The following is a 69,062-nucleotide window of genomic DNA, read 5'->3' on the forward strand; positions in this document are numbered from 1 at the left end:
TGCTACCTTTGAGAACTACTTTTAAGTTTTATATTATTTTTATGCTGATGATACCCTAATCTATCTTTCACAAAATCAAAATTCTAATAAATCATTAATGTTACATCATTTTTAAATCTTAAAAAAAAAAAAATGTAAGTATTGTTTGTTGGACCCTCTGACTACATCCCTGCCATACTACTGGTCTTGGCTTCCTAAGACATGCGAAAGACTATCAGAAAACTGGAAGTAGTTTTGGACAGTGATCTAAGTTTTGAGATACAAAACTGGTAAAAGTGTTTTTTGTTTAGTTTTGTTTTTTTTTTTACCTTGGATCTGTGCAAAAGTAAAAACTTTATTTTTATCTTTTCATGACTTTGAAAGGTTCATTCATGCTTTAATTTGATTTATTTATTCATTTATTTATTTAGCTTCTGGACTAAAGTAACTCCTTTACAAGGACGTACAAAAGTCCACCCTTGATTACCATCAGCTAGTCCAGAATGCAGCCACTCTTTGTTTAACAGGCAGATTTGAGCACATCACTCCAGTCCTCGCCTCCTGGTACTGACTTCCTGTCAGGCAGATGACTGATTTTAAGGTTTTAATATGAGCTTTTAAATCACTACATGATTTGTCCCCTTTGTATTTGACCAGTCTTTCAAAATTTCAACCTCAGTTCTGATTGGTAGCTTTCTATTACTATGGCAACCAAGGTAAATGCCAGCCTTTTTGCTTTTATCACTATTATTTATTTCAACTTGCGTTTAATGATTAGTAATCTGTATAGTTTTTCAAAAAAAAATTTTGATTGTTGCACCTTTTCATGTTCTGTTTTGCACTATAAAACTCTTTGCCTGTATGTTTGGTGAGTAACTGAACCAAAACCAAATGTTACCCACATTTAACATTCTTTAAAATCTATGAACAGAATTTTGTTTTTGACATTAAAAAGGACTCAAAGTTGTTACTGGCAGATTTCCAGACACCCCAAAATCCCGGTATTTCATACACTGATTCAAACTAAAGTTAACAATAAACCTGGTAAACATAGTTAATGATATCGGTTGATTAACCACCCCATTAAAAATGTCCGGGATACAGGGCCCCTAATACTGATGAAAGCATTTGTCAAAATTCAGTCAGGAGTCAAATTCCTGCAGACAGATTCAGAAAAGAGTCACATTTAAAGCTAATCTTGTTGAAGCTCATTGAATTCTGCAGAGTAAATTATGTTTTTGTGAAGTTAATCTTATTTCTTAAAAGTGAGAGGAATGTTCTCTGGGGACAGGGACTACTGTAGGGGAGAGTGAAGTAAACTTTTATGTTTTTAATGATGTCTAAAGTATAAAATGTTATTGAAACTAAATTAATTAATTAATTTGTGCCTAATCACGGAGAAAGTTGAACCAGTGGATCAGTTTAGCTCACTTTAACCCATAACCACCACTCTGTGAATAATAACCCATATTAGCAATAAGCTAACCATTAGCTAAACAGCCCATGTGGTTTAATGCAGTAGGAAATGATTGTGTATGCGATGTGTTTTTAGGTCTTGATAAATCTGCTTTGATGGGGTCATTATTGATGAGAAAAAGTGTTATTTCTTGAAAAGCCATAAATAAATAAAGGCTGTTTCCAAAATGTTTGGTCACGTGACAACAAGAATGTACCTTTACATAGCTTCAGTGGGTAGAGCAATTTTTTCTGTGATTATAACAAAATGTATTTTAAATGTATGGAAGTGAACCTTTGTGAGCCTATTCTACCACTTGGTTTGGGTATGCAATACCAGAAGTAAATGCTGGGTATTAAATAACTGTTTCCAGTTTGGACCATTTAACTATTATTAAATGAACTACTACCTTAGCCATTTGTTTAAAACATTGATTCTTATTATCTTTGTGCCAAGAAAAATAAATAAAAATTAAAAGAAACATTTTTTTATTGCTTTTATCTTGAGAACATTAAAATGTTAAGCACAAAGAATTAATAACATGACAAAATACTGTATGTCAGATCTTGGAGTTTCTGCAGGTTTGTTCTGGGATGTTTTTTGTTCCACTGCAGATGATTTTAAAGTGACTAAACTAAGGGGCTGCACGTGGCTAGCACCACTGCTTCACAGCAAGAAGGTGCTGGTTTGAGCCTCGGCTGGGGGGAAGGTTCTATCAGCAGCCTTTCTGTGTGGAGTTTGCATGTCCTCCCCATGTATGCGTGGGTTTTTCTCCAGGTACTCCGACTTCCTCCCACCATCCAAAGGTTAATTGCTCTAAATCACTCTAAATTCTCCCTGGGAGTGAGTGTGGGTGTGAATGGTTGTCTGTCTCTCTGTGTTGGCCCTGCGATGGACTGGCAACCTGTCCAGATGTACCTGCCTCTCATCTGGTAAAATGCTGGATTAGGCTCCAGCTTCGTGTTACCCTAAACTGGACTAAGCAGTATGGAAAATAATGAATAAATAAACTAATCTAAGTTGTGGGAATGTAAAAAAAGTGAAAAAGAAAGAACGATCACTGCAGTCGATCGTGGAGTTTTATACTTTCCAACTTGCTTTAAATTGCAGTGATAAGAGAATTTCTGTGTTTGAGAGTATCTGAATCTTTTTGTCTTCTGTGAAGTATTTTTGTGTTACATAGATCAGAGGTGTTGAACTCTTTTTAGTTCAGGAGTCACAGTTAGCACAACTTGATCTCCCATTGGGCCACACCAGAAAATTAACATAACATATAAATAAATGAAAAATCCTAAATGTTCTCGTTGATTTTGTGATGCGTCCATGTTCTTCTCACATAAATACAAACCAAAACATTTTCCTAAAATGGAAAAAAATAGATTGCAGTAGTTTGCGTTATGATCAGAGTAACTTTCTTAGATCTAGAAATTAATATAAGTGTACATACATACATTTATATTAACTCACCTCATTATACAAACTGAAGTCAAAAAAGTTCAGAAAGATAGAACAAGTTTCGTCCTGCCTTGTTAATGTTTTACATCTAAACATAAAATTGAAACGTCACATGGAAAAATTAGGAATTACAGTTACTTTCATTAAAATAATTACAGTTAATATTTTCTAAGTCCTTTTTACATTTACCAGGTTCATCAAATGGGCCAGATTGGACCCTCTGGTGGGGCGGTTTTGACCGTTTTTTTGGACCACATGTTTGACACCCCTGACAAAAGAAGATCATGTCCTGTTTCAGCCTTTTGCAGCGTTCTCACTCACAGGGTGAGAAAGGAAGTGGGTTTTTAGGTTATTTTTGAAGCGCTGAAGTTCCCAGAACGTTCTGTTCTTTGTGTCAGCACCTCAAATTAAAGTATGTGAGGAGCTAAAGTCTAGTTTCTACTCAGCTCATAAAGCATGAGTTTCTGCCTTTTATCTTTGGTCCTTGAGAAAATCCCCTTCACGCTGATGCTGCCTGTGTTTGTGTCACCGCTGCTGTTACAGTTGATGCTTCCTGTGAGACTGAAACAACACACCAACGTGTAGCCAGAGCTTTTGTAAGACTCACGATGTCACAACAATCAGTTGCACCAGCCGGGCCAAAGTTGAGCAGAGCTGTAACTTCAGTCCAGTTACGATGAAGAAATGACCTCCTTGCAGCAGAATGGAGCAAAAACATTTGGTCCTGATATTCAAACCAAACTGAGCTCCGGTGATGTAGAGGCTCAGGTTCCTCCTTCATCATCATCATCATCAAATCACACTCATTTTAAATCATACCCACACCTATCATCCTTTAACCACAAGTAATCCCAGAGCTCCAAATGTGGTATAAACTGCTGCTGACAATAGTCCCCAACTGATCCATCACCCATAGGCGGTGATGGATCAGGGGGTGATAGCCAGGTGCTGCTCATCAATACAATGAGAATATAGCAGCCAAATGTGTTTCTGTGACTTAATGTGACCATGTAGTTCACTTGTGTCTATTGGGGTGTGATGTATTGTTACCTGGGGAGGTAAACTACAAGGGAAGACATCACTGGATTCATCAGGTGTTTTGGTCATCACAGGTTTTGATCGTCATGGCACCAAGCTGGGCTGCAGGTTGTTATTTTTGAGTGTGAGATTTTACTGTCAATGGGCTGCATTAAGAAGAAGTCGTGTGGTCGGAAGGTATGTCAACCGGAGTCTGGGTCAAACATTCTCAGTAACTACTAGAGTTAACTCCTTTAGCAGATCAGTGTGAGCTTCTCCGTAAAAGCAGAGGTTTTGCTAGTTTGATGCTCTTCAGCCTTCAGGTGTGTGTTAGCACAATGCCAAAGAGGAAAGACATCAGCAGTGAGAAGCAACTGTTGCTTCTATCAATCTGTAAGGGTCACAATTCAGTTCCCAAGCTATCTGGAGTCCATCATTCTGCAGTGAGGAAGATTATTCACATGTGGAAAACATTCAGGACGGCCATCAGATATACATCTCATCTACACCACATACAAATCAATTTGAGCCAGTTAATTATAAATATTAGCCTAGTTAAGGCTTTGATCCAATCCCCTTGGAGCTGCAAGAGGTGACAATGGAAAGGAAAAATCCCATTTAACAGGAAGGAAGAACCTCCAGCGGAATCCGGCTCAGGGAGGGCTGCCATCTCCCTCAAACTGGTTGAAACGCTGTGGTGGGACCTTCAGATGCTGTAAACCTCGATGAACTAAGCAGCAATGGAAAGAAGGGTGGAACAAATTCCTCCACAACCTTGAGAGACTGATGGCATCATCCAGGAAACCATGGCTGCCCCTTCCTGCTGCTGGAAGAGCTTCTAGAAGCTGCTGGATCCTGGAGTTGCATTTTTAACTGATTCTACATTTTAGCTTTATTATTGTTACATAAATAAAGACAGTATGTCATGTGTTGTTGATTTCTTTTACACACTGGTGACAGCATCATGTGGCGGGATGATGGTTCACAATTTAACAACATAGAGAACCTTTGAGAATCACCTTGTTGCTGCTAAAATTCTGTTTTCTGTCTGTCAGACTGTCTGATCTTTGCTGGTTTTCAAAGAAATGGAAACGGATTATGCTTCTTTGTGACAAAGAGCCTAAAGATCCAGTTTAAACTGGTTCTTTGCTAAGTCTTCTGTTATGTGTCAACTCAGCTCTGCTTCATCCCGCAAGTTAGGAGCCTTTTTATGTTGTAATGATTCAAAGGTCAAAGTTAAAAAACAAACTCTGGACTGAAAATGAATGAAAAATGTCCTCAAAAATTGAAAAAGTTCCCAGTTTAATTGCTGGGAAAAGAAAAGTGAAGAACTGGAACAATTTTACAAGTTAAAAAAATTTTTTTTTTTATTAAGTTTTACAATGATATCATAAAATAATTTAATAAATAAAAATCTCCTGAACTGAATGTTACCACAAAAAAAAACTACTTTTACATTATTCAGTAATAACGTATTAATTTATAACCATATAAACATGCAATCAGTCAAAAGCAGAAGTAGTTTAGAGCATTTGAGATATTTCTTTTAATCAACGTTTATCTCATGGATTAAACCAAATTCAATTCAGCTTTACTGATCAAAGGTTAAATCTTGACTGTCATCTCAAGACAGTTTAAATACGCTGCCTGATTCAATCCCATTTATTATAATCCAGCTATAATCCAATTAAAAGAAATGCATTATGATCCACCTTATTCATGTAAATCAATCCATAAAAATAATTACCTAGCTAAGAAAACCGAGTTAGACCTGTGAACTATTTCTAGTCATATGAAAAGATTATTTTAAAGTAATTTAGTAGAAAGCAACACCTTAGTTACGTGTCCTGATCTCTCTCTTTTTTCTTCCTACAGAAATGTGGGAGAGGAGTTAATAAAAGATAAGAGATTTCTCCCCCAGATGAATGAGCTGGATGTAAACCCAGCAGGGTTGACTCATGGCTGTACAGGAATCTACTGGACTGCGGTTGAAGTTAAGTATCGCTCCGTGCGTATTTACGCACACAGAGACACCTGCCTCAGACCAACCTGGCTCCTCCCCCTCAGGCTCATTTCCCCTCCAGCATGAATACAGCACTGTTAATCTCCTTGTCTCTGTCCTTTTTTAATTAATATTATTATTATTTATTTATTTTTTATCTTCTTCCGTTTTTGGACATCAGCTGACTGGATTCCACGCATCACGCGCGCCTCCTCCTGTTGCGACACCGCCGTCCTCTTCTGAAGTGGGTGTACACGTCGTCCCAGAGTTCTCACCTCTCTCTGCTCTTCATTCGTTAAGTAAGTTGTTTCCTGTCAGGACGCAAGGTGAGTCTCCTTCTCTTTCAGCGCATGATTCTGTGTTTACTTCTTGGATGAGCTGTTTTGTTTATGGTAACGTTTGGGTTCTAAAGTGTCCTAAAACCATCAGACTGGATGCCTGCAGGGGGGCATCTATGCTCATCCTTTTAGACCTCCGAGAGCTGCCCTGAAACTAGAGATTCAGCACAGAAAAGTGACTCGAGCAAGACATTTTTAACCTTCCAGGAAGTGTGTTTTATGACGCCTTGAGACTCAGAGCAGGACTAATTAAACCACAGTTGTGCAAAATGCGGATCTGGTGGTTCGGGTTACAGATGAGTTTCAGGATAAACTTGTTATGCTAGATTAAGCTGAAGGTATGTAAAGGAGAAACTTCACCTTAAATGAAAGTTTAATTTTGCGCCTCCCATCCGGTAAATACTGAGAGTATGCGTGTGAGAATTTACAATACGTGTTGAAGGTCTTTATGGGTGGAGGTGGATCTCAGTGATGAGTAGTCTCCAGTAGACCCAGCCTCAGCTGATGGAAGGTGCTCCCTTCCTGTAATATGATAGAGGCTGCTGTCATCTGCAGGATGTCACTCATTTCACAACCTTCAGGGGATTTTCAGATTCATGACTAGAACTTAAGGGTTTAAAATAATTATTCTGAATCTGACTAAACTGGATTTTACATCATTCTTTTTAACCTTCCAGGATTAGTGTAACTGGATTAAAATGAGTGAGATTTTATCTTTAAAATTGCCTTGAGATGACTTGGACACATCATTGCCTGCAGATTTTTGGTAGTTTAATGAATAAACTGCTCAAAGCTAACTCTGATACTTTTAATGGCACAGAATTACTTTAATGTAAAGTTGACAATTTTTTTTAACTAGAACGTTTAATTTGTTAAATTCTTTAACCATCGTCGAACATGAACAAATAACAAAAATATTTTCTGAGTCTTCAATGAAAAGTTTTATTCTATTTAGAAAATATAAACAAACCTAGGGACAAGCAAAAGAGAATAAAAAGAAACCTGATTGTAGAAGATTCTCCAATCAGCGAATTAACAGGTGAGGGTGCCAAGATTAGGTATAAAAGCAGCATCCACCAAAGGCTTAGTTTTTCCCACTTTGGTTGAAACTTCATCAGAGAATCATCAAGAAATATTTCTGTGACAGACAGTAAAGAACCTTGGTCTTTCAGCATCTACAGAGCAGAATGTTGGGAAAGATACAGGACGTCTTAGGAAATTTCAGTGTAGAAAGGAGAAACTGTCATAATCAATACAAACAGATGGACTCAGGAGGACCAAGAGAACCATTTTCACTCAACACAATCCAGCACTGGATCCAGAACCAGAATCGGAAACTGGATTACACATGGAGGAAGAGACAATCAGAACTTTGTGCAGAAGTACAACTGAGTTTTCTGGACACCGGTTCATCTCAGGTGAACAGAAAGAATTTGGACCTGATGATGACCTGTGGACAGATGGGTCCACATTCCAGCTGCCTTATGGTTAAAAACTAACGTCTGAACCTATGTTCCAAACAAGAGAAAGATCATGATCACAGCTTTTTCTGGAACAGAGGACATCAGTGTCCCATGGAGGACGATATCTGTGTGATGCAGGGCTGGATGTTGGAGTTTTTGGGAAACATATGCTACCAATCAAGATGACGTCTAGTGAAAATGGAGCATCAGGAAGATGAGAATTCAACTAAAACAGACTGTTGAGCAGCTGGAAACTTGGACTCAGCAGGAAAGGACACAGATTTGTCTGGATAACTCAGGTCCCAAAAGTTCAGGACTTTTTAACCTAACCTGTTCAACATGTTTCTGTTCCCAACCAAACAAAAAACTACAAGCAAAGGTTTAGCTGGAAACTAAATAAAGTTTAGGCTCAGGTCCTTGAGTGTCACGTCTCTACAACTTAACTGATAATCTCTTTCTTCATCACAGCTTTCCCAAACCTTCACCATGAAGCCACAGTAAGCATCAACAGGGCCTTAATTCCCTTTAAAGACAAGAAATCCTCAGAAAACTGAGATGATCCGGCACAGATGGAATGCAGTGTAAATACAAGAGGAAAGGGAGGCATCGAGGCAGGTGAAATCAGGAAAGGGTGGAAAGATCATGATACAGGAACAGATCTAACCCAGATGAGGCGAATAGACACAGATATGGTGTAAAAAAATCAGTAAGCAACGTGAAACCTGACAGGCCTGATAGGTACCCCCGTCTGGAAGGGTTAGATCTGGCAGAAAGCTACTGGGTGCACTTTTTTTAAATGGGGGATCATATACAAATGTAGAAAGAATGATATGAGAAAAGCTCATTTAAAAAGACTTCAGTTACTTCTGCTACAGATTTCTTGTTTTTTTTTCCTTCAGTTCCTCATTAGTAGGTAAAGAAAACTGGACCTTGTGGAGGTTTATTGAAGGAATCCTGCACGGATTACCTGAGACAGATTGTTAGCAGAGGCTTCAGCTGATGACGTCCGTGTTGCCTTTACCAGCTGGTTAACACCCTCACAGGTGTGTTTTGTTGACACAATGTCATGGAGTTGAGCCCAACCTTTGCTTTATGTTTGGTTCAGATTTGTTGTCTTTGGATGAAGGAAGTTCTCGTCTGTTTGTGCACTTTATCACTATAAAGTCTCATGATTATGAGACAGAGGATTCTGTGTAGTTGTTTACATTTTAATTGGATGTCATGTCCTTAAATAAGAAACTTGGAGCTTTTATGAGTGACTGTCATCTCACTGACATGTTTTGAACTTGAACGTCTGATGCAGGATTCTAGCTGCTCTACAGTCCTGCGACCTTGGTTGCGGATTTCTGCTTCCATAAGGTTCCAGATGTTTTGTATTGGTGAAAGGTCTGGACTGCAGACAGACCTCTGATGGATGCAGGATGTGGTTCAGCTTGTCTTGCGAGCCTCTGTCCATCTTTCCATCTAAGAGACTCTGCCTCTCTGAAATGCTCCTTTTATACTCAGTAATGTTTTTTTGTTTTATCCTCATAAACATGCATAAGCAGAATTTCTGTGAGCACTTTTAACAAAAACAAAACAATCTCTAAAATCATCAAGTGTTGAACACTTATGTCATTAAGAATCTTCAGGATCAATATATCCTAGTGGAGCCAGAAATGTTTATAGTCACTAAACTGTATAAATACCCTTGAGATTGGAGCTGAACTTGTGGAAGATTTTATGATGTTGCATCTGGAAACAGCCATTAAGCATCCTCGATTTAAGTAGCATGTTTATATCTAAACCAAGAGCAATGCTTGGTGAAAATCATCATGTGATGAAGCTACTGGGGTGACAAGGACAAATGTAGATTAAGTGCAGTCAGGCAGTAGATAGATTGATAGATAGATAGATAGATAAACAAATAAATAAATAAATAAAGGATTAGAAATTACATGCTAGCCCATAAGTAGGATTGTCTGTATCAAACCAAACGTTGCCATTAGCTTGTGTGGCTAACAGCAACAACACTCATTACCATTAGAGGAAGACAACTTCACCTTTTACTTAACCTGTACTGAACTTTAACTTTCTCTCCCTAGATGAGCAACACTGAGACAAACAGTGAGAGCTTCGTTCAGAAGGCCAAGAGGGCCAGAATGAATGATGATACTGCGACCTGCACCTGGACGGCATCCTGCAGACACGCTCAGTAAGGTACGCATCACCTGAAGAGGAAATCTGAATGTAGTGGCTGTGCTAACAATGCTAACATGCATTTTTTTGCTTTAGCATGCTAGCATTCGAATGTCGTCCCTGTAGTTTGGAAGAACTAATATTCTTTTTTTTTTTCATTCACTTCTTTATTGAGTTTTCAAAAAGCAAAAAAAAAAAACAAAAAAAAAAAAAAAAAAAAAAGACAAAAATAATACAAAACAATAATATGGTACACTTGTTTTACACAGACTGTGGGCTATTACAACCAGCACCCGGATACCTAATGTTTTAAAATTTTGACCGTTCATATTCGGTAGTAATGAAAGTTTAGGTACCAAGAATATTAAAAGACAGTTTAAACTTATAATCAATAAACATTTATAACAATGTAGCTTAGAACAAGGGTGTCTAACCTCCGTCATACTTTCCATTAGGGATACATATGCGATCGGAATAAGACTAGGATTTCACATATACACCATCCATCTCCCAAATGATACCACATGATCTGGGGGTAAGTAATACTATTCCTATCCCAAATCCCCTCTTAGTTGTTTCACATATTGTAGCCATCCTTCCCAAACGGCATTGAGTTTGTCCAGTTCCAATCTAAGAGAAAAAGTTAGTTTCTCCATTTGGTAAATGTTCATCATTATTTCAACCCAGTCATCTCCCCTAGGTGCTACCCCACTTCGCCACCTCCTGGTGATTGTCTTTTTACTGGCCACCAACATGATCCTCAACAATTTGTAATCTTCAGGTTTCTTTAGGTTAAGCTTGTTCGTCCTTCCTAAAAACATATCTTCAAAGGTGAGAGGGATATTTGTTTTCAGCACCTTATCAACACTTTTTTTAATCTCACCCCAATATTGACCTATTACTGGACCATCCCCAAAGATGTGATAGTGATCCGCTCTGGCTTCTCCACATAGTCTCCAACACGATGCATCTACATATTTTCTTTGTGCGGGTGTCACAAAGAACCTTATTATGTTCTTCCATCCATGCTCCCTCCAAAGTGTGGAGCTGGTGGTCTTCCATTGTATTTCGTTTATTTCTTCCCAGTCTTCCCTTGGTATCTCAATATTTGCTTCCCTCTCCCACTTTCCTTTTATATAATCTGTGGTGTCAGTTTTCAATTCCTCTAGAGCCATGTACAGTTTGGAGACAATTTTTTTGAACCAACTTTGATTTACATGCTTCAACCATTATTTGATTATCGTTGGTTGGGAGACATCTAGATCCTCTTTTTTTATTTCCTGCCCTACATAGTGTCGCAACTGGAGATATCTGTGGAAATCTTGATTGTTTAGAACATATCGATCCTTTAGTTCCTGGAAACTCATCATTACCTTATCTTTAATACTTCCCAATACATCTTTGGCCCCCTTTCCCATTTTTTAAATGTATTATCTAACTTATTGGGTATGAAATCCGTATCATACGCAATCCATCTCAGTGATCTACACTTACCCATCAAATTGTATTAGTCACAATGACAGTCCATATCCTAAGAGGTACCTCAAGCCATGGGTTTGTTCCTTCTTTAGATAGGATCTTAGTTTACTGTCACATATAGTCGCCTGTACTGGAACTTTTTCTATTAAATTTTCATCTATGTCCTTCCATTTTGCAAGATAATCGGGGTCACATAGGTGCAACAACACTTTGAGCTGTGCGACATAGTAATAGCTCTTCAGACACGGCAATGCCAGTCCTCCCTTTCCCTTTGATAACTGCATTGTTCTATATTTGATTCTTGGCCTCATGCCTTGCCAGACATATCTGGAAATCATTTTATCCCATTCTTTAAATTCTGTCTCCGTCACTTCAACTGGAAGAGTCTGAAATACATATAGCAGCCGGGGAAGAACATTCATTTTAATTATCTCTACTCTTGATGTTAGACTTAAAAAAGGGATTAAGCTCCATTTTCCCAAATCGGCTTTTATTTTCGATATTAACTGAGTATAATTAGATGATTTCAACTGTCCCAAATCTTGTGTTAGGTTTATACCTAAATACTTCATTGATTTCTGTCCCCACTTAATTTTATAATTCTGTTCAATAGCCTGATTTGGTTCGTAATTAAAGGTGATGACTTGAGTTTTTTGTATGTTAATTTTATACCCAGATAGCCTCCCAAATTCCGCAAAGACGGTCATAAGTGTAGGTAACGATGCGTTGGGTTTTTCAAGATAAATGAAGATGTCGTCCGCAAACAAGGCTATTTTATGCTCTTGTCCCGCAATAACTATACCTTTTATAACCTCATGCTGTTTTATCCACTGGCTCAAGGGTTCCAGGAAGATGGCAAAAAGTAATGGGCTAACCGAACACCCTTGTCGGCAGCCTCGTTCTAGTGTGATTGCGTTGGACAAACTTCCATTGACTTTAATCCTTGCTGTAGGATTTGCACATAAGGCCTGCAATAACTTAATACTAGTTTCATGGAAATTAAACTTCTTCATAACCCTATATAAGAATTCCCACCTAACTGAGTCAAAAGCTTTTTCTGCATCAATCCCCATTATCAGTGCTTCTAACTTATTATTTGATATATACTGCATTATATGTAAGGTCCGGCGGATATTATCATGTGTCTGGCGACGTTTGATAAAGCCTGTTTGATCCAAACTTATGATATCTGGCAAAATTTTCTCTATTCGCCTTGCTAAGATTGCTGTGAAGAGTCTATAGTCTATGTTGAGTACACTTATAGGTCTATAGTTGGAACAATTGGTTTCATCCTTTCCTTCCTTCGCAATTACAGAAATAATTCCCTCTTTCCATGAATTAGGAATCCCTCCTCCTTGTAGTATCCAATTAAAAGTCCTATGTAGTAATGGTAATAGTTTGTGTCTGTAGATCTTATACCATTCCGAGATGTATCCATCAGCTCCAGGGCTCTTATTATTCTTGAGTTTAGAAATTGCCGTATTTATTTCTTCCATAGTTATCTCCGATATTAGAGCAGCATTTTGTTCTTCTGTTACCTGTGGTAAATTTAGCCTTTCCAAAAAACTATCTATCTGTAATTCATTATCATGGTTCATTTTAGCATACAATTGTCTATAATAGAGTTCAAAACATTTATGAATTTCTCCTGTTTTATACACCAATTTCTTCGTTTGTGGGTCTCTCATTTTGTAAACGTTTCTCGTTGCTTGTTGTTTTTTAAGCCTATATGCTAACAGTTTCGCAGATTTACTTCCGGCCTCATAATTTCTTTGTTTGGAGAAGATCAGTTTATTCTGAATTTCTTGTGTTAAGATGTCATTTATCTCTGCCCTTTTCTTTCTAATCTCGGTACATTTTTCCTTATCTAATGTATTTTTATGTTCCCTTTCAATCTTTTCTAAATCAGCCTGCAATGATTTCAACTTTTCCTGTCTTTTCTTTTTCAAGTATGAAGATCTAGCTATTAGTTTCCCTCTCATTACCGCCTTACAAGCATCCCACAGAACGGACGGGCACACCTCCCCATTATCATTGTCATCCACGTACTCCTGAATTTCTTTCTCAATTTCTTCCCTCATGCGACCATTTAATAAGTTTGAGTTAAGTCTCCATAATGTAGTTTTTTTTTCGTTCTCCAGGTGCATTTTTAAATACACCGGACTATGATCGGACAAGTCCCTTACTCCAAACTCGCAACTTACCACCCTGTATCGATCTCTATTATAAATCAAGAAATAATCAATTCTTGAGTACAGAACATGGGGCGCAGAAAAATATGTGTAGTCTTTTCCAGTAGGATTAAGTTCTTTCCATATATCTAAAATTCCAAGCTCAGACATCATTTTACAGATTTTTTTCCCCGTGACACTTTTTTGCACATTTTTCCCAGAAGAGTCTAATTGTGGATTAAGTCTTTGGTTGAGGTCTCCTCCCCCAATGAAAATACCCTCTACCTCTGTTGCCATTAAGTTAAACAATTGCTTAAAGAAATCCCAGTCTGATCCCGGAGGCGCATAAACGTTAAGTAGTGTGACTAGTTCTCCTTCCAATCGACCCGTCACTAGAATGTATCTACCTTCTTTGTCTTTTACCACTCTCAGTCTCTCAAAACAGAGTTTATTTGATATCAATATAGCCACCCCTCTTCTATGTCCAGATTTATATGACGCTGAAAACTCCTGGTTATAACCATTCCTTTTTAATTTGTCATGCTCTTTGTCAGTTAAATGGGTCTCCTGTAAAAAGAGCACTTCTACCTTCTCCTTCTTCATTTTACTAATTATCTTGCTCCTTTTTATCGGGTTGAGTACTCCGTTGACATTATATGAGGCAATTTTAATAGTAGTCATTTTCTATATTTTAACTTATCTATTCCCTCCTACTTGTCCTTCCACCCCATTTGCTACAACACTTAAACATTAAGAACGAGAACAATGAAATAAACAATCGAACCTTATCAATAACAACTTCCAAACAAGAGGTCCAAAACTTGACCTTTTCTGAGCCAACTCCTAGCTCTAAGGGATAGACCCTGGACCATGAAGGCCAGGGGCCCTTTTGGCCTACTTTGGCCCTGTTCATTTGTCCAATATTTTCAAGAAAATTAACATAAAAGAAAAACAGTCCCGACATGACCATTACTTAAAAGGAAGGGAACTCTCAGTTATTTATCAAAAGTGCTAGCTGGGCGCATCAGGTTACCTTAATCGCCCTATATGCCACCTTTCACCTGGCTTTATGCATTGTTCTTCACTGTTCCTTCTCACTGTTTCTTCGGAAAACCTGCAGTTTTTGTTTGTATCCCATTGATGTCGTCCCGTCCGGTTTATCCGCTGCTTCAGCTCGACGCCACATCTGTCTCCGTATCCTCTCCATCGGGTCGTCTGCTGGTTTGATGACTCTCACCTGAAATCCTCTCTCTACCATGTCCTTGGTTGCCTCCGTCGCCGTGTTATAAGTCCGTGTGTCACCCTCATAGAAGACACGGAGCTTCACCGGAAATGGAGTCTGAAAACGAATCTTTTTCTCTTTCAGAATCTTCTTTGCCTCGATATATTCCTTACGCCTCTTCATAATCTCGGGAGCATAATCATGATCCACAATAACCCGCCGCCCTTCGTACAAAAACCCTTTCTTTTCCCAAGCCAGCTTGATGATTTCTTCTTTGCATCTGTAACTCAGCAGTTTAACAACAATCGACCGCGGAGGGGCATCACTTGGAGGGCGTGCTGACAGCGCTCTGTGAGCCCTCTCGATATTGAGTGCGAATGACTGTGGCAATTCTAGTTGTTCCCTCAGCAGGTTTTTTACAAAGTCAGCCATTGACTCCGTGTTGTCCTCAGCCCCCTCTTTAACCCCGTGCAGTCTTATATTTTCTCTCCTGGCACGCCCTTCTTGGTCTATCAGCTTCTCCTCAAATCTCTTTTGAAGTTTAAGCAGCTCCAGTGTAGCTTCCTCCACGCTCTGAACACGGTCTTCCGCTTCGACTATGCGCCTTTCTGCCTCGTCAAGTCTGCCATTCGTTTTCGTGATTTCTTCTCTTATGTCTTTAAGACTAGCTGCATTTTCCCGGCGAAACTCTCTTATCTCCCGCAACACCGTATCTAAGTCCGCCATGCTTTCAGCCACTTGCCCCAGTGTCTCCCGATGCGCCTCCGCCAGCACGGGGATAGCTTCAGCTGCTAAGTTTGCTAGCTCCGATGTTAGCTTATCGTGTTTGCTGTCGTCTTTCGCGTTCTTCCCCGCTTCGTATGTCGTTTTTTTTTGGTCTTCCTTTAGTCATAATCCCTGCCCCCGGTAATTTATTCACTCGTTGTCCTTGAAACACTCACATTTAAACCGTACGGGGCATTATTACTGCATAATGTCGGGGAGCTGTGTTCCTATGCTGTCGCCATGTTCATGGTTCCGACCGGAAGCCGGAAGAACTAATATTTCATACCAGTTTTACGGTATTGTGTCATGATATGCCAGAAAAATCTGGAATCATAAGTGTTTAGATCTGTGGCCTTCTTCTGTATTCAAACTAGAAGAGTTAAAGATAAATGGTCTCAAAACTGTGAAAATTTCCAACATCATTTTTATACTAATCCATATGGCAGATATTGAGATTTCAAAGTTTATTATTCAAATTTTGACTTGCTGTTGGTCCTAAGGAAAAACTCAGATGGCGACCAAAATCACAAGGATTCAGTCTTTAGGGAAAATTATTTAAACCAAATTTAATGGTAATTCATCGATGATTTGCTCAGATATTTCATATCAGACCAAAGTGGTAAACTGTCTCTTATGTGGACCAATAAAAATACACACATTTTACTTTTGTAAAACACACACACTTGGATATTATCGTCAGGTTAAATGTTCAGTTGAACTGAACTGGAGAACTGAAACTGACAAAAAATAAAAGAAAAATGAATGATTCAATAAATAAATTGATATAACCCTTAAAGCCCATTGGTCTTCATAAGGAGTGAAAGATGGCAAATATGATAACCTACTGTACAATAAATAAATAAATAAAATAAAATAGGGCTTTGATTGGTTGGTTGATGGGATTGATTTTTAACCACTGCTCAAAGTTTGGACTCTAATGTTCACAAAACAGGAGCCAAAATTTATTTCAGTGCAAACATTAATGTTTAGAAATGATTTAGTAGCTGAAGGTGATCAATGACATCTGTGTGCAGGAATCATTGTTAGCATGGCATTATCCTCCATCAGATAAGGAAAAAGAGACAGGCGAGGGTAGAAATGTCATATTTCTCCTCTGTTTTATAGCAGTTTACTTAGACAGAGTAACAGACAGTAGTTTTGGTCTCTAGTTGGCCCTAGAAGAACTTCAGGTTTGTCTTTTTAGGATTTCTTTCCTGAAGAAATGGTCTGGGCATAGAGGGTTAACATAATATTTAGACATTAATTAAAAATTCTAAATATTTAGTAAATTAATATTTTAGGTAATCTGCATTTATCCTTGTTACTGTCTTTTATAATTTGCTATTCCATTTTTGCTATCAATTTTAATTATTAATTTTATCCTTTCCCCCTTATTTTAGGGATTTTTGCAAAATTCACTAACCTGATTTTATTTTATTTTATTTTATTTTATTTTATTTTATTTTATTTTATTTTATTTTATTTTATTTTATTTTATGCTTTCATGCTCATTATGAGGTGGCTGTCAAGACATGTTGTCAACTTTTCCCCTTTTGGTTGAATTAAAATAAATTAATAATAATATAAAATGAATAATGAATAACAAAAACAACAATAACAACAAACAAAACAAATAAATAAGAAACATAACAGGAAAATGAAAATGTGGAATAATTTTCCATATTTTGAGCAGATATGAAAAGAGCTCTGATTTCTATAATATTTTTGTGCACTTGTACAGTAACTTCACCTCCACCTCTTATTTATCAGGTTATCCCATACTGAGGCTGAAAACTCTTGTCTAACTGTAAGCTGACGCTCTGATAACGTAACTATGTGCTGAATTGTTAATCTTTATCTGTGGGATTTTACCTGTCACACAGTAAATCATCTCTTTGCGTGTCTTAATAACCTGAACAAACAGTCAAGATGGAGGAATGAAGCGAGGCGAGGCTTGCTTCCTCTGGTTTAAAGCAGAAGTGAACATGCAGAGACACGAGACAGAGCCAATCGAACACAGCTGAGAGTAGCGAGAAGAAGTGAGACGCGAGCAAACCCGCCTTTAGAAAATTACTATAAACTGTTAGAAAAACATAATTGCCAATTGCCAAGATCTGATCCCTATCCTAGAACAAGCTTAACTCAAGCTGAGGAAACTACATGCAGCTCCTGGCTTCAGGCTGTTTAGATGGATAAACATGAGCTGTGTAGTCACAGCTGGGAGGATTGTCAGAATCCATACACAGATCACACAATCCAGTTTAAAACCCCAATCTCTGTTGATCTCCTGGTTTTGGTCAGTTTCTTTATTTAACCAATACTTTGATTCCTCAAAATTTATATCTGTTATCATCAGATTTCTGCTTTATTCCACCAGATTTATAATCCTGTTATAAGACAAACTGCTGTTGAAACTTATCTGAGGAAGTTCCATGGCTCAGTGGGTAGAGTGGCCGTCTTGTAGCCTAAGGGTTGCCAGTTCGATCCTTGGCCTGTTGAGCTCATGTCGGGGTGTCGAACAAGACACCGAACCCCTAATTGCTCCTGATGGGTCGTTGTTGAGTGCCTTGCATTGCAGCTTCCGCCATTAGTGTGTGAATGTGTGTGTGTGAATGGGTGAATGTGATGTATAATGTAAAACGCTTTGGGTACCATTCCAGGTACAGTAAAGTGCTATAGAAATACTGACCATTTACCATTTACAGTAAAAAATGAACAACTAAACAGTGTTAAATAGCTACCATGACACAGCATCCATAATGAAAGCTGGATGTATTTCTCTCAGCTAAAAACAATGAACAATTATTTTATTATATTTTATGATATTATTTATTCATTTATTATTTTGTACTTTATGTGTTGCTTTGTCCATTTATGTACAGCACTTTGCTTCAGCTGTGGCTGTTTTAAAGGGCTATATAAATAAAGTTGCGTTGAGTAGAGACGTTGAGTAGACGTTTTAACCCCTCCCCCCCCCCAAGTTTTTCATATCAACCAAGTAGTTGGATTAGTTGACATGTAAGTTTCTGATCCAGATCTGGGGTATGTGATCTACATTTACAGGATGAGGGTCTAGTGTGAACTGTCCTGGTTTATTTAGCTCAGAATTGGTTTACATCTTTTATTTGGCACATTTGAGGCCCAGATCTGGAAGAACAGACTGGACCATCCACGTGGTGTTGGGGTCAGATCTGGGCTACATTAGTTGTTCTATTCTGGATCAGGTTAAAAAATCAAGTGGGGTGAGTTTTAGTTCTGCTTTTTGGTTTTCATTTTTGTAGTCTGTTCTTTGGCTTTTAGTTTCAGTTGTCAGAGTTTTAAGAGCTGTCTTGTTCACAGATTTATTTAATCAAGGTTATCTCCTGGTGTATTTGTTTCAGTTTTTTTCCTGCTCACCTTTTTCTCTTTGTTCAATAACACCTGCTCCTCGTTTTTAATTCCTCCATCAGTCTATCTTCTGCCCTGTTTCTTTTGTTTGTATTCTTTGTCAGTTTTTCTTATTTAACCAGTATTTGCAGCACTTTTTGTTGGTTTTAAAATAAAGTCGTGGTTCCTACATCCCCCTGTACCCTCACCTGATATTCCTGCATTTGAGTCCATCCTCCTTTTCTTTCACCAAGTATTAAGACAGTGATATCAGCACAAGAGGCAGATTGATCATCAGTTGAAATGTTAAAGTATCCTGTCAAATGAATTTAATGTTGTGTATAAATAAATTTAACTACTGAAAAAGCCATATCATCAGCATGAAGCTCAGGGCTGCATTAAAACTTAAAAGTCTGTTTCTTCTAACAAACTAAAAGGAAAAGACAAAAGGGAGCAGTCGCAAACCGCCATCATGGCTCTTTTCTTTTAAAAAAGATTAACTGCTGTATTAACTGCTGCTGTGCTCAGAGGTCTGTTTCAAGTCACTGATTCTTCTTTATTCTTGACCTTCTGTTGTTTTGTGTCGCTGTCGAGCAGAATTGACTATAAAAAAATACAGGATGTAAACAAAGATAAATGTGGTGAGTGAAAAGGAAAATATTTTCTTCTGGAATGTGGAGATGGCATTTCCATGTATTTAGTGTTAATGCACTAAAACCACCCCTCTCTGTCTGAACATGAAAAACGTAAAATACACCTGAGCTGGTCCACCTGAACTCAGATGCAGTTTGCTGCAGACTTTCTGAAGCTCTGCAGTATTTCTCTAATTTTAGGGAAAACATTAGAAACATATCAAGATACTGAACAACTAAATAAGGATTTAGTGAAACCATACGTGGATACTTTGGAACACACTGAATGTGAAGGTGAAACAACATCCAAAAATCAGTGTTTAAACACAAATAATAACAAATGTTTTTCTACTACATACGAGGAAGCGGGGCCTTAACACCCACGTGGGGTACACTTGATATGGATTATATTGTGCATGTATGTACATATTATCACTATAAACTGTGTACAGTGGCATCATTTCCTCTAATAAGTGTGATAAAGTGTATCTGCACTGATAAATATGTAACAACTCACTGTGATTTATAGGACAATGAAAATTTATAGTAATATTAGATTGAATAATATAAACATAATTTGTCCCTGTTTGATACAATAACTACAATACATTTTTTAATGTAGCATATATATATATATATATACATATATATATATATTACTTAATTTATCTAGGATTTAAGATTATTTTACCTACTCATTAATGAACATCCAGTTAGTGTTTTTCTCTTTGTTTTGGAAACATTTTAATTCTCTTTGCCCACTTTTGTTATTTTATCTGATTCACTGTTTTAACCACTTGTTTGAAGTAAAGATATTATTCAAATGTGGGTAAAAACTTTCCACATATAATCATGTGAAACATTTCAGTTCTTAGGTTTTCCACAGGATTTCAGTCAGGTTGAGTTCTGGACCATGTTACACTTTCTTTTCTTTTCAGCCATTCTATTGTAGATTTATTGTTGCATTTTGCATCATTGTCCTGTTACATAAGCTGATTTTGGTTTCACATTTTAATCTAGAGCCGTTTTCACTCTAACACCAAATATTTTCAGGAGAAAGTGGTTCACACAACCCAAATATTGAAGAACTAAAAGAACTACTTTCAATATGAAGATAAACGCTGCAGTAAATCTGCTCTGGAGAGGTGAAGAATGCTGCCATCTTGTGGTCAAATAGTGTAACTGGCGCATGATGATGCAGAGTCGTCCATTCATGTTTGAATCTGTTTAGTTTAACATGCTGTTTCTCACCATCTTCAGGTGCAGAAGTACCTGGAGAATTTCCAGCTGTCTCTGGAGAAGCTGCAGGTGGTTTCTGCTCGGCTGACGAAAGATATGATCCAAGGTCTGGGGAAACACACACATCACAGGGCATCTGTCAAGATGCTGCCCACATTTGTCAGGGCGACACCTGATGGGACAGGTAAGAGTTTGAAAGGTCAGGATGTTATTTCAGGAGTTGATTAGAACAAGATTACATGCACTTTTGTTAAACAGACCATGATATTTAGGTGCATAACTGCACCTTTTACCATTAAGACCCTGTTTCTTTAACCCCAGCCTGCTCTGACTGGTCAGCTAGTGGATTTATAACTGCAAAAAAAGCAAAGATCATAATATGTGCCTTTTAAAAGTCAGCTTTCTTCAGCTGCTTGTTGCTCGTCCTGCCAGAGAAAGGCGACTTTCTGGCGTTGGATCTGGGTGGAACGAACTTCCGTGTCCTTCATGTCCGTGTGGTGGAGGAGGAGCAGAAAGTCCTGAAGATGGACAGTAAAATCTGTGCCATTCCACAGGAAATCATGCTGGGAACTGGAGAACAGGTGACATGCTATAGAAGTTTTACATGCAAACAGATGAATAAATATATATTTTGTTTTTCCAGAAAATCATCAAAATGTAAAAGTTTCATTTGAGTCAGGATCTGATTGTTTGGACTACAGCCACATATTTCCTGTAGTAACAGTCTCATGTCTGTGAGACTCTTGAATTTGCAGACTTCATTTTTAGACAAGCTGGGAGCTTTTCTAAGATGTAACAAAAACGTAAAATTTGTAATTTCCTAATTTGTTTCAATGAGTTCAAGTTTCTTCTCTGAACTTTAGTTTTTAAAAAATAGAAACAAATCCAAACTTTGTTGAAAGGCAGATAAAGCCAGAAAAGTTTCTAGAATTTCCAGTAACATCATTCTGGAAGAGTCTCCAATCAGCAGATTTACTGGTGAGGGTGCCACAGTTGGGTATAAAAGGAACATCCACCAAATTATTAAGGCGGATTTATACTCGCACGACATCTGCGTGTGGTCAGTTACAGCAGAGCTGACACTGTTGAGTTAGCTCTTGCACTTGAGTGTAGGGGGTGTGCTTTGTTTTGGTGTCTTGTTGCAGTTTCTCCTCCTAATCTGGTGGTACCGGCCGGTAAACTCACCAGGTCGGAGTTCTTTTCTGAGGTATTTTCTGTTTTAAAGCAACAATGCCGTCCAGCATGGTTCAGTGTCTTTATTAGCTTGTGGAAAGAAAATGAAGAAATAATTCGATCAGCCTCTCATCAACTTGAGCCATTGGGTGTTGTTTTAAAAAATGCCGGTACCTACACAAATTCAGTGGGAAGACAGAGAAATCGAGAAATTCGTAATCCCAAACTGACCAAAAGTAAGGGAGTACTTCTGCGTAACCATCTGCGTAGCAGGGGTGCTTGTCAGGTCTGGAAGAGGTGCGTGTCGAGTCTACGCGGAGCTACGGGGAGCTACACGGCACCTATGGCGGTGACGAAGGCACAGACACCACACGAGTATAAATCCGCCTTTAGTCTTTGCAAGCAAGGATGGGTTTTGGCTCACCACTTTGGTCCAAACTCCACAAACAAATATTTATTAATGACAGCTTGTGAAGAACTGCATCAGATTTTGAATTTATTATTTGTTTTACATGTATTTATAGGTCTTTATATTTTTTTTTCGGTCAGGTAAAGGTTTAAACAAATTTAGAAATAACAGGTTTAATCTTTTATTGCTTCTCTACAAACCTTCTGAACTTTTCAAAACGCTCTGGTCACTAAAGTGAGGTCTGTGTGTTTGTCCAGCTGTTTGACCACATAGCTGCCTGTCTGAGTGAATTCCTCGACTCAGAGAACCTGAAAGGACAAACTCTTCCTCTGGGCTTCACCTTCTCCTTCCCTTGCGAACAGAAAGAAATTGACAAGGTCTCAGACACAAACACACAGAAGTTTGAAAAGGAGCCATCAGGAACATTTTCTCCACAGCTGTTAAGCTTTTTTATGATGTGTCTTGTTTATATGAGCAGAGCATCCTGATTCGCTGGACTAAAGGCTTCAACTGCTCCGGGGTGGAGGGAGAAGATGTGGTTAGGTTACTGAAGGAGGCCATCCGCAGGAGAGGGGTCCGTCCAGAACGCTTACAAATCTGACTTTTCAATCATCCTTTTGAACATGTGTATGTAGGCAGGTTCACATGATTTTCTTTGCAGGACTATGAAATTGGTACGGTTGCCATGGTGAATGACACAGTGGGTACGATGATGAGTTGCGGCTACAAGGACCAGAGCTGTGAGATCGGCTTGATAATCGGTAAGCTGACAGCAGAGAAAAAAGACTAAGTATTGTTTCTGCAGCATTTATCTCACCCAGAAACAAATCATACAAAACTGTGAATCACTGTCAGACGATCGGACACTAAACTGCCATAAAGAGACTAACAAATCAGGAAGACACACCGCACACTGGAGTATTGGATTTTATTTCAATCTATTTTAGAGATAATTTATCTGGTGGTTTTTATTGAAAAGCCATGCTTTGAGTGTGAGTAAACATTTTATTGTTTGCTGTTGTAATGTTTTCTTAGTTTACAGACAGGTCCTCATAAGTTTGCATATTAGCAACAATAAATGTAGGATGTAGCGACTATCTGGTCCTATTATTTTAGTCGCTATGGGTGCAGGGGATCCTGGTCATAACGCGCTTCATTGAACCAATGTCCAGACTGCAAAGCAAGTTTGGAGTGTGTTCCCATTTATTGAAGGAATAAGAAACATGGATAAATGATGATCTGAAGTCCAGGATGGCGGTCTATGGCAACATAATGGATGGATGGCCTCAAGGTTACGACAGGTATGGAGATTTAATAAAACAGGGGTGGAAGAAGCAGTAAAAGAAATTATGCGAAGTGTTACAAAGCAATGTAAGAAGCATTCAGGAGCGTTAAAAACCGTGCAACCTCCTGTTACCCAAGCACACCGTGCATTGTCACCTCCATGCCTAAATGCACTTCCCCTAAACACTGCCACCAATGGTTGAGGGGAATATAGGTCACCTGTGCCATTCCAAACATAAACAAACACCACCACCTGAATCAAACAAGGAATAAAAAATGGTTCCTACACAGGATTTATGCCTTATGGACTCAAACAGTTATAAAATTTGCAGAAAGAGATGCAAAATGGCTGAACAGAAACAAAACATATCTAAAAAAACAGAACATTACTGTAAAGACACCTAAAATAGCCCAGAGTCATAAGATGGTAGCCATAATGAATGCATGAGATGAAAAAAAAGATGCAAAACAGTGAGACAAAACACAAAAAATGACCATAAATGGTTGCAAAATAGCCATAAAAAGAAAAGTACCAGAGAAAGACACAATATAGCCACAAACATGCACAAATTACCAGATTCACATATACATATCATGGTTGTAATTCCAACATCTACAACATAAGAATAAGAATAAGAATAAGAATAAGGAAACCTTTATTAGTCCCTCAGTGGGGAAATTGCACAGGTGAAGATACACACACGCAAATGTGTAGATGGTCTAACAGGGTGATTATGTACAGTATATAAATACGGACATAAACATGTATATAAAGACAGTTTCCATGTGTTCATTGTAAAGTGTGACAACAGCAGGGAGGACAGACCTGCGGTATCGCTCCTTCCCACAGCGAGGATGGATCAGTTTGTCCCTGAAGCTTCTTCCTTTCCATCTCTGTGATGCTGCTGCTCCAGCAGACCACACCGTGCAGGATGGCTGATGCCACCACAGAGTCATAGAAGGTCCTAAGGAGTCCCCCTTCACTCCAAAAGACCAAAGTCTCCTCAGAAGATAAAACCTGCTATGACTCTTCCTGTACATTATGTCCATGTTGTGAGTCCAGTCCAGTTTATTGTTTAGGTCAAAACCCAGGTTCTTACAGTATAAGAGCCCACTCTTTCAATGTCCCTTCCCTGGATGTTCACCAGTAAGGGGATAGCAGACCGGCATCTGTGAAAATCCACCACCATCTCCTTGGTTTTCCCCACATTGATCAGGAGGTGGTTTTGCTGACACCAGTCCACAAAGTTCTGCATCAGTCCTCTGGACTCCACGTTGTGGTCCCCAGTGATCAGTCCGACAATCTGAGTCATCTGAGAACTTCTGCAGAACACAGCTGTCCATGTTGCCTGCTCCTATTTATTATTATTATTACTATTATTATTATTATTATTGAATCCCTTTTAAATTGAACTTTCCAGTGTTTTCCATTGAATTATTTCCTTTTAATTATTGGGATCCTCCACACCGGGGACTATGCCTGCTCAGTCTGCTGGTTTGCTGCTGTGGTGTTGGTGCCGTCCTGCACTGCATCATAAAGGTTGTGGTGTGGCACCCAGGAGCATCAGCTGGATGATGTTGAAGTCACTAGAGAAATCAAAAACCATGATTCTCACAGTGCTGCCAGGCCTCTCCAGGTGAGCCAGAGCATGGTGTAGCAGGAAAATAACCATGTCTTCCATTTTGATGCCAGGCCGGTATGCAAACTGCAGTGGATCCATGGAGGGTCCCATCGTGGAGCTGAGGTGTTCCAGGATCAGTCTCTCCAGTCTCTTCATCAGATGGGACGTGAGAGCCACTGGCCTGTAGTTTTCTGGCACGAGATGCCTTTGGCACTGGTACCACACAGGAGGTCTTCCAGAGCTGTGGTACCACCTTCAGTTTGAGCTCAGGTTGAAGACCTGCTCCATAACTCCACACAGTTTATCTGTGCAGGACTTAAGGAGCCTGGAGGTGATGTTGTCTGGTCCAGCAGCTTTTTTTTTCCTTGATCCTCCTCAGCTCCTTTTTCATCTGGGCTGCTGTAAAAGAGAGGGGTGGGCAGAGGGACTCTGTGCTGGGGTTGGCTGAGTCCAACGAGATGTGGAATACTTTGATGGCAGAATAAGCCAGAGGTGTGAAGGGTTGTGGGGGGTAGTCCAGGTGTCAAGGTGTTTAAATGCAGCTGTGTGGGGGGAGGAATGGGTGCTTGATCAAATCTATTGAAATGCAGGTTCAGGTCTTGACCCAATTCAGGTCCCCCTCAGCCTGTGAGTGGGGCATTTTGAAGCCTGAAATAGTTTTCAGACGTCTCTACACACCACTGATGTTCTGCTGCTGCAGCTGCTCCTCCATCTTCCTCTTGTAACTGGCCTTCCCCTCTCAGATCTTTCTTCTCAGCTCCTTCTGTACAGTCCTCAGCTCCTCCTTGTTCCCTGATCTGAAAGCTCTCTTCTCCTCCTTCAGGAGAGCTTTAATATCAGGGGTTATTAGCTAAATAGTGCACCGCCCTGGAGGGAACAGTGTTCTCAAAACAAAAGTTTATGTATTCTGTGATGCAGTCTATGATGGCATTAATGTCCTCCCCATGTGGGTCACAGAGCTCCGTCCACACAGTGGTGTTAAAGCAGTCCCTAAGAGCCTTCTCGGTCTCAGCTGTCCACCATCTCACTGTACGTAGGACCACAGCATGTCTGTGAACAGGTTTATACACAGGCTGGAGATGTATAATATGGTAATCAGCTCTCCCTAGTGGAGGGAGGGGGGATGCAGAATATGCCTCCTTGGTGTTGGCATAAAACAAGTCCAGTATTTTATTCTCTCTGGTGGGACAGGTGATGTACTGTGTGTATGTTGGCAGAACAGATGATGGAGAGGCATGATTGAAGTCCCCAGAGATCAGGAAAAAGGCCTGTGGGTGCTGTCTGCAGCCTGATGGTGACCGCAAACAGGGTGTCAGAGGCTATGTCTGCATTAGAAGGGGGCTCCCGTGGCAGATAATATGGTCTCATGCTAACCGATAACAGTTCAATGTCTCTGCTGCACAGCTGCTGTTTTATGGTAAGAAGGCATAACATGGTAACAGTGCAGTGTCCCGGTTTACAGCATCTCACATTCACAAACACAGCTAGTCAGAGTGCGAACCATACCGTGGGCTTAGGGGGAGCCGCTTTTTTGCATTTCCTATCTTTTTTCGGCAAGTAAGAACATGATGCCAGCTGATATTACAGCTTGCCCCACAGAACATAAGCGTACCAATACATAATGGTTTACAACTCTTATGCAACAATAATACATAACAGGTGCAAATGTCCCTTGCAAAAACAATTTTTACCACTACTTTTGCGAAGATCAACTTACATAGTTAATATTCCCCACATATCACACACGTACACAGCGATGCTTGCCATACACAATATAATGAGCAATGATAGTTTCCCATATTGTAAATAGTTAAAGCAGGTCTTACCTTACCTTTTACGCAGTTACTTCTTTTATTTTGTATTTAACGTAGATCTACAGGAAGTTTAACTTGGAGCGCCGCCACGCTTCAGTGGTCACAATAATTATAGCATCCATAGTCATACTTTAGGCTACAGTGAATTTGTGAGCAATCAGCATACATTTTATTGTCAGTATTATATAGCTCCCCCAACATTTCATAAATCCCTGTTTCTAGGGGAGCTCATGTTTCATTAAGGGGAGCTATAGCTCCCCCAGCTCCCCTGTGGTTCGCACCCTGCAGCTAGTCCCCCTCCTGTCCTCTTACCGCTGTTCTCCATTCTGTCCGCCCGGAAGTGTTCCAGTAAAAACCATAGAATCAGGAATAAGCAGAGTCAGCCAGGTCTCCATAAACAGAAGGATGCTACTCTCTCTGTACTCCCGCTGATGTCCTATGAGCACCGCCAGCTTGTCCATGTTGTTGGGAAGAGATCTTACGTTTCCCATGCTTCAGTTACAGCAGTGACTTCTGAAACACAACAAAAAGACCCAAAATAACCACAAACTCATGCAAAATGGCCACAAAGGGGCACAAAAAGGTCACAGAAAGTGTTTGAAAAGATTTAAAATGACCAAAAAAAAAAAAAAAAAAAAAAAAAACATTTTGTGCTTTCATTCATTAATTTAATGTCCTTGATGCTCCTCCTCTGCAGGGACGGGAACTAACGCCTGCTACATGGAGGAGATGAAGAACGTGACGCGTGTGGAGGGCGAGGACGGGCGGATGTGTATAAACACGGAGTGGGGTGGCTTTGGAGACGATGGCTCCCTCAAAGACATCCTGACAGAGTTTGATGAGGTGGTGGACAAGACGTCCATCAACCCTGGTGTCCACACGTAAGTGATGACACAGTCAGGCAGAACGTGCTTTTTAGAGCCGCTTTGATTAATTTAATATCGCAAACTGATAATTTTTAATATTAAAGCCAACTTCTTCATTTATCAGTTTGATAGCTGCTGCTAACTGAATTTTGGATTGTTAAGAAGTAAATTAAAAAGCAGTGCAGGAATTATCCAACCCGAGTATCTTAAATTTTATCATAGAGATTTTCTATACTTAAAAATGTGTGGAAGGACTCTTGTTTCAAAGCTAAAATCAGCAGCAGGTCTGTACCATATTTATGTTTAGTCCCAATCATCTGTGACATCTTGTAGATTTGAGAAGATGATCAGCGGCATGTATTTGGGGGAAATCGTTCGGCTGGTGCTGGTGAGACTGACTGAGGACAAGCTGCTGTTTAAAGGAAAAGCATCGGAGGCGTTGCTAACTCCAGGAAAATTTGAGACAAAGTTCATCTCTGAGATCGAGGAGTGAGTGACCCTGTCTTTTGTTTAATAGTGTCTGTGTGCTTTTTAATAACTCATCCTTGATTTTCTGTGTGTGTCTCAGGGAGGACACTGGTCTGGAAACTGCTAAGAAGATTCTCACCGAGTTGGATCTGGACTGGGATTCAGTTGATGCACGCGTGGTGCGTCTGGTCTGTGATACGGTTTCTTCACGTTCTGCCCGCCTCTGCGCTGCTGCCCTGGCAACCATTGCCAACCGTATCCGTGTCAACCGTGGGCTGGACCATCTGGAGACCACAGTGGGGGTGGATGGGACTGTATACAGAAAGCATCCCAAGTAAGAGTAAAAAACACCAGGAAAATTAAAATAAATCTATATGGGTATAAGATTAAAATGTCAAGTAAAACACCAGTTTACTGTTTTAAAAAATGTGTGTGAGGAGGGGAAAACTACATTGGTCAGTGGCAACATCCACTAACCAAGGAAGTGGTTTTTCCTATTGTGATTTCACAAAGGGAGCGATCTCAGACTTGCCTGTTTGAGCACACGTTCGCTAAAAAGTGGGGCAAGCAAGTGAGAGAGGAGACAGAATTTTCTCATTTTTGGGCCTCATACACAGGCTATGAGGACACATATGACTGTTAGAAAACCTTTAGAAAGTGAATTTTGCATAATATGGGACCTTTAAAAATACTCTCCAGTGTTTGATATTCAGTCCTGGTACAACACATTTCCACACTTCAATGACCATAAAAACTACTTTAAAAGAGAAAAGATTACTGCATGCTTAACTCTTAGCCCATGGATGCTAGTAGTTAGCCTTGGTATGCTACTGATCATCTTAGAGATAATCTAGCTAGTGGTTCATCCATAAATGCTAGTAGCTAGCCTTGCAATGATAGAGATTATTATGGGAATGCTAAAGGCTAGTTGGGGAAGCTAGTAGCTACCTTTGAGATGATGTCATCTCAGGTGCGAGGGTTTTCTGTCAAAGTTCAGCTATGGGTCAAGAAGTCAAAAAGTTTTACAGCCTCTGGGCCTGCATGACCATGATTTAAAATTTTGCATCGGGCTTCATGCAGTGCAGCTTAGCATCACACACACAAAGGAGTGGATGATATAATGAGTGCCAGCTCTGTAAGAGAATGATCCAAAGATGGTCATCAGTGATAAAAAAAAGAGGACTCTACATCTTGGGGATGTCTTTTTTCCAGGAAGAGCTAAAAGAGAGAGTTCTTTGTCTTGGTGTCTTTTATCACACAGGGCTTCTTCAAGGAGAAGGTTTTATTCCAGTTTGGAGATTTTCACTACTACATATACCCAGTACAGCTCAGTATATTTATTCACAAACACAATAGGATAAAAAAAAAGATTGCCATGCAAAATTACGGCTTTTCTGCTCAGGGTGTTCCAAAATACTACACTTAAAGGAAGAGAAGTGAACTAACATCATCTACTGACCAGACATTGGCTAAAAACCAGGAATCGTCATGTACTCCTAATTCGGATATTTACAGAGCATAATGTGTTGTCTTTAGTTTGAAATGTGTCACTTCTGTAAGATGGGGCTGCTGCCTCGTTGGACCTGTCACCACCTTCCTCTTATGTTTTCTCTTCCTCCTTCCAGTTTCAGTGATGAGCTCCAGGCCATGATGCGCCTCCTCGCCCCAAAGTGTGACGTCACCTTCCTTGTGTCGGAAGATGGCAGTGGGAAAGGCGCGGCCATGGTAACTGCTGTAGCACAGAGGCTGGCGCTTCAGTCCCGGCTGTTAGAGGACAGTGATGGTGAGGATGAGGAAAAAGAGGAAGATCAGGATAAATAAGAGACAACACACAACAGATTTTTCACACAAGTCTGACAGTTTACATAAAGGTGTTCATATTTAAAAAGATGTGAATGTTTTAATACAAGTTTTGACTTGATTTTTTTTTTTATTTTTTATAAAAGAATATGTTTTGCACCCAATTCAGAATAATACACATTGGTGCGTAAACAGGAGCTCAATTCAACTTTATTATATGTTGCTGTGCAGCTTGTGAGATTTTCCCAGGACTCAATAAAACCGTACTGGAACCTACAGTGGAAAAATAAATCATTATTTATTGTTGATTCTGTTTATCATGTTGTAAAAGGTCTGCTCTCCACAACTACACCTGACAATAAGCTAAACATCTTGCAGCCAGTTGAACTGCAGCAGTGTGGGGCCCTTTAGATTTATTTTAAATCTAAGGGCTCCACAATCTATGCAACATCTGTAAACATCTGTAAACCTTTCTGAGAATGCACAGCATCGTGATTTTGTCTACTGTCACTGTGTTGGCTGTTGTTTGAAACTGAGGTCTGAACTCGGAGGAAAACTCTGAACTCTGCTCTGCCCTCTGAGGGATTTACTGTATGAAGGCAGTGGCATTTGACACAAACTCGCCTATTTACATGCATAAAGGGAGAATAAATGGGCTTTTGTCTGTTTCTGATCCTTGAAGGGTTTCGGCTGCAATTGCATGATTACATCTGTCATAACACACAATTCATTACATATATTTTGCACAAACTTACACACACATACACTCACTAACACACTTGTCTAGTATACAATTAGCCAGCTTAGAGTAGCCTGCAGTCATAGCAGCTGTGCAGCTCAAATGGAACCAGTTCTTCTGGTTTTTATTTTCCTTCTCAACAAAATCAATAATATGACACAAAAACAATGATTTAATATCTGAAGACCCTAGCTTTATAAAACATACTGTTTCCTTTTAGATAATCTGGTAATGACTGATCAAATATTGCTGGATTTATTCTTCATCAGTCTGGTTCAGATCAGCTCTGCAGGATGGGTTCTTGTCATGGAGGGTTTATTTTAGGATTCGCTCTGTAAATCAGAGCTCAGACTGACATCTGGGATCTTTGCTGGTCATGTCATTGAGTTGATCTGTGTTTCCTGAAGAAAAGTCTAGAATGCTCTTTGTTCTGCATCATCATTCTGAGAAATGAGCTCATCTTTTATCAAACCTCCTTTTGATTGATGAAATGAGAAAATGACCTTAATGTCAGAGTCCACTTGAACATTTCCTGCAGAGGTGATACATACCATCCCTGGTCCTCCACCTGATATAAATCCCAGATCATCATTGACCCACTTTTCCTCACACTCATCTCTCTGTTTCATTGGACCACAACCAAACCAAAGTTGCAGCATCATCATCTCATTGAACAATTGATTTATGGTTCATCTCTGAAAATCTGTTTCATCCAATCATCCACAATCTGTGACTGCTTACCTTCAGCTTTACAGTAACCTGGGGCCTCATGCATAAAGTACAAAAACCAGTGTACACAAATTAAAGTCAACTTTTGGGATTTATAAAAACCAAACTTGGTGGGAGAATGTTCTTACCTCCACGTAAACTCTGACCATGGCATACGCACAAAATCTGGGAAAATGGGAAACTTCGACACCAACGGTACAGAATAAAATCAAGGAAATGATGAGGTGGAGAGCCTGCTGCCAACATGTACCAGTCAGTAAAAGAAAATGTGAGAAGTAAGCTGTGGTCATTTATTCTGAGATCCAGCAGATTGGGACAGACTGGAGCGTCTAGAAGTGATGCAACACTTATGAAACACACAAGAGGTGGATTTAATTTTTTTAATTAATTTATTTATTCATTCATTCATTCATTCATACACAATGCTTTTTATTGTTGTCCTAATTTCAAGTGACACAGACAGTAGAGACGTCTGCCTAGTTAATAGCAGATGGTGTCCCCCTGCACCTGCAGGACTTCCTCTGAGGACATGGCTGTTGCAGTGCTGTGTGGAGTCTCTAGCCTCACCTGCTCCAGCCACAGCTGCAGCACCGCCCACCCAGTTGGAACACCCAGGAACTATAAAGAAATATTATTTAACACTAAATAAACTGTTACCAATCTCAGCTGTATCTGTACATATTTATTTTATACATTAAAACAAAAGACTACATTACCATCATTTAGCAGACGCTTTTCTCCAAAATGATGTACTGTGTGCTGTAGCGTCTTGCCTAAGGCTCCAACTGGAAGGTGTTACTGTTTACCCCTGGGGGATTCGAACTGAGATATCTGGCCGCATGTTCTGATGCCTCTGGCGTGTTTTGCCTTCTGACACTGCAATGACAGCATCTGCCACCTGCTGCCACCATTCTGCCTTTCTGACACAAGACTGACCATGCCGTCTCCAACAAATAAAACCTTTTCTAGTTTTTCGATGTGGTCCATCAGGATCTCAGTCTCACGTTCCGAAAAAATCCGCTTTTTCCCTCTTTTTCCCTCCCGAGCCATCATGGAAATGATGTGTTGTATATTTATTATAGGTGTTCAGCTGGCCATTTATAGCCACCATGTGGGCGGGGCAAGGCGCTCCCTCACTTGCACCTACTTTAGAGTGGATTCTGATTTATAAAAGGAAACAGGCGTAGGATGTGGGTGCGCACACTTTTATAAATCTGAAAGATTTTGTGCGCTGCATTTCCTGCTTTCCCTGCGGATGCTGCCTGTAGTTTGCTTTGCTATGCAGTTTTATAAATGAGATCCCTGAGCTTGTTTTGCCCCAGAGTATCAATACTTTGGGGTTGATACTTTGATATCTTCCAGTCAAAATATTGGATTTGATACAATTCACTGGGCCAATTTAAAGATGCTATTTATTTTCAAATCTGAGAGTTTTAGACAATAAAATGATTTATGAAACCCAGCCATGGTATATTCCTTCTGTCTTGCATGTCACATGATCATAGTAAATGGGAGTCCGATATGAAAGCTTCTCACCATGTGTGATTTGGGTGCTGCTCCACACGCAGGCTTCGTTCTGGATATCAGTGATGCCCGAACGGAGTCCCTCCGCCGTCCCCTGACGGTTAAGGCTGACCCAGGGGCTGCAGTATCCTTCAGGATGAGCAATCACGGGTTGTGGTCCTCCGGTCATGTCCGGCTCGACAACGCCAGATTGTAGTGGAATTTTATTATCAAAGATCACACACTAAGTGAGAATCAAACAAAGTATTTTTTATTAAGAGCTGATCAGCAATGGGAGTCACACAGTCAAACAGCTTTGGCTGAGTGAGTCCGCAGAGATACACACAGGCTTGGTTAATATAGACTCGCATGGCATGATATCATTCAAGGTCGTTGAAGCAGATTCTCAGTACACTGTCTTTAAACCCTGCACAGCCTGGTACAAGGTTTTCTAAAGAATGTTATCAGTGGTGTGAGAGGAAAAGGAGAGCTCACTAAATATTATCTGGGTACATGTTGTTCTCCTATTCAGTAAAACAAAAGTCAAGGTTTTAATAATACAAAGTGTAGACTACAGAATATAAGGGTTATGTGTATAAAATTTTCCATTACAATCCACCCCTTTGATTAAAATGCAACATATTAATCACACATAAAGAAAAAGGAAAATTTACTCAAACAACTCCAAATCACCAGCATCATCATGTGGAGATGTATCCTCTTGAACATAATGATGAACATGGAAACTGAACTTTCTGTTAATGAAAACTGTCTGAGAGGGTGTGGCATGTGGCACCAGTCCACAAACATAGCAGCTGTCATTTATCAGGGTTATGGGCTGACATGTTTGCAACCTGCCACCAAAGATTATCAGTGTGGTCATGATGATCAAGGGTATGGTCATCTTGGCGGTGCCTCCTTAAGGAGGGTGTGTCTGTCCCCTGCAGTCGTCTGGCGGGTTGGGATGGAGCTGGGGTGCGTTGTGTTGGGCGAGGACCAGTTGGATCCAGGTACCAGAAGAGGAGTGTGAAGAGGAGTGTGATGAGAAGGATGGTGCACTTCATGTTGCCACGTGGAGGGTAGACTACCTCACACGGGGCTGACCTCAGGGATTATTTTTAATGCAGAGCTAACAATGACCTAAAAGTAATTTTATCTGCCTCAACATTTAAGGTTGTCTTTGTTTTACTGAAAGTAATTTGCATACAGTTAGGTGTGATGACAGTTAAAACAGGAGCTCCTTTAATTTAATTTAAATTTCATTTATACAGCTGCATTTTCTTTAGGTCTTAGGAAGTTCCCTCTAAGCAATTTATTTATTGATTCATCTGTTTTCAGACAGATTTCAGATTCTTAGTTTGCTTGACTGAAAAATAAATCTATTATGCCTTCAGATTGTATCTTTAAAAGCTGTTTCAGATTCAGGTCTTGTTCAATATAAATTATAGATAACAGTACCAAGAGTATTAAAACCTTAACTTAAGCCATTTGTGAAAAAAATTAAAATAAGTAGGAACCAGAGACACATGAACAGTTTTGGTGCAAATCACGCACACACTTAAAGTTCTCAGGAAATCAGGGGGTTTGCGGTTTGCATCACCGCACAGAACCAAGCAGGGAAACTGCCGTTCGGTATTTACATAAATGCACATAAGGATCAGTATGTTGGCATTTCCACCTCTGGCAGGAAGGTTTTACTCACTCTCACTGCTTCAGCTGTAGGAATGAGAGAGAAACCATCTTATCAGATCCTGGGTCAGCGGTTAGACGGGGAAACTCTGGAGAAAATATAAATTCAGGTGTCACTGAGTCACCGTTAGGATGCATCTGAAGGGATCAAATAAAGAAAACATTATTTTCATCTCGTTTTACTCATTTCTCTTTCAGTTAAAAACAATGAGCCGATCAGTGTTGGATAACTGAGGAAAGGTTGTTGCCACCAGCTCGCTAAACATGTTCTGTTCTTTCTAAATCATGAAAACAAAACAAGACAGGGTTAGTAGCTCATCATGTCATGTTGTCATGTCGTCAGTAGCAAGCAGGTACTTCATTGCAGTGAGCGTGAGTGTTTGTTCGTGTAAATATGTGTGTACATGTATGTGTATCTTGTTCCAGCTGTGAACTCGTCTTATGTGTATGAAATGTCTAGAAATGAAGTTTTCTTCTGTTTACTCTTTAGCACTTTCTTTCCATAAAAAGATGTAGATCTGTTTAACTTCAATATAGGGTTTTGAATCAAATCATTAATTGTTTGTGGTATGAAATCAGAACAATCTCACCATCATTGTGTTAACTGGTCGCGTGACTGTTTCCCTCTCCGAGTCAGCTCTGCCGTGGATCAGTCAGATGGCAAACCGCCTTTTGATTTTATGGCCAATAACCCTTTTCACCACATGGATGTTCTCTCTCTGGTCAGTAGAGCCAGATGGTTTTCCAACCTCGGGCCCCCAGCACCCACCTCTCTGTTCGCCCCTCAGAGCCCAGCGGCCACGCCACCTTGGAGCTGGTTGAAGAGCTCTTGTTCTGGTTTGTCCTCTGAATAAACACATGATCAGGAGCGTTGTGGAGGATGGTGTTCTACCATCCAAAGGCAGATGTTTTCACGTCCATCAAACATCTGGTTTCAGTCACTTTGAGACTAGAAGCAGAGGAACTCTCTGGTGGTAAATGCTGGAGTATCGTCTTTGTTTCTTGAATCATATAGAGCATCAGGTGGAGCTGGTAGGGGTGGGCATCAGTATCAGTTCGTAGGACATGGTGGTGATAGAATGTTTTTTATTTTTGTATCTATCAGTGGGTCTCTGCTGACTTTTATCCTGGCGGAAGAACTGAGTCGGGTCAGGTGTGCAGCCTGTGAGCTTCAGGAGAGGGTGTCTCCGACAGAGACGGGGATGGAGGGAGGAAGAAAAGAAGAAAAAGGAAAACAGGGTTAATATTTATCCTATATACTGTATGTATGTGTCTGAGGAAAGTTGCAAGTGTTTTCTCTCAGAGATTTGATTGTGCTAAAAATAAATTCCCCATGTATGTGTGTGTACAAGCAAAAAGCATTCTTCATTGCAAGCAGAGTGTTGTTCAGATTTGACAGATCTCATTTCCTTTAAGGTAAAAATTGTTCACGTTTGACAAGTTTAAAAGAATATATATATATATACTGTGAGCTTGTGTGTGTGTTGGTATGTATGTGTGTGTCCAATTGTTGACCAACCAGGTCAGTTAAATTTGCAGAAAAAAGAAATGACTGATATTCAGTCATTTTTAAACACAAATTAAGAAGAAAGAATCCAGTAAAATCAAAGCATTGTGATGAAGGTGTCCATAAGAAAGGAATGAAATTCTTATGAAAATATTTTATAAATGCAAATACAAGTCAGCTGAGACTCCTATTTTTCTTTCCAAACAGACAACCAGCTTTTACAACCCGAAAGTGTCCTTGTGTGTATTAAGTATTCTGGAGCAGAGCAAAACATTTCCTCAGCCTGATCAGATCATTTGACATTATCTGGATCTTTTCCAGGCGTAAATTTTAGCATCTCCTTCTAATTTAGTTTTTACTGTTAAAAGTACCCATTTTATTTCTTCATGAGATTTCTCATATCCTACTTAAACTGTTAGACAGAGCTTCGTTATTACCAGCAAGGTGTCCTCTCTCTCCGCTGCTTCGGAATGTGAGAGAATCTCCAGCCACACACACACTCACACACTCTCTGCTTTGACCCCTTTTTTGTTATCTTATTTGGTTTCATTATTCTTTCCTTTTATGCTTCAATAATTCACTTATTTTATTTATTATATATTTCTTTCTTTTTTATTTATTTTATACGGTGCACCTATTTGACTTATTTATGTATTTATTGTATTACTTATATTTATGCACTTTGTTACATATTAGGGGGTCCCATTCACCTTCCTTCTCCTTACCAGCTGTGTTTCCCATTTTGCAACTAGGACATCTCCTGCTGGTTTTTTCTCACTTCGAGTAGTCCACACTCAGGCACAAAAATTACTAAAAAGCCTCTTATTTCCACCGAAGTTTTTACTTCAGTGCCGGACTAACCTACCCTACCTCAGTAGAATAGTGACTTACCCTGCTTTCGCAGAATAGTGACCTACCTTGTCTTCACAAGATAGTGGGATTCCTACCCTATTTTCATAAGATAGTGAGAAAAGGGTGGTAAATGGGAGTCCGATATGAAAGCACCGCACTCAAACAACTCCAAATCACCAGCATCATCATGTGGAGATGTATCCTCTTGAACATAATGATGAACATGGAAACTGAACTTTCTGTTAATGAAAACTGTCTGAGAGGGTGTGGCATGTGGCACCAGTCCACAAACATAGCAGCTGTCATTTATCAGTGTTATGGGCTGACATGTTTGCAACCTGCCACCAAAGATTATCAGTGTGGTCATGATGATCAAGGGTATGGTCATCTTGGCGGTGCCTCCTTAAGGAGGGTGCTTCTGTCCCCTGCAGTCGTCTGGTGGGTTGGGACGGAGCTGGGGTGCTTTGTGTTGGGCGAGGACCAGTTGGAGGTTACAGGTGAGTTTCAGGATAAACTTGTTATGCTAGATTAAGCTGAAGGTATGTAAAGGATAAACTTCACCTTAAATGAAAGTTTCATTTTGCGCCTCCCATCCGGTACTGAGAGTATGCGTGTGAGAATTTACAATACGTGTTGAAGGTGTTTATGGGTGGAGGTGGATCTCAGTGATGAGTAGTCTCCAGTAACCCCAGCCTCAGCTCAGGTGCTCCTTTCCTGTAATAGAGGCTGCTGTCATCTGCAGGATGTCACTCATTTCACAACCTTAAGGGAATTTTCAGAGTTTCATGACTAGAACTTAAGGGTTTAAAATAATAATAATAAAAATATCTAAAACCTGAAAAGTCCCCTTAATCCTTTCTACACCTGATTTAATTATAGAAGAGTTAAATTAAATCCAGTAGTTTCCTTTGCTAGACAGTATTTTTTTTATGAATTACAGTTAAATGAAAACAATTATTCTGAATCTGACTAAACTGGATTTTACATCATTCTTTTTAACCTTCCAGGATTACTGTAACTGGATTAAACTGAGCGAGATTTTATCTTTAAAATTGCCTTGAGATGACTTGGACACATCATTGCCTGCAGATTTTTTGGTAGTTTAATAAACTGCTCAAAGCTAACTCTGATACTTTTAATGGCACAGAATTACTTTAATGTAAAAGGAAAAATAATATATGAGTCAGTAAAAAGGAAATGTCTGATTTCTATAAAGTTGACAATTTTTTTTAAGTAGAACGTTTAATTTGTTAAATTCTTTAACCATCGTCTAACATGAACAAATAACAGTCTTCAATGAAAAGTTTTATTCTATTTAGAAAATATAAACAAACCTAGGGACAAGCAAAAGAGAATAAAAAGAAACCTGGTTGTAGAAGATTCTCCAATCAGCAAATTAACAGGTGAGGGTGCCAAGATTAGGTATAAAAGCAGCATCCACCAAAGGCTTAGTTTTTCCCACTTTGGTTGAAACTTCATCAGAGAATCATCAAGAAATTTTTCTGTGACAGACAGTAAAGAACCTTGGTCTTTCAGCATCTACAGAGCAGAATGTTGGGAAAGATACAGGACGTCTTAGGAAATTTCAGTGTAGAAAGGAGAAGCCGTCATAATCAATACAAACAGATGGACTCAGGAGGACCAAGAGAACCATTTTCACTCAACACAATCCACCACTGGATCCAGAACCAGAATCGGAAACTGGATTACACATGGAGGAAGAGATAATCAGAACTTTGTGCAGAAGTACAACTGAGTTTTCTGGACACCGGTTCATCTCAGGTGAACAGAAAGAAAGTGGACCTGATGATGACCTGTGGACGGATGGGTCCACATTTCAGCTGCTTTTGGTTAAAAACTAACATCTGAATCTATGTTCCAAACAAGAAAGATCATGATCACAACATTTTTCTGGTAACAGAGGACATCAGTGTCCATGGAGGACGACATCTGTGTGATGCAGAGCTGGATGTTGGGGTTTCGGGGAAACATATGCTACCATCGAGGTGACGTCTAGTGAAAATGGAGCATCAGGAAGATGAGAATTCAACTAAAACAGACTGTTGAGCAGCTGGAAACTTGGATTCAGCAGGAAAGGACACAGATTTGTCTGGATAACTCAGGTCCCAAAAGTTCAGGACTTTTTAACCTAACCTGTTCAACATGTTTCTGTTCCAAACCAAACAAAAACTCTCTCTAAAAATCATCAAGTGTTTGAAAACTTATGTCATTAAGAATCTTCAGGATCAATATATCCTAGTGGAGCCAGAAAATGTTTATAGCCACTAAACTGTATAAATAATCCTTGAGATTGGAGCTGAACTTGTGGAAGATTTTATGATGTTGCATCCTGGAAACAGCCATTAAGCATCCTCGGTTTTAAGTAGCATCTTATATCCAAACCAAGAGCAATGCATTGGTGAAAATCATCATGTGATGAAGCTACTGGGGGTGACAAAAGACAAATGTAGATTAAGTGCAGTCAGGTAGATGTTGACAGAAGCCTCACTTCTGGTGGATAAAGTTAAACAGATTCATCCATAAGATAGATAGATAGATAGATAGATAGATAGATAGATAGATAGATAGATAGATAGATAGATAGATAGATAGATAGATAGATAGATAGATAGATAGATAGATAGATAGATAGACAGACAGATGAACAAATAAATAAATAAATAAAAGAGTAGAAATTTCATGCTAGCCCATAAGTAGGATTGTCTGTATCAAACCAAACGTTGCCATTAGCTTGTGTGGCTAACAGCAACAACACTCATTACCATTAGAGGAAGACAACTTCACCTTTTACTTAACCTGTACTGAACTTTCACTTTCTCTCCCTAGATGAGCAACGCTGAGACAAACAGTGAGAGCTTCGTTGAGATGGCCAGAATGAATGATGATACTGCGACCCTGCGCCTGGACGGCATCCCTGCAGACACGCTCAGTAAGGTACGCATCACCTGAGAAGGAAATCTGAATGTAGTGGCTGTGCTAACAATGCTAACATGCATTTTTTGCTTTAGCATGCTAGCATTCTAATGTCTGTCCCTGTAGTTTGGAAGAACCAATATTTCATACCAGTTTTACGGTATTGTGTCTAGGGCTGTCAATTGATTAAAAAAAAATTAACTAATTAATCTCACAATTTTCTGTTATTAATCGCGATTAATCATGATTACATATTGTTGCATTTTTTTAATTAAAAACAGAAGACTGCAAACAAAAATAATTATGTTCATGCAGAATTAACACAAAAAATGTGCAATTGAATTCAAAGTCTGTTTTTAATATTATTCTGTAAACTTGAACAGCTTATCTCCTGTGACGTAACAATCACTCGTCATCAGTGACTAATAGTCTTCTTCCTTGTATATGCTGATAGAAATAATAATGCTCCCAGGCCTAAAGGGTAAAGTGCAGGAATAAAAAACTACAATACAAACTGAAAATAACTGTAATTTATAAATGAGATTAACTACAGTATGTGTCCCATAATCATGCTCTTCTTTAAATAAAAAAAAGGCAATGCAAACATAATAGAACATGGAGAAGTGTTGCTGAAAGTGCAGAATGTTGAACATTTTTCACTAGTGATATCCCTTCCTTACACTTACATGCCGGCTATTGCTTCTTTACTCGGAGCCAGTTACTGAGGCAGACCAATCTGTTAACATTATCAGGGGACAAGGAAACTCGCTTCTTTTGAATGACATGGCCTGAGAGTGAGAACAACCGCTCACAAGGCACTGTAGTTGCAGGGGTTGACAAATACTTGCATGCAACAGACGCCAGTCTGGGATGTGCTCCTTCCCTCTTTAACCACCATTGTAGTGGACAACCTCCCATCTCCATTTTGGGCTCTGCTTTATAGCGATCCAGACAATGCTCGACAGACTCCTCCTCTTCCTCGGTATCTGTATCTGAAGAACCCAGCAAGCTGATGGACATCCATATTACGAGCGCTGTCGGGGCCAAGGGTAGTCAACTTCTCCTTGATGTTCCATTCATTCGCAACTTCTAAAAAATGGTCAGCACAAGCCTCAGCATAGTGTCGTTCTTCAGTTTTTCCTAACAGTTAGAGCAACAGATTGCAGAGTCCAGTTGTTATCAATAAAATGTGCTGTAAGGCCCAGGTAATTATCGTTGTTCACTGAAGTCCAGTGGTCTCCTGTTAGAGCGATATCACTCGCTTGCACAAACATGATGGTCCACCGTGCCGTCTCGTCCTCATACAAAGTGTGCAGTTTCAACGTGATTGTTCCTCTGGAGGGTGGATTATAAGAGCTATCTCCAGATGCAGCGCGAATGACTTCTGTCAGACTGTCATTCTCTACTATGTTAACTGGTCGACAATTTTTAGCTATCCAGGTAACCAATGAAGTGGTTATTTTTTAACTCACGGGTTTTGTTATGCGGCCTCAAGTACCACACTCAAGCAGTGTTGTTTGGCGAGGTCCCGTAGAATTACAATCACTTGGATGCTTTGCTTTTAGGTGATAAGTTAGAGATGAACTACTTCTATGGTAACTAAATTCGGCTTTGCAAAGTCTGCAGATTACTCTCGTTTTATCTAAAGTGCCATCTGGCAACTTCTTGAAGTGGAAGTTTCCGTCCAAAAGTCCTTTGTCGTCATCTTTACCCATATTTTAACAACTGTCTAAAGCGCAGTTTGGAGGATGCTAGCACAGAAAGTGAAAAAAAAAGCTTCTTCTTCTTCTTCTTTTTCTTTTTCTTTTTCTTTTTCTTCTTCTTCTTCGTCTTCTTCTTCTTCTTCTTCTTCTACTGTGAAAAAACTCCCTTAGCACCACAGAAAGAAAACAAAACTGCGTTAATGTCGTTATTAATGTTTTAATGCGTTAAATTTTTATATTAATCTCCAAAATAAACGCGTTAAATTTGACAGCACTAATTGTGTCATGATATGCCAGAAAAATCTGGAATCATAAGTGTTTAGATCTGTGGCCTTCTTCTGTATTTAAACTAGAAGAGTTAAAGATAAATGGTCTCAAAACTGTGAAAATTTCCAACATCATTTTTATACTAATCCATATGGCAGATATTGAGATTTCAAAGTTTATTATTCAAATTTTGACTTGCTGTTGGTCCTAAGGAAATAAAAGAAAAATGAATGATTCAGTAAATAAACTGATATAACCCTTAAAGCCCATCTGTCTTCATAAGGAGTGAAAGATGGCAAATATGATAACCTACTGTACAATAAATAAATAAATAAATAAAATAAAATAAAATAGGGCTTTGATTGGTTGGTTGATGGGATTGATTTTCAACCGCTGCTCAAAGTTTGGACTCTAATGTTCACAAAACAGGAGCCAAAATTTATTTCAGTGCAAACATTAATGTTTAGAAATGATTTAGTAGCTGAAGGTGATCATTGACATCTGTGTGCAGGAATCATTGTTAGCATGGCATTATCCTCCATCAGATAAGGAAAAAGAGACAGGCGAAGGTAGAAATGTCATATTTCTCCTCTGTTTTATAGCAGTTTACTTAGACAGAGTAACAGACAGTAGTTTTGGTCTCTAGTTGGCCCTAGAAGAACTTCAGGTTTGTCTGTTTAGGATTTCTTTCCTGAAGAAATGGTCTGGGCATAGAGGGTTAACATAATATTTAGACATTAATTAAAAATTCTAAATATTTAGTGAATTATTATTTTAGGTAATCTGCATTTATCCTTGTTACTGTCTTTTATAATTTGCTATTCCATTTTTGCTATCAATTTTAATTATTAATGTTATCATTTCCCCCTTATTTTAGGGATTTTTGCACAATTTATTAACCTGATTTTATTTTATTTTATTTTATTTTACTTTATTTTATTTATGCTTTCATGCTCATTGTGAGGTGGCTGTCAAGACATGTTGTCTTCCTCTTTTGGTTGAATTATAATAAATTGATAATAATATGAATGAATAATGGATAACCATAACAACAAACAAAACAAATAAATAAGAAACATAACAGGGAAATGAAAATGTGGAATAATTTTCCATATTTTGAGCAGATATGAAAAGAGCTCTGATTTCTATAATATTTTTGTGCACTTGTACAGTAACTTCACCTCCACCTCTTATTTATCAGGTTATCCCATACTGAGGCTGAAAACTCCTGTCTAACTGTAAGCTGACGCTCTGATAATGTAACTATGTGCAGAAGAGTTTATCTTTATCTGTGGGATTTTATCTGTCACACAGTAAATCATCTCTTTGCGTGTCTTAATAACCTGAAGAAACAGTCACGATGGAGAAATGAAGCGAGCCGAGGCTTGCTTCCTCTGGTTTAAAGCAGAAGTGAACATGCAGAGACACGAGACAGAGCCAATCGAACACAGCTGAGAGTAGCGAGAAGAAGTGAGACGCGAGCAAACCCGCCTTTAGAAAATTACTATAAACTGTTAGAAAAACATAGGAGGGGTGTGTGTTCCTGCCAAGATCTGATCCCTATCCTAGAACAAGCTTAACTCAAGCTGAGGAAACTACATGCAGCTCCTGGCTTCAGGCTGTTTAGATGGATAAATATGAGCTATGTAGTCACAGCTGGGAGGATTGTCAGAATCTACACATAGATTACACAATCCAGTTCAAAAGCCCAATCTTTGTTGATCTCTCGGTTTTGGTCAGTTTCTTTATTTAACCAATACTTTGATTCCTCAAAATTTATATCTGTTATCATCGGATTTCTGCTTTATTCCACCAGATTTATAATCCTGTTATAAGACAAACTGCTGTTGAAACTAATCTGAGGAATTTCCATGGCTCAGTGGGTAGAATGGCCGTCTTGTAGTCTGAGGGTTGCCAGTTTGATCCTTGGCCTGTCGAGTTCATGTCGAGGTGTCGAGCAAGACACCGAACCCCTAATTGCTCCTGATGGGTCGTGGTTAAGTGGCTTGCATTGCAGCTTCTGCCATTAGTGTGTGAATATGTGTGTGTGAATGGGTGAATGTGATGTATAATGTAAAACGCTTTGGGTACCATTCCAGGTACAGTAAAGTGCTATAGAAATACTGACCATTTACCATTTACAGTAAAAAATGAACAACTAAACAGTGTTAAATAGCTACCATGACACAGCATCCATGATGAAAGCTGGATGTATTTCTCTCAGCTGTCAGGCTCAGTTAATGAATAAATAACTAGTTAAGGCTGATCTGATGGTTCATAACAAAATAATAATAAAATGTAAGAAGAAATTAAAATCACTGCAAAAGAATCAAGGTTTTAACAGTTTGGGCTTCATTCCTCTCTTTTGAACTTGAAGCGACAACAAGAAGTCATGATCAAATATTAAAAAAAAAAAGATGAACATAGACACAAAGACAATTATTTTTCTAGTTTTTTATATTAATATACCATGTTTATTGAGAGATGGTTTAAAAGTTAAAGAACATTTAACCTTAAAGAAACGCTATGTAACTTTCCGACCTTAATATATGTTTCTGACTCATTTTGATGGCACGGTGACATTTATTTTGGAAATTTCTGGAGGCATAGTTGCCCAGCAACGTCCCAAGGTTGAGTAACTACAATTCACAACGTTTTTTTTTTCCAGGACGCTGCATTACTTTACAGCAGCATTTTGCTTTACGGCACCATATCACACGCCAGCAACTGGGTATCAACACACTGGCCGTTATGAATAGAGAAAAGGGACAGAGCAAGAGAAAAAAACCAAACAAATATTTTACTGGCTGGAAACACCTCAGACAAGAGACATTACATTTTACGAAGTCCTAACTGTTTTGGAATTAGAGTTGTATGTCCCAGTCTACAGGTGTGGAGTTCCTCAAGGCTCCGTTCTGGGACCTAGTTTGTTTTTATTTTATGTTCTTTCTATACATCAGATAAATCAGTTGCTCAGGGATGTTTCTTGCTGTGTACTGCTGATTTAAACCCTCTGCGGTACATGAATTGTCTTCTTTAATTAACCTCCTGAAAAGCAGTAAGCAGTGGCTACCTTCAGCTAAATTTAGACACTTTAATAATTGCATCAGACAGCGCCATCTTTGAGGTTAAACAGTAGCTGGGCGATTTAGAATTCTCACAGAAGTGCTGCCTCAGAAATGTAGGTGTAGGTGTGAGGTTGAGACCAACTGCTCCCAATTCCTCACCTTAGAATATCCCGTCCAAAGGGATATATGGCCCTTTTTCTTTTAGGGATCATGGAATAATGGTGATCTAAGCATCCAAATAGCCTTAAAATCCCAGCTGAAATTTGAATTGGGTCTAAATGGTTTAAAAAGATCTTTAAATTGGTTAAAAAGAGGCGTCTTTTTACTGTAACTTCACACACTGTTTTTAATGAATATTCATCAATCATCTGCTCATCGGTCAGCTGATTGTGACATGGTCTCACTCCTACATGCGACACAGTGAGGAAATTAAATCTTACTATTTTTGGAATTGTCTTCTGATACAACTTTTAAACTGATTTGTTTCACTGGGAAGTGTGGTTTGTGTTTTCTGCTCATTTGGGGGGTGAGAGTGTGTTTTAAAGCTGAGGCGAGACGTTTTAACCCCCCACCCCCCAAGTTTTTCATATCAACCATGTAGTTGGATTAGTTGACATGTAAGTTTCTGATCCAGATCTGGGGTATGTGATCTACATTTACAGGATGAGGACCTAGTGTAAACTGTCCTGGTTTATTTAGCTCAGAATTGGTTTACATCTTTTATTTGGCACATTTGAGGCCCAGATCTGGAAGAACAGACTGGACCATCCACGTGGTGTTGGGGTCAGTTCTGGGCTACATTAGTTGTTCTATTCTGAATCAGGTTCAAAAATCAGGTGGGGTGAGTTTTAGCTCTGCTTTTTGGTTTTCATTTTTGTAGTCTGTTCTTTGGCTTTTAGTTTCAGTTGTCAGAGTTTTAAGAGCTGTCTTGTTCACAGATTTATTTAATCAAGGTTATCTCCTGGTGTATTTGTTTCAGTTTTTTTCCTGCTCACCTTTTTCTCTTTGTTCAGTAACACCTGCTCCTCGTTTTTAATTCCTCCATCAGTCTATCTTCTGCCCTGTTTCTTTTGTTTGTATTCTTTGTCAGTTTTTCATATTTAACCAGTATTTGCAGCACTTTTTGTTGGTTTTAAAATAAAGTCGTAATTCCTACATCCACCTGATAGTCCTTCATTTGAGTCCATCCTCCTTTTCTTTCACCAAGTATTAAGACAGTGATATCAGCACAAGAGGCAGATTGATCATCAGTTGAAATGTTAAAGTATCCTGTCAAATGAATTTAATGTTGCGTATAAGCTGCCATCATGGCTCTTTTCTTTTAAAAGAGGAGTGTATTAACTGCTGCTGTGCTCAGAGGTCTGTTTCAAGTCACTGATTCTTCTTTATTGTTGACCTTCTGTTGTTTTCTGTCACAGTCGAGCAGAAGTGATTATAAAAAAATACAGGATGTAAACAAAGATAAATGTGGTGAGTGAAAAGGAAAATATTTTCTTCTGGAATGTGGAGATGGCATTTCCATGTATTTAGTGTTAAGGCACTAAAACCACCCCTCTCTGTCTGAACATGAAAAACGTAAAATACACCTGAACTGGTCCACCTGAACTTAGATGCAGTTTGCTGCAGACCTGCAGACTTTCTGAAGCTCTGCAGTATTTCTCCAGTTTTGGGGAAAAGATTAGAAACATATTACGATATTGAACAACTAAATAAGGATTTAGTGAAACCATACGTGGATACTTTGGAACACACTGAATGTGAAGGTGAAACAACATCCAAAAATCAGTGTTTAAACACAAACATTAACAAATGATTTCTACTACATACGAGGAAGAGGGGCCTTAACACCCACGTGGGGTACACTTGATATGGATTATATTGTGCATGTATGTACATATTATCACTATAAACTGTGTACAGTGGCATCATTTCCTCTAATAAGTGTGATAAAGTGTATCTGTACTGATAAATATGTAACAACTCACTGTGATTTATAGGACAATGAAAATTTATAGTAATATTAGATTGAATTAAAAAAACATAATTTGTCCCTGTTTGATACAATAACTACAATACGTTTTTTTAATGTAGCATATATATATATATATATATATATATATATATATATATATATAAATATTACTTAATTTATTTAGGATTTAAGATTATTTTACCTACTCATTAATGAACATCCAGTTAGCGTTTTTCTCTTTGTTTTGTGATCATTTTAATTCTCTTTGCCCACTTTTGTTATTTTTTCTGATTCATTGTTTTAACCACTTGTTTAAAGTAAAGATATTATTCAAATGTGGGTAAAAACTTTCCACATGTAATCATGTGAAACATTTCAGTTCTTAGGTTTTCCACAGGATTTCAGTCAGGTTGAGTTCTGGACCATGGCACACTTTCTTTTCTTTTCAGCCATTCTATTGTAGATTTATTGTTGCATTTTGCATCATTGACCTGTTGCATGAGCTGATTTTGATTTCACATTTTAATCTAGAGTCGTTTTCACTCAAACACCAAATATTTTCAGGAGAAAGTGGTTCACACAACCCAAATATTGAAGAACTAAAAGAACTACTTTCAATATGAAGAAAAACGCTGCAGAAAATCTGCTCTGGAGAGGTGAAGAATGCTGCCATCTTGTGGCCAAATAGTGTAACTGGAGCATGATGATGCAGAGTCGTCCATTCATGTCTGAATCTGTTTAGTTTAACATGCTGTTTCTCACCATCTTCAGGTGCAGAAGTACCTGGAGAATTTCCAGCTCTCTCTGGAGAAGCTGCAGATTATTTCTGCTCGGCTGAGGAAAGATATGATCCGGGGTCTGGGGAAACACACACATCACAGTGCATCTGTCAAGATGCTGCCCACATTTGTCAGGGCGACACCTGATGGGACAGGTAAGAGTTTAAAAGGTCAGAATTTTATTTCAGGAGTTGATTAGAACAAGATTACATGCACTTTTGTTAAACAGACCATGATATTTTCAAATTAGGTGCATAACTGCACCTTTCACCATTAAGACCCTGTTCCTTTAACCCCAAACTGCTCTGACTGGTCAGCTGGTGGATTTATAACTGCAAAAAAAGGCAAAGATCATAATATGTGCCTTTTAAAAGTCAGCTTTCTTCAGCTGCTTGTTGCTCGTCCTGCCAGAGAAAGGCGACTTTCTGGCGTTGGATCTGGGTGGAACGAACTTCCGAGTCCTTCATGTCCGTGTGGTGGAGGAGGAGCAGAAAGTCCTGAAGATGGACTATACCATTCCACAGAAAATCATGGTGGGACCCGGAGAACAGGTGACATGCTATAGAAGTTTACATGCAAACGGATGAATAAATGTATATTTAGTTTTTCCAGAAAATCATCAAAATATAAAAGTTTCATTTGAGTCAGGATCTGATTGTTTGGACTGCAGCCACAGATTTCCTGTAGTAACAGTCTCATGTCTGTGTGACTCTTGAATATGCAGACTTCATTTTTAGAAAAGCTGGGAGCTTTTCTAAGATGTAACAAAACGTAAAATTTGTAATTTCCTAATTTGTTTCTTCTTTGAACTTTAGTTTTTAAAAACTAGAAACAAATCCTGAATTTTTTGCAGCAACACACTTTGTTGAAAGGCAAATAAAGCCAGAAAAGTTTCTAGAATTTCCAGTAACATCATTCTAGAAGAGTCTCCAATCAGCAGATTTACTGGTGAGGGTGCCACAGTTGGGTATAAAAGGAACATCCACCAAATTATTAAGGCGGATTTATACTCGCACGACATCTGCGTCTGGTCAGTTATGGCAGAGCTGACACTGTTGAGTTAGCTCTTGCACTTGAGTGTAGGGGGTGTGCTTTGTTTTGGTGTCTCGTTGCAGTTTCTCCTCCTAATCCGGTGGTACCGGCCGGTAAACTCACCAGGTCGGAGTTTTTTCTGAGGTATTTTCTGTTTTAAAGCAACAATGGCGTCCAGTATGGTTCAGTGTCTTTATTAGCTTGTGGAAGAAAACGAAGAAATAATTCAATCAGCCTCTCATCAACTTGAGCCATTGGGTGTTGTTTTAAAAAATGCCGGTACCTACACAAATTCAGTGGGAAGACAGAGAAATCCGGAAACTCGTAATCCTATACTGACCAATCCCAAACTGACCAAAAGTAAGGGAGTACTGCGTAACCGTCTGCGTAGCAGGGGTGCTTGTCAGGTCTGGAAGAGGTGCGTGTCGAGTCTACACGGAGCTACATGGCACCTATGGCGGTGACGAAGGCACAGACACCACACGAGTATAAATCCGCCTTTAGTCTTTGCAAGTAAGGATGGGTTTTGGCTCACCACTTTGGTCCAAACTCCACAAACAAATATTTATTAATGACAGCTTGTGAAGAACTGCATCAGATTTCGAATTTATTATTTGTTTTACATGTATTTATAGGTCTTTATATATTTTTGTCAGTAAGGTAAAGGTTTAAACAAATTTAGAAATAACAGGTTTAATCTTTTATTGCTTCTCTAGAAACCTTCTGAACTTTTCAGAACGCTCTGGTCACTAAAGTGAGGTCTGTGTGTTTGTTCAGCTGTTTGACCACATAGCTGCCTGTCTGAGTAAATTCCTGGACTTAGAGAACCTGAAAGGACAAACTCTTCCCCTGGGCTTCACCTTCTCCTTCCCTTGCGAACAGAAAGAAATTGACAAGGTCTCAGACACAAACACACAGAAGTTTGAAAAGGAGCCATCAGGAACATTTTCTCCACAGCTGTCAAACTTTTTTATGATGTGTCTTGTTTATATGAGCAGAGCATCCTGATTCGCTGGACTAAAGGCTTCGACTGCTCCGGAGTGGAGGGACAAGATGTGGTGAGGTTACTGAAGGAGGCCATCCGCAGGAGAGGGGTCCGTCCAGAACTCTCACAAATCTGACTTTTCAATCATCCTTCTGAACATGTGTATGTAGGCAGGTTCTCATGATTTTCTTAGCAGGACTATGAAATCGGTACGGTTGCCATGGTGAATGACACAGTGGGTACGATGATGAGTTGCGGCTACAAGGACCAGAGCTGTGAGATCGGCATGATAATCGGTAAGCTGACAGCAGAGAAAAAAGACTAAATATTGTTTCTGCAGCATTTATCTCACCCAGAAACAAATAATACAAAACTGTGAATCACTGTCAGACGATCGGACACTAAACTGCCATAAAGAGACTAACATATCAGAAAGACACACTGCACACTGGACGCATTGGATTTTATTTTAATCTATTTTAGAGATAATTTATCTGGTGGTTTTTATTGAAAAGCCATGCTTTGAGTGTGAGTAAACATTTTATTGTTTGCTGTTGTAATGTTTTCTTAGTTTACAGACAGGTCCTCATAAGTTTGCATATTAGCAACAATAAATGCAGGATGTAGCGACTATCTGGTCCTTTTACTTTAGTCGCTATGGGTGCAGAAGATCCTGGTCATAACGCGCTTCATTGAACCAATGTCCAGACTGCAAAGCAAGTTTGGAGTGTGTTCCCATTTATTGAAGGAATAAGAAACATGGATAAATGATGATCTGAAGTCCAGGATGGCAGTCTATGGCAACATAATGGATGGATGGCCTCAAGGTTTTGACAGGTATGGAGATATAGTAAAACGGGGGTGGAAGAAGCAGTAAAAGAAATGATGCGAAGTGTTACACAGCAATGTAAGAAGCGTTCAGGAGCGGTAAAACCGTGCAACCTCCCGTTACCCAAGCACACCGTGCATTGTCACCTCCATACCTAAATGCACTTCCCCTCAACACTGCCACCAATGGTTGAGGGGAATATAGGTCGCCTGTGCCATTCCAAACATAAACAAACACCACCACCTGAATCAAACAAGGAATAAAAAATAATGGCTCCTACACAGGATTTATGACTTATGAACTCAAACAGATTTGAAATTTGCAGAAAGAGAGGCAAAATGGCTGAACAGAAACAAAAAATATCTAAAAAAACAGAACATTACTGTAAAGACACCTAAAATAGCCCAGAGTCATAAGATGGTAGCCATAATGAATGCATGAGATGAAAAAAAAGATGCAAAACAGTGAGACAAGACACAAAAAATGACCATAAATGGTTGCAAAATAGCCATAAAAAGAAAAGTACCAGAGAAAGACACAATATAGCCACAAACATGCACAAATTACCAGATGCACATATACATATCATGGTTGTAATTCCAACATCTACAACATAAGAATAAGAATAAGAATAAGAATAAGGAAACCTTTATTAGTCCCTCAGTGGGGAAATTGCACAGGTGAAGATACACACATGCAAATGTGTATGTGGTCTAACAGGATGATTATGTACAGTATATAAATACGGACATAAACATGTATATAAAGACAGTTTCCATGTGTTCATTGTAAAGTGTGACAATAGCAGGGAGGAAAGACCTGCGGTATCGCTCCTTCCCACAGCGAGGATGGATCAGTTTGTCCCTGAAGCTTCTTCCTTTCCATCTCTGTGATGCTGCTGCTCCAGCAGACCACACCGTGCAGGATGGCTGATGCCACCACAGAGTCATAGAAGGTCCTAAGGAGTCCCCCTTCACTCCAAAAGACCAAAGTCTTCCTGCTATGACTCTTCCTGTACATTATGTCCATGTTGTGAGTCCAGTCCAGTTTATTGTTTAGGTCAAAACCCAGGTTCTTACAGTATAAGAGCCCACTCTCTCAATGTCCCTTCCCTGGATGTTCACCAGTAAGGGGATAGCAGACCGGCATCTGTGAAAATCCACCACCATCTCCTTTATTTTTCCCACATTGATCAGGAGGTGGTTTTGCTGACACCAGTCCACAAAGTTCTGCATCAGTCCTCTGGACTCCACGTTGTGGTCCTCAGTGATCAGTCCGACAATCACATAGTCATCTGAGAACTTCTGCAGAACGCAGCTGTCCATGTTGCCTGCTCCTATTTATTATTATTATTATTATTATTATTATTATTATTATTATTATTATTATTATTATTATTATTATTATTGTTATTATTGGATCCCTTTTAAATTGAACTTTCCAGTGTTTTCCATTCAATTATTTCCTTTTAATTATTGGGATCCTCCACACCGGGGACTATGCCTGCTTGGTCTGCAGGTTTGCTGCTGTGGTGTTGGTGCCGTCCTGCACTGCATCATAAAGGTTGTGGTGTGGCACCCAGGAGCACCAGCTGGATGATGTTGAAGTCACTAGAGAAATCAAAAATCATGATTCTCACAGTGCTGCCAAGCCTCTCCAGGTGAGCCAGAGCATGGTGTAGCAGGAAAATAACCATGTCTTCCATTTTGATGCCAGGCCGGTATGCAAACTGCAGTGGATCCATGGAGGGTCCCATCGTGGAGCTGAGGTGTTCCAGGATCAGTCTCTCCAGTCTCTTGCAGGTTCAGGTCTTGAGGTCCTGACAGGTCCCCTCAGCCTGTGAGTGGGGCATTTTGAAGCCTGAAATAGTTTTCAGATGTCTCTACACACCACTGATGTTCTGCTGCTGCAGCTGCTCCTCCATCTTCCTCTTGTAACTGGCATTTCCCTCTCAGATCTTTCTTCTCAGCTCCTTCTGTACAGTCCTCAGCTCCTCCTTGTTCCCTGATCTGAAAGCTCTCTTCTCCTCCTTCAGGAGAGCTTTAATATCAGGGGTTATTAGCTAAATAGTGCACCGTCCTGGAGGGAACAGTGTTCTCAAAACAGAAGTTTATGTATTCTGTGATGCAGTCTATGATGGTATTAATGTCCTCCCCATGTGGGTCACAGAGCTCCGTCCACACAGTGGTGTTAAAGCAGTCCCTAAGAGCCTTCTCGGTCTCAGCTGTCCACCATCTCACTGTACGTAGGACCACAGCCTGTCTGTGAACAGGTTTATACACAGGCTGGAGATGTACAATATGGTAATCAGCTCTCCCTAGAGGAGGGAGGGGGGATGCAGAATATGCCTCCTTGGTGTTGGCATAAAACAAGTCCAGTATTTTATTCTCTCTGGTGGGACAGGTGATGTACTGTGTGTATATTGGCAAAACAGATGATGGAGAGGCATGATTGAAGTCCCCAGAGATCAGGAAAAAGGCCTGTAGGTGCTATCTGCAGCCTGCTGGTGACCGCAAGCAGGGTGTCAGAGGCTATGTCTGCATTAGAAGGGGGCTCCCGTGGCAGATAATATGGCCTCATGCTAACCGATAACAGTTCAATGTCTCTGCTGCACAGCTGCTGTTTTATGGTAAGAAGGCATAACATGGTAACAGTGCAGTGTCCCGGTTTACAGCATCTCACATTCACAAACACAGCTAGTCCCCCTCCTGTCCTCTTACTGCTGTTCTCCATTCTGTCCGCCCGGAAGTTGTCCAGTAAAAACCATAGAATCAGGAATAAGCAGAGTCAGCCAGGTCTCCATAAACAGAGGGATGCTACTTTCTCTGTACTCCCGCTGATGTCCTATGAGCACCGCCAGCTTGTCCATGTTGTTGGGAAGAGATCTTACGTTTCCCATGCTTCAGTTTCAGCAGTGACTTCTGAAACACAACAAAAAGACCCACAATAACCACAAACTCATGCAAAATGGCCACAAAGGGGCACAAAAAGGTCACAGAAAGTGTTTGAAAAGATTTAAAATTACCAAAGAAAAACAACAACAACAAAAAAACATTTTGTGCATTCATTCATTAATTTAATGTCCTTGATGCTCCTCCTCTGCAGGGACGGGAACCAATGCCTGCTACATGGAGGAGATGAAGAACGTGACGCGTGTGGAGGGTGAGGACGGGCGGATGTGTATAAACACGGAGTGGGGTGGCTTTGGAGACGATGGCTCCCTCAAAGACATCCTGACAGAGTTTGATGAGGTGGTGGACAAGACGTCCATCAACCCTGGTGTCCACACGTAAGTGATGACACAGTCAGGCAGAACGTGCTTTTTAGAGCCGCTTTGATTAATTTAATATCGCAAACGGATCATTTTTAATATTAAAGCCAACTTCTTCATTTATCAGTTTGAGAGCTGCTGCTAACTGAGTCTTGGATTGATTGTTAAGATGTAAATTAAAAAGCAGTGCAGGAATTATCCAACCTGGGTATCTTAAATTTTATCATAGAGATTATCTATACTTAAAAATGTGTGGAAGGACTCTTGTTTCAAAGCTAAAATCAGCAGCAGGTCTGTACCATATTTATGTTTAGTCCCAATTATCTGTGACATCTTGTAGATTTGAGAAGATGATCAGCGGCATGTATTTGGGGGAAATCGTTCGGCTGGTGCTGGTGAGACTGACTGAGGACAAGCTGCTGTTTAAAGGAAAAGCATCGGCGGCGTTGCTAACTCAAGGAACATTTGAGACAAAGTTCATCTCTGAGATCGAGGAGTGAGTGACCCTGTCTTTTGTTTAATAGTGTCTGTGTGCTTTTTAATAACTCATCCTTGATTTTCTGTGTGTGTCTCAGGGAGGACACTGGTCTGGAAACTGCTAAGAAGATTCTCACTGAGTTGGATCTGGACTGGGATTCAGTTGATGCACGCGTGGTGCGTCTTGTCTGTGATACGGTCTCCTCACGGTCCGCCCGCCTCTGCGCTGCTGCCCTGGCAACCATTGCCAACCATATCCGTGTCAACCGTGGGCTGGACCATCTGGAGACCACAGTGGGGGTGGATGGGGCTGTATACAGAAAGCATCCCAAGTAAGAGTAAAAACACCAGGAAAATTAAAATAAATCTATATGGGTATAAGATTAAAATGTCAAGAAAAACACCAGTTTACTGTTTTAAAAAATGTTTGTGAGGAGGGTGACAGGGGAAATGGCTCATAATCACAATATAAATAGTGGACAAGGGAAGCAGTTATAATCTTTATAGGTCCCATAGTTTATATTTTTTTCAACAATTTCATATGAGTGTCAGAAATTCAACAAGACTGATTTCAAAGTTTATAACTCCAAATTCAGCCTTGGTCCTTAATTTCAGCCATTCGAAAAGTAGCTTTAGTGAGCTCTATGGAGAACGATCCGTTTCTGTGTCTGAACCTTTAAATGAGTGGTGCCTGTCCATGTCTCTCTCTAGGAGAGGGTCTGGCTTTTGCTGGCGCCCACTCGGGGATTTTTGAGGGCAGGCTAGCTAGCTGGGGGGGGCGGGTCAGTGGCAACATCCACTAACCAAGGAAGTGGTTTTTCCTATTGTGATTTCACAAAGGGAGCGATCTCAGACTCGCCTGTTTGAGCACACATTCACTAAAAAGTTGGGCAAGCAAGTGAGAGAGGAGACAGAATTTTCTCATTTTTGGGCCTCATACACAGGCTATGAGGACACATATGACTGTTAGAAAACCTTTAGAAAGTGAATTTTGCATAATATGGGACCTTTAAAAATACTCTCCAGTGTTTGATATTCAGTCCTGGTACAACACATTTCCACACTTCAATGACCATAAAAACTACTTAAAAATAAAAAGGTTATTGTGTGCTTAACTCTTAGCACAGGGATGCTAGTAGTTAGTCTTGGTATGCTACTGATTATCCTTGCAAGGCTAGCTACTAACATCTATGGACTAACCACTAGCTAGATTATAGAGATTATTATGGGAATGCTAAAGGCTAGTTGGGGAAGCTAGTGGCTGCCTTTGAGATGCTAGTACATATAAACTAGCAGTATCAGATCGGAGGCAGCAGGATGATGTCATCCCAGGTGCGAGGGTTTTCTGTCAAAGTTCAGCTATGGGTCAAGAAGTCAAAAAGTTTTACAGCCTCTAGGCCTGCATGACCATGATTTAAAATTTTGCATTGGGCTTGATGCAGCGCAGCTTAGCATCACACACACAAAGGAGTGGATGACACAATGTGTGCCAGCTCTGTAAGAGAATGATTCAAAGATGGTCATCAGTGATAAAAAGAGGGCTCTACATCTTGGGTTTTTTTTTTTTCCAGGAAGAGCTAAAAGAGAGAGTTCTTTGTCTTGGTGTCTTTTATCACACAGGGCTTCTTCAGGGAGAAGGTTTTGTTCCAGTTTAGAGATTTTCATCACTACATATACCCAGTACAGCTCAGTATAATTATTCACAAACACAATAGGATAAAAAAAAAGATTGCCATGCAAAATTAGGGCTTTTCTGCTCAGGGTGTTGCAAAATACTACACTAAAGGGAAGAGAAGTGAACTAACATCATCTACTGACCAGACATTGGCTAAAAACCAGGAATTATCATGTACTCCTAATTCGGATATTTACAGAGCATAATGTGTTGTCTTTAGTTTGAAATGTGTCACTTCTGTAAGATGGGGCTGCTGCCTCGTTGGACCTGTCATCATCACCTTCCTCTTATGTTTTCTCTTCCTCCTTCCAGTTTCAGTGATGAGCTACAGGCCATGACGCGCCTCCTTGCCCCAAAGTGTGACGTCACCTTCATTTTGTCGGAAGATGTCAGCGGGAAAGGCGCAGCCATGATGGCTGCTGTAGCACAGAGGCTAGCGCTGTAAGAGGACAGTGATGGTGAGGATGAGGAAAAAGATGAAGATCAGGATTAATAAGAGACAACACACAACAGATTTTTAACAGAAGTCTGGAAGTTTACATAAAGGTGTTCATATTGAAAAAGATCTGAATGTTTTAATACAAGTTTTGACTTGATTTTTTTTAATTTTTTATAAAAGAATATGTTTTGCACCCAATTTAGAATAATACACATTGGTGCGTAAGCAGGAGCTTAATTCAACTTTATTATATGTTGCTGTGCAGCTTGTGAGTTTCTCCCAGGACTCAATAAAACCGTACTGGAACCTACAGTGGAAAAATAAATCATTATTTATTGTTGATTCTGTTTATCATGTTGTAAAAGGTCTGCTCTCCACAACTACACCTGACAATAAGCTAAACATCTTGCAGCCAGTTGAACTGCAGCAGTGTGGGGCCCTTTAGATTTATTTTAAATCTAAGGGCTCCACAATCTATGCAACATCTGTAAACATCTGTAAACCTTTCTGAGAATGCACAGCACCGTGATTTTGTCTACTGTCACTGTGTTGGCTGTTGTTTGAAACTGAGGTCTGAACTCGGAGGAAAACTCTGAACTCTGCTCTGCCCTCTGAGGGATTTACTGTATGAAGGCAGTGGCGTTTGACACAAACTCGCCTATTTACATGCATAAAGGGAGAATAAATGGGCTTTTGTCTGTTTCTGATCCTTGAAGGGTTTCGGCTGCAATTGCATGATTACATCTGTCATAACACACAATTCATTACATATATTTTGCACAAACTTACACACACATACACTCACTAACCCACTTGTCTAGTATACAATTAGCCAGCTTAGCCAGAGTAGCCTGCAGTCATAGCAGCTGTGCAGCTCAAATGGAACCAGTTCTTCTGGTTTTTATTTTCCTTCTCAACAAAATCAATAATATGACACAAAAACAATGATTTAATATCTGAAGACCCTAGCTTTATAAAACATACTGTTTCCTTTTAGATAATCTGGTAATGACTGATCAAATATTGCTGGATTTATTCTTAATCAGTCTGGTTCAGATCAGCTCTGCAGGATGGGTTCTTGTCATGGAGGGTTTATTTTAGGATTCGCTCTGTAAATCAGAGCTCAGACTGACATCTGGGATCTTTGCTGGTCATGTCATTGAGTTGATCTGTGTTCCCTGAAGAAAAGTCTAGAATGCTCTTTGTTCTGCATCATCATTCTGAGAAATGAGCTCATCTTTTATCAAACCTCCTTTTGATTGATGAAATGAGAAAATGACCTTAATGTCAGTGTCCAGCTGAACATTTCCTGCAGAGGTGATACATGCCATCCCTGGTCCTCCACCTGATATAAATCCCAGATCATCATTGATCCACTTTTCCTCATACTCATCTTTCTGTTTCATTGGACCACAACCAAACCAAAGTTGCATCATCATCATCTCATTGAACAATTGATTTATGGTTCATCTCTGAAAATCTGTTTCATCCAATCATCCACAATCCATGACTGCTTACCTTCAGCTTTACAGCAACCTGGGGCCTCATGCATAAAGTACAAAAACCAGTGTACACAAATTAAAGTCAGCTTTTGGGATTTATAAAAACCAAACTTGGTGGGAGAATGTTCCTACCTCCACGTAAACTCTGACCATGGCATACGCACAAAATCTGGGAAAATGGGAAACTTTGACACCAACGGTACAGAATAAAATCAAGGAAATGATGAGGTGGAGAGTCTGCTGCCAACATGTACCAGTCAGTAAAAGAAAATGTGAGAAGTAAGCTGTGGTCATTTATTCTGAGATCCAGCAGAGTGGGACAGACTGGAGCGTCTAGAAGTGATGCAACACTTATGAAACACACAAGAGGTGGATTTAATCTTTTTAATTAATTTATTTATTCATTCATTCATTCATACACAATGCTTTTTATTGTTGTCCCAATTTCAAGTGACACAGACAGTAGAGACGATCTCTATTTCGGCAACTCCTTGCCGCCTGGTTAATAGCAGTGATGGTGTCCCTCTGCACCTGCAGGACTTCCTCTGAGGACATGGCTGTTGCAGTGCTGTGTGGAGTCTCTAGCCTCACCCTCTCCAACCACAGCTGCAGCACCGCCCACCCAGTTGGAACACCCAGGAAATATAAAGAAAAATTATTTAACACTAAATAAACTGTTACCAATCTCAGCTGTATCTGTACATATTTATTTTATACATTAAAACAAAAGACTACATTACCATCATTTAGCAGACGCTCTTCTCCAAAACGATGTACTGTGGGCTGTAGAATCTTGCCTAAGGCTCAAACCGGAGGGTGTTACTGTTTACCCCTGCGGGATTCGAACTTCGATCTCCCACATGGGAGATGGATGCCCTGCCAACTGAGATATCCAGCCGCAAGTTCTGATGCCTCTGGTGTGTTTTGCCTTCTGACACTGCAATGACAGCATCTGCCACCTGCTGCCACCATTCTGCCTTTCTAACACAAGACTGACCATGCCGTCTGCAACAAATAAAACCTTTTCTAGTTTTTCAACGTGGTCCATCAGGATCTCAGTCTCACGTTCCGAAAAAAATCCGCTTCTTCCCTTTTTTTCCCTCCAGAGCCATCATGGAAATGATGTGATGTATATTTATTATAGGTGTTCAGCTGACCGTTTATAGCCACCATGTGGGCGGGGCAAGGCGCTCCCTCACTTGCACCCACTTTAGAGTGGATTCTGATTTATAAAGAGAAACAGGTGTAGGATGTGGGTGCGCACGCTTTTATAAATCTGAAAGATTTTGTGCGCCGCATTTCCTGCTTTCCCTGCGGATGCTGCCTGTAGTTTGCTTTGCTATGCACAGTTTTATAAATGAGGTCCCTGAGCTTGTTTTGCCCCAGAGTATCAATACTCTGGGGTTGATACTTTGATATCTTCCAGTCAAAATATCGGATTTGATACAATTCACTGGGCTAATATAAAGATGCTACTTATTTTCAATTCTGAGAGTTTTAGGCAATAAAATGATTTGTGAAACCCAGCCATGGTATATTCCTTCTGTCTTGCATGTCACATGATCATAGTAGCCAATCAGATGTCACGATAATGACTATTTTGCTAATGATGTTGTGATGTAATAATTTCTTTATTTTATTATATGTTGTATTTAATTATATTTGACTTAAAACCTTTAAATAATCTTATATTCATGTGCAGTCTAATTATTTAACCTTTTAAAAAGATTTATTTTTTCATTTTATCTTTATTTAATTTACTCATTAACATATTGTTTTAAAATTTTATTTGCATTTTTTAAAGTATTTTTTTCATTAATTTTTAGACATATTTCAAATAGCCTTTGCAATAAAGATATTAATAGACTTAGACTTAACTTTACTGTCATTATACAAGAGCAGTACACAAGTACAAGAAATGTCTCCCAGTACAACCTGTAAGATAATTATTGCAGACTGTTCAATCGTATGATTTTCCTTTACGGGAGGAAAAAGTATCAGAATTGATATTGATGAAAAAGTACCATAAACCAATGGTTTTGTATTGACAGGACAAATTTTAACATTGCTAATCCTTAGCTGTTCGTGATGGCTTCTGTTCAGTTCAGAAACACCAAGTGCTGTTTCTGTCACTTTGTTTTCCATTTCTTTTGTTGGACATTTTTTTATTTCAATCATGTTGCTTTGAGGTTTCTGTCTTCATACTTTGACATCTTCCTCAGCCGACCTGTTTCCTTTTTACAATCTTCCCATTTTGTTTGCTTTTTACTCTAAAGGTCACTGGGAACAACCAGCTTCTCTTTGCATATGTATATCAAAAGAGTCTCCATGGTTTCCACTGACAATCAATGATTCTCGGAGACACGTGGCTGCAAACCTTCCTGACCAGAAAAATTAAATGAACGTTCAAAGATGGAGAACCCACTAAATATTTTATACTCTGTAGTAGATCATATTGGCACTAAAGCTGAAGGCTGCCCACCTCACAGCTCATACCTTTAGACCAGCTCAATCCAGCTGGAGCATAGGAGAGAAAGGAAAGCAAGTATTTAAATTTAAATGTTAACTCACCAGTAAATGCAAAACACCATTGTAAAGAAAAACTTAAAGATCATAGCTGTAAAGATGTGCCACTAATACCTTTCTTAAAGGCACAAAGGATGGTGGAAGATGACAAATAACAAACTCTAAAATAAACACATCATTGTTGTGGTGTTGATGGTACACTGTTGAATCATACAGCTGGTAAAAAGAAAACCACGCGTGAGATTGATACTGGTGTGGCCAACAAGCTGCGGGGAGGGGCCTGTAAATGATAGCTTTGGTACCATTTCAGCAAAAGGTGTTAAAGTAATCCAGTCCAACTACAATATGGAAATAGGCATGAAAGCTTAATCCGGTGATTCATATCCACACCCACGATTTTCATTGTTGTTATTGTATTAAACACAAAAATAACTACACAGATCAGCACAATGTAAAAGTATTATGTGATGATGTCCCATAAAACCATTTAAATCACATTATACAGAAGAATCCTGTTTTGGAGTTAAAAGCAGTAAGGCAATTTTAATGTTTGTCCACTGATCATGTTACAAATGTATTTTCTGTATGTCTCCAATAATTTTTAACATTATATTAAGTAAAAACACAGAATTCCCGCAGTTCCGCATAAAATACAGGGCATAGAATAGAATAGAATAGAATGCCTTTTATTGTCATTATACACATATACAATGAGATTAAGCCATCCCCAATGTCAGTGCAAAGAGAGCAGTATAGAAGATAAATAAATAAATAAAAGATCTAAGGTATAAAATATTTACAGAAATAAACAGATGTGCACACTCGAGTTATTTGCAGATATAAGTATGATGTATATACCTGTATACTATACATGTGTATAGTGTTCGAGCTGAAAATATATAAATTACACTGAAACCTATTCAAGTCAGAAAATATACTGCACATTCAAAGTATTGTTGCACGTATCATGATATGTTGTACATGTCACATGACAGAATGTATTGCACATCTGTTGTTAGTGTCCAGAGTATTTCACATTTGAAGTCCTACAGGAGTTTAGGGCAGTTATTGCTTTTGGAAAGAAACTGTTTTTGAGTCTGTTTGTTTTAGTCCTGATGCACCTGTAGCGCCTCCCAGAGGGCAGCAGGGCAAACAGATCAGAGCCAGGGTGGGAGCTGTCATTTATGATGTTTCTGGCTCTGCTGAGGCAGCGGGAGGTGTAAATGTCCATCAGGGAGGGGAGAGGGCAGCCAATGATCTTCTGTGCTGTCTTTACAACTCTCTGTAGCCTTTCCCTGTCTGCTACAGTGCAGCTGCCGTACCATACTGTGATGCAGTATGTCAGCAGGCTCTCGATGGATGAGCGGTAGAAGGTCAGCAGCAGGTTGGAGTTTAGTTTGTGCTTCCTGAGGACTCTCAGGAAGTGTAGCCGCTGCTGAGCCTTCTTAGTGATTGACGTGATATTCTCTGACCAGGAGATGTCTGCCGAGATGATGACGCCAAGAAACCTGATGGTGTGTACCCTCTCCACACACTCGCCGTTTATGTAGAGGGGGGCTGGGTCTGTGCTGAACCTCCTGAAGTCGATGATAATCTCCCTGGTTTTCTTGGTGTTGAGAGTGAGGTTGTTCTCAGAACACCAAGCAGCCAGCTTCAGGATCTCCTCCCTGTAGGCAGCCTCATCACCCCCGGAGATGAGGCTGCCTACAGGGCCTCCAACCACTGTAGTGTTGTCAGCGAACTTGGCGATGAAGATGTCATTGTGGGCCGGCCTGCAGTTGTGGGTGTAGAGGCAGTACAGGAGGGGTCTCAGCACACAGCCCTGTGGGGAGCCGATGCTCAGCGTACGGGTGGAGGAGAGGTGGGGACCTAGTCTCACAGTCTGGGGTCGGTCTGTTAGAAAGTCCTTTATCCAGGCACATGTGAGAGGGGGGAGGCCAACAGTGTCCAGTTTTGTGCATAATCTGTCCGGGATTATTGTGCTGAACGCAGAACTGTAATCCACAAAGAGCTCTGCTGCTGCTCCAGGTGGCTCAGCGCAGAGTGAAGAGCTACAGCTATGGCATCCTCAGTGGATCTGTTCGCGCGGTATGCAAACTGCTGGGAGTCGAAGTCTGGGGGGAGATGTCTGTCAAAGCACTTCATGATTACCGGAGTGAAGGCCACCGGTCGGTAATCGTTCAGGCTGGTGATGGGAGACTTCTTCGGCACCGGGACTATTATGGAAGATTTGAGGCAGTGTGGGATGACTGCCTGATCCAGGGAGAGGTTGAAGATCCTGGTAAAGGTGGGGGCGAGCTGGTGGGCGCACGCTCTGAGCACTTTGCCCGGTACTCCGTCTGGGCCAGTAGTCTTCTTAGTGTTCACTGCCAGGAGCACCCGTCTGACATCGTGCTCCTGGATGGTGAGTGGGGTGGTGCGGGAGCCAGATGGGGGTGTGGGTGTGGGTGGGGGTGGGGGCATGGTTGGAGCAGATGCATGCTGCTGAGATTCGAACCGGGCAAAGTTGTTACAGTTTTTGTGGTGGGCCTGTTCCTACGTCTGAGGGGGATGTAGGCTGGGGGAAAGATGGTCTGACTGTCCGAGGTGGGGGGAGGGGTACGGCCCTGTATGCATGCTTGATGTTAGTGTAGACATGATCCAGGGTGTTCTCCCCCCTTGTAGCACACTTAACATGCTGGTAGAACTTCGGGAGTACAGTCTTTAAGTTGGCCTTATTAAAGTCCCCCACAACGAATATTTGAAAACAAAAATTTGACCTTAAGTGAATTATTCTGCTTTGTCTTGTTATTAAAATGAATTAAATCACCAGAATTTCAAGTTTTAAAAACATCAGAACAGAATTTAACTGGGGGTCAAAACTGAATTCATGTCTATACTTTGTTTAGAATGAATATGAAAGGTTAGGACACATGAAGGGAGAAAACTTATTGTCTCTTGCTGCTATAAAAGTTCTTTCTAGGCCAAGTATGTTCCTGTGTGTGTTTGTGTGTGAGTGAGGAATGCTGATGATATGAAACATTTCCAGTGGTCACTATGCTGCCAGTTGGATAGATATTTAGTTCTTATAATTGTAAATCAAACTCCAAAACAGTCAGTGTCTCACCAGCCATGAACCTCACCGGATGTCAGGGGTTAAAGCCTGGCATCAGTGTCCCAAAATGACTATAAACACAATTCTGAAAAAGTTGGGTCACTGTGTAAAATGTAAATTAAACAGAACACATTCATCCATTCTGAGGGGTATTGCACGAAACCAGAATAAAGAAATCCAGGATGATTAAGCAAGCCCAGCTTGGCCTATCCTGGCTTAATTGATTGCACGTTTGCTGAGCCAGGATGAGAAGGTGCGGCTAGGTTAAGCCAGGTGAAGATAGTTATGATAAGTGCGTGTGCACGGCATACTGAAGCAGACCTCGCGATCGCTCACAGAATCACCGATGGGGAAATGGATAAAAATCGCGCGTCCTACTTCACGGCCGCTGAACAGAAGCTCCTGACGGAGTTCTCTGACGAAGTTAAGGATATTATAAGGAAAAAAGGCAATACCAATGCCATAAGTAAAGAACGCGAGAGAGCCTGGCAGACAATAGCCGACCGGCTCAAAGCGTAAGTAGTCAAAAACTATACAATTAACAAACAGTGCTCCACTGGAACTGTCATAATTAGGCTACAATTAAAGGAGTTACTTTTCAAATCCACTAACTGTTGTATACTTTAAGAGTGACAAGCAGGTGCATGTTACTCAGGAAATGTAGAGTATGATTAGGTACAAACATCCACAATGTGTCATTTAATCTATTTTCCTCATGTAACGTTTTTATCTATTTTATCTTTCTGTCCTTCATAAAGAACAAACCTGTCTGGCCATAAAAGGACCTGGCAGCAAGTAAAAAGTAAATATAAGAACATTTTGCAGGCTGGTAAGTGACTCCAAAGTAGATAACCGTGAACAAATGAGGTGAATAGATGAGGTGTCTGCTGACATGTTCAATGTCTGTATGATTGTAGCAGTTAAAAAAAAGGCCTATAGAACTGGCACAGGGGGCGGCCCACCAAGCCAGGATGGGACTCCAGCAGAGGAACTGGCACTCCATTTAAATAAAGGGAGGCCAGTGATGGAGGGGATCCAGAGAGGGACAATAACTGACTCTGTCCCAGCCACAGAAACTGTCCGCTTCATACAAGGTACACCACGTACTGCAATTCTACTGCACATGGAACACAATCAAATATAATATAGTGTCTGACTTTGGATAACCTTGCAGTGTCTGGGAACACAATTACACTTTTGGAGCCACCAGAAGATGATCCGGTTAGTACAGTGTCTCGAAATCACAGGCTTGGTATGTTCTGTGAAATCTTAATCCAAGTCCTCTCGCTGCATGTATACGGCAGGGGGAAGGCACATCTGCAGCTGCAGAATGCACGTCTGCAGATGAGGAGACTGTGTCAGTGGAGTCCAGAAGGCTTGAGGCATGTCAATTTTATGGGATTGGCCTGCTTATTTATTCCATGAAGGATATAAAGTCAGTGATGTGGTGCTAATAGAAAATGTGTAGCAGGACCCGGATGCTGCACAGTCTCCTAAGCGGCCTGGTAACATTGTGAGTATTGGCTAAAGTAATTCTACATTATGCACAAATCCTGCTGTGCTAATTGACATTTCTTTTACAGACTTCACAAACTGTCAGAACACTTTATGCAAAGCACCTGGAGAGACAGATAGAGCTGGCAGATGTTAAAATCAGACTCAAAAAGAGAAAGCTCCAAGAAATAGAGCTGGATCTTGAGATTAAACGCCGGACACTCAGAAAACTGGACCTGGAAATCCAGAAACTAGAAAGAGAAGTGAGTGTTTCAATGCACACAGTAACCATATCTGCAATACAGTGTTTTAATCCCTGTTACTTTTGCTGTCGTAGGATCCAAGCAACGAAGACAAATGACTGCTTAATTTAAAAAAAAAAAAAAAAAAAAAAACTAGAACATTGGTGTCCGTCCTCTTTTCATGAATGTAAAAGAATTTCAAAGAACCACCAGTGCTAAACAAAGTGCTCACACAGGAAAAGCTCTTTTATTAAATAAGGGGCTAAATCCAAAAATTAAGTGAAGAAACTTGCAATATATTGCTCCCTGACAAGTCTGCCATTAATGTTGTCCGGGAAGATGGGAGCATTTTCCCAGTCAACATCAACAGCCACTCGGGGGGGGGGGGTCTCTCCTTTCTTAGGCCTGCAATGTTATGCAGTACTACGCTTGCAGCAATAACATCACAGGCTCTGTCCGGGGAAATACTCAGGTGGTGCAGGCACTGAAACCGAGATTTCAGAAGGCCGAAGGTCATCTCGATTCGAGCCCTTGTCTTGGTGTGTGCATGGTTGTAGGCCTGCTGTGGTGGGGTTTGGGGATCTGCAAGGGGAGTCAAGAGGAATGACTTACAGGCGTATCCTTTATCTCCCAGCAGCACACCAGAGAATTCACCTGATAATACAAAATATAATTTAGAAAACAGTGTTACACACACACACACACAGACAGTCCAAGGTGCTTACAGTACAAATGTGTGGGCTACCTTGTGAAAGTCTCTCATAAATGGGACTAGCCCGAAAGACTCTAGAGTCATGCACTGAGCCAGGCCACTTTGCCTCTAAATTGCTCACAAGGCAGTCAGCATCACAGATCTGAAATATTTAGTTGTAGCCTATTAAGGTCATTAAATGCACAGAACAGATTCATGTAGGTCATAACCACAAATCACTCTTACCTGAACATTGATGCTGTGGAAGGATTTCCTGTTAATGTAATCTCCCTCATGTTCACCTGAGGGGCGTCTGATTCTTATGTGTGTGCAATCCACTGCCCCAATGATGTTAGGGAAAGCTGTAACAAAAAATAGTGCGTATCCAACTGTGACGGATATACTCAGAAACTAATGGGTGCACATTAAAATTGAGGTTACCTGCAATCTTGTAAAACGCCTCCTTGATGTAGAGGGGTCTTCTGTGGCCAGGGAAGGTGATGAATATATTGCTGAATGACTTCAGCGCCAGACAAACACATCTGATTGTCCGGCAAATGGTTCCTTTATTGAGGTTCTCTGCATCCCCAACAGAATAAAGGAAGCTCCCACTCGCAAGCCATCTCAATGTGACACAGATCATCTGTGGTACAGTGAGGGCATGGCTTCGCGCTGTCTGGTGCTGTATTTTTGGACTCAGCAGCCTACATAAATATCTTAGTCCATCATCCGAAAATCTGTATCTCTCAATGACATAGTCATCTCCAAAGGCCAGGGGATCTGACCTGTCCCTGAAGACTCGTTCACGTCTGAATGCTCTTCTGAGGATGTGAGCTTCCTCATCCAGCACATCCTCATCCAAAAAGGGCAAGCCATTATGAAGAGGGAACAGGTGAAGGGGAGTTGGACCTATATATTCTACATTGTCCTCGTCACAGATTAAATTGAAAACACCTTTGAAACCTCATCAGCTGTGTTTTGTAATCTCAATTACTGCAATAAAACACATATTTATAAAACCTCTGACAGCAATTTGACAAGCAGTCTTCATTAGCATAGCAATATAACACTTGGCCTGATGAAATCATGCACTTATGACCAAGTTGATATTGTGTGATGAAATCGTGATCCTGTATTTAAATAAAATGACTAAAAAAAAAAAATTATATGCACTGCACTAGCAATACACGACAGCACCTGGGTCTAACTGGACTCAAAAGCGGTCTGACTAACACTTAATTATGACGTCCCATCTTGTTTGAATTCATGCTTGTGGTGTTCTTACTCTCAAATGTAAGTCGCTTTGGATAAAAGCGTCTGCTAAATGACTGTAGAATAGAACAGAATAATAATACTACAACTCGAATCCATATAAAAAGGCTGTTGCGATTATGAACAGATTTCGATTAAATGTACAGTTACTGTATATGTAATATTTTAATACTGGATGATTAAAATGACGCGCCATACTTAGGAAGACCATGGACATGCTGTAAAATACATTAATTCCTCATAGAATTGACGTTGGACATGCAGGTGACTCGCTAGGATTAATCTTAGCCTTAGCAGTTAGCCTGGTCTGGAGCAGGCTAGCTGCAGCGGATAAATCACCACAGTAACTTGGCCGGGATTAGTTTGAGCTGCTTTCATGCAACCGACTTAGGGCTAAATTCAGCCAGGATAACCAACATATCCCGGCTTAATCGCTTATCTTGGTTTTGTGCAATACCCCTCTGGATTAACTAACCCAATTAGTTGCCAAATGCTACTCTAGTTCTTTTTTTTATTTTATTTGTGCCAATTACTTTTCCAGCCTTTTGTTGCCCCTGTTTCAAGAAGAGACGTTTTGCTGTCATCAGATTCAAAATCAGCTCATATTTTCCATGAAATGGTAAAATGTCTCAGTTTCAACATCTGATGTGTTGTTTATGTTCTACTGAGAATAAAATATGGGTTGATGCGATTTGGAAATGATTGCGTTCTGGTTTGATTTAATTATTTTAAACAGTATCCAACGTTTGTGGACATACTGTTAGTCACAAAAAGCTTAGTTTCTGCATTTAACCCTGAAATCATCCACAGCTAAATATTAGGAAGGGGATGAAGGTGTGCTATTTCTTAAAATGCCCTTGAAAAAGAGAGAGGACAGGAGGCCTGCCAGTGAAAGTGGAACTGAGGATACCCCTTGTGGCATCCTAAGGAGGGATGAAATGTCAACTGAGAATACATAATTTATCAAAAACAATGATTTGATGAAGCAACTGTGTCGCTTATTATATTTATTCAATGTTTAAAATACCGTCTGTAGCAAGGACATCTTATTTGGTTGAAGGTGGAAGGGATTAAAAAGAGTCAAGGAAAGGAACCGAGCATGCACAAATTACGAGATGGTTTTAAAAGCAGACAGTGTGTGTTATAAGATGATATGAAAACTGTGATAGTATGTAATGCAATTATGATATAGCCTACATGTCTACATAATGCAACAACATACTTCACATAGCCCAATTAGATAACGTGTTAGACAGAATATAACTTTAATCTGGTTACGGTAATCAGAAAACAAAATATACATGGCAGCATCTTTTCTGGATTAAAGTCTTTATTGGATAAATATCATAAAATTGATTTGCATATAAATGGATGTATGTTTCTAACATGTCACAGAATTTGTCAGCTCCTGAAAGTCTTTCTGTTAGCTAGAAGTGTGTTACCATGTTAACCTCACTCTTCTTTTCATGTATAAGTGTTAGAAAAAACAGTGAACTAATAACATTTCAGTAAAACCAAAGTAGTGAGTTATTACCAGGTTTATATACTTAATTAGAAATATCATGCACTTTACAATTTTAATATGTTTACTTT

The 69,062-nt window shown here is 39.8% G+C and overlaps 1 protein-coding gene across 2 annotated transcripts; it reads left to right on the top strand.

The window, feature by feature from the left end:
• Positions 1-5,981: 5,981 nt before the first annotated feature.
• LOC121654936 (hexokinase-2-like) lies at positions 5,982-57,363 on the top strand. Of its 2 annotated transcripts, XM_042009311.1 has the most exons (21): positions 5,982-6,235; positions 9,795-9,909; positions 20,784-20,946; positions 21,195-21,343; positions 22,602-22,721; positions 22,823-22,918; positions 23,006-23,105; positions 27,762-27,945; positions 28,264-28,419; positions 28,499-28,732; positions 30,024-30,164; positions 35,205-35,211; positions 47,939-48,095; positions 48,352-48,491; positions 49,750-49,869; positions 49,971-50,066; positions 50,154-50,253; positions 53,892-54,075; positions 54,398-54,553; positions 54,633-54,866; positions 56,522-57,363. In XM_042009311.1, the coding sequence occupies exons 2-21, from the start codon at positions 9,856-9,858 to the stop codon at positions 56,652-56,654; spliced, it is 2,724 nt and encodes a 907-aa protein (XP_041865245.1). In that variant the 5' UTR covers positions 5,982-6,235; positions 9,795-9,855; the 3' UTR covers positions 56,655-57,363. The 2 variants fall into 2 exon arrangements, with proteins under 2 accessions (XP_041865245.1, XP_041865244.1); XM_042009310.1 differs by lacking the exons at positions 5,982-6,235; positions 9,795-9,909; positions 20,784-20,946; ... (7 more) ...; positions 30,024-30,164; positions 35,205-35,211 and adding exons at positions 37,583-37,714; positions 40,065-40,172 and having other exon boundaries at positions 47,933-48,095.
• The last annotated feature ends 11,699 nt before the right edge of the window (positions 57,364-69,062 follow it).

This window comes from Melanotaenia boesemani, chromosome 15 (genome assembly GCF_017639745.1).
Source record: "Melanotaenia boesemani isolate fMelBoe1 chromosome 15, fMelBoe1.pri, whole genome shotgun sequence".
Taxonomy (NCBI): Eukaryota; Metazoa; Chordata; class Actinopteri; order Atheriniformes; family Melanotaeniidae; genus Melanotaenia; species Melanotaenia boesemani.

Excerpts from the sequence above, each read along its gene's own strand:
- LOC121654936 (XM_042009311.1), top strand. The coding sequence starts at position 9,856 with ATGATGATACTGCGACCTGCACCTGGACGGCATCCTGCAGACACGCTC. Across the intron at positions 22,919-23,005 it reads AGGCCATCCGCAGGAGAGGG|GACTATGAAATTGGTACGGT; the intron begins GTCCGTCCAGAA and ends TTTTCTTTGCAG. Across the intron at positions 54,867-56,521 it reads GTATACAGAAAGCATCCCAA|TTTCAGTGATGAGCTACAGG; the intron begins GTAAGAGTAAAA and ends TCCTCCTTCCAG.